This window comes from Phalacrocorax carbo, chromosome 30 (assembly GCF_963921805.1).
Source record: "Phalacrocorax carbo chromosome 30, bPhaCar2.1, whole genome shotgun sequence".
Lineage (NCBI taxonomy): Eukaryota > Metazoa > Chordata > Aves > Suliformes > Phalacrocoracidae > Phalacrocorax > Phalacrocorax carbo.
In genome coordinates this window covers 1,099,538-1,166,463 of record NC_087542.1, presented here as the reverse complement: position 1 = coordinate 1,166,463, position 66,926 = coordinate 1,099,538, and the positions used below count along the sequence as shown (strand labels likewise).

General features: G+C 64.5%; 4 protein-coding genes and 1 long non-coding RNA gene across 19 annotated transcripts in view; 3 read left to right on the top strand and 2 right to left on the bottom strand.

The window, feature by feature from the left end:
* The window catches only part of ILVBL (ilvB acetolactate synthase like), a 13,492-nt gene extending 8,406 nt beyond the window's left edge, over positions 1-5,086 (bottom strand). The window contains exons 1-4 of one of the 12 annotated variants that reach the window (XM_064437181.1): positions 5,016-5,086; positions 1,909-1,973; positions 729-851; positions 382-583 (exon numbers count right to left, since the gene is read on the bottom strand). In XM_064437181.1, coding sequence (XP_064293251.1) covers positions 382-583; positions 729-836 — 310 coding nt within the window. In that variant the 5' untranslated portion in view covers positions 837-851; positions 1,909-1,973; positions 5,016-5,086. Of the gene's footprint in view, positions 1-381; positions 584-728; positions 852-1,905; positions 1,974-2,051; positions 2,076-2,279; positions 2,308-3,279; positions 3,309-3,380; positions 3,501-5,015 lie in introns of those variants that run through there. The other 11 variants (XM_064437175.1, XM_064437170.1, XM_064437176.1 and 8 more) reach the window with 11 other exon arrangements.
* A 1,190-nt stretch (positions 5,087-6,276) lies between these two features.
* Positions 6,277-10,384, top strand: LOC135310105 (uncharacterized). The gene is made up of 3 exons (XM_064437126.1): positions 6,277-6,525; positions 7,726-7,759; positions 9,963-10,384. The coding sequence occupies exons 1-3, from the start codon at positions 6,328-6,330 to the stop codon at positions 10,382-10,384; spliced, it is 654 nt and encodes a 217-aa protein (XP_064293196.1). The 5' UTR covers positions 6,277-6,327.
* Positions 10,385-19,554: 9,170 nt separating this feature from the next.
* C3 (complement C3) lies at positions 19,555-38,825 on the bottom strand. 2 transcript variants are annotated; one of them, XM_064437311.1, is made up of 40 exons: positions 38,716-38,825; positions 37,806-37,998; positions 36,631-36,790; positions 36,271-36,341; positions 36,088-36,182; positions 35,923-36,005; positions 35,744-35,834; positions 35,360-35,462; positions 35,050-35,170; positions 34,549-34,664; positions 34,156-34,302; positions 33,183-33,395; positions 32,891-33,085; positions 32,331-32,492; positions 32,124-32,253; positions 31,825-31,896; positions 30,888-31,085; positions 30,476-30,635; positions 30,069-30,154; positions 29,037-29,176; positions 28,742-28,954; positions 28,370-28,436; positions 27,833-27,919; positions 27,541-27,744; positions 27,159-27,234; positions 26,922-27,081; positions 26,636-26,731; positions 26,349-26,499; positions 26,036-26,199; positions 25,328-25,486; positions 24,688-24,838; positions 24,509-24,560; positions 24,272-24,359; positions 23,776-23,865; positions 23,320-23,425; positions 22,924-23,013; positions 22,557-22,643; positions 21,706-21,789; positions 20,104-20,239; positions 19,555-19,813 (listed from the first exon to the last, which is right to left on the bottom strand). In XM_064437311.1, exons 1-40 carry the CDS (start codon positions 38,784-38,786, stop codon positions 19,672-19,674), a joined length of 5,010 nt encoding a protein of 1,669 aa, XP_064293381.1. In that variant the 5' UTR covers positions 38,787-38,825; the 3' UTR covers positions 19,555-19,671. The 2 variants fall into 2 exon arrangements, with proteins under 2 accessions (XP_064293381.1, XP_064293382.1); XM_064437312.1 differs by having other exon boundaries at positions 30,476-30,587.
* Positions 38,826-38,913: 88 nt separating this feature from the next.
* On the top strand, positions 38,914-59,954 carry LOC135310172 (proto-oncogene vav-like). Of its 3 annotated transcripts, XM_064437315.1 has the most exons (29): positions 38,914-39,005; positions 39,352-39,641; positions 39,943-42,055; positions 43,188-43,304; positions 43,392-43,450; positions 43,894-43,959; positions 44,876-44,984; positions 45,173-45,262; positions 45,974-46,042; positions 46,652-46,758; positions 47,503-47,599; positions 48,029-48,124; positions 48,647-48,715; positions 49,617-49,703; positions 50,757-50,842; positions 51,639-51,771; positions 52,596-52,705; positions 52,817-52,918; positions 53,768-53,865; positions 54,180-54,202; positions 54,317-54,362; positions 54,489-54,625; positions 55,581-55,646; positions 55,816-55,847; positions 57,167-57,283; positions 57,368-57,455; positions 57,594-57,708; positions 59,493-59,641; positions 59,733-59,954. In XM_064437315.1, the coding sequence occupies exons 2-29, from the start codon at positions 39,592-39,594 to the stop codon at positions 59,784-59,786; spliced, it is 4,485 nt and encodes a 1,494-aa protein (XP_064293385.1). In that variant the 5' UTR covers positions 38,914-39,005; positions 39,352-39,591; the 3' UTR covers positions 59,787-59,954. The 3 variants fall into 3 exon arrangements, with proteins under 3 accessions (XP_064293385.1, XP_064293384.1, XP_064293386.1); XM_064437314.1 differs by lacking the exon at positions 38,914-39,005 and having other exon boundaries at positions 39,232-39,641; XM_064437316.1 differs by lacking the exon at positions 38,914-39,005 and having other exon boundaries at positions 39,232-42,055.
* Positions 59,955-62,039: 2,085 nt separating this feature from the next.
* LOC135310178 (uncharacterized) lies at positions 62,040-64,524 on the top strand. Its single transcript, XR_010370381.1, has 3 exons — positions 62,040-62,160; positions 64,228-64,278; positions 64,386-64,524. It is a non-coding gene; the product is annotated as an uncharacterized LOC135310178 (long non-coding RNA).
* Positions 64,525-66,926: the final 2,402 nt, after the last annotated feature.

The window sequence follows — 66,926 nt, the reverse complement described above, 5'->3', positions numbered from 1 at the left end:
CAAATTAGCTCAGTGGGGGGGGATAAATGGGGGCAAAACCCACCACGGAGGGACCTTGGGCACCCACAAAGTCCTTGAACCCTTCTCAGGTCAACCAGGACCCCACCAAGCTGGGACACCCCAACGTTCTCCACCCATTGGGGCAGGAGAAGGGGCTGGCCATGGGGTCGCCTTCTCCTGCCCTCACCAGAGCTGCCAAATTAGCTCCAGGGGGGGATAAATGGGGGCAAAACCCACCACGGAGGGACCCTGGGCACCCACAAAGTCCCCGAACCCTTCTCAGGTCAACCAGGACCCCACCACGTTGGGACACCCCAACGTTCTCCACCCATTGGGGCAGGAGAAGGGGCTGGCCATGGGATCCCCCCTCCGCATCCGCACCCGAGAGCCTGGAGACGGCGTCGGCGGCGAAGACGGCTGTGGCCTCGTGCCGGGTGTCCACCACGCGGATGCCCACCTTCTCGCTGGCCACCAAGATGGGCGAGATGTGGCCACCGGCCAGGGCGAAGAGGAAACGGACGCCGTGCGCCTTCAGCACCTCCGCCACCAACTCACCGCCGTGCCGGGGGCTTCGGGGGTCCACCTACGCGGCGAGGAGTTCACCGGGAGGACGCGTGCGGCGGCACCGTCCCTTTTCCCAGCCGGCGGCCGGGATCGCTTCGAAAATCAGCGGGTTTTTTTTTTTTGGGGGTGCCAAAATCGCCGTGTTTTCACCCGTTTCAGCCTACCTTGTGCCAGAGTTGGTAGAGGAGCCCCAAGCGATAGGCCAGCCCCAGCAGCGCCGCCGCCAGCGCCGCCAGGAGCCCGGCACAGCCGATGCCGGTAAGGAGATCCATGGGGATGCCGGGAAGCTGGAAAAATGTTGGTGAAATGGGAAAAAAATAAGATGAAAATGACAAAATAAGGGCGGGGAGGGGGAAAAACCAACCCTGAGGTTGGTTTGCGCCGACCCACCACGGTGCCGCCGTCCCCAGACCCTGGGATGGCCCCGGTGAACTGAATCCGGATTAATTGAGCCTGGATTAAGCGGATCCAGTTTAACTGAACACAGTGAACTGGATCTGGTTTAACTGAACCCAGTTTAACTGAGCCTAGTGAACTGAACCCGCTTTAATTGAACCCAGGGATTTGAACCCAATTTAATCAAACCCAATGAACTGAACCCGGTTTAACTGAACCTGATGAACTGAGCATGGTTTAATTGAACCTGGTGGATTGAACCTGGTTTAACCAAACCCATTCCAATCAAACCGAGTTTAACCGACCCGGTTTAATCAAACCAAGTTTAACTGACCCGGTTTAATCAAACCAAGTTTAACTGACCTGGTTTAATCAAACCGAGTTTAACCGACCCGGTTTAATCGAACCTGGTGGATCAAACCCGTTTCAATCGAACCCATTTCAACTGAACCGAGTTTAACTGAACCTGGTTTAATCAAACTGAGTTTAACTGAACTTGGTTTAATTGAACCTGGTGGATCGAACCCTTTTCAGTTGAACCTGTTTCAGTTGAACCCAGTGAACCCAGTTTAACTGAACCCAGTGAATTGAACCTGTTTTAATCAAACCCAGTTCATTGAACCCAGTTTAAGTGAACCTGTTTTAATCAAACCCAATTTAATTGAACCTGGTGAACTGAACCCGCTTCAAGCAAACCCGGTGAACTCAGTTTAACTGAACCCAGTGAAGTGAACCTGGTTTAATCAAACCTCGTTTAATTGAAACCGATTCACTGAACCCAGTTTTACTGAACCGGGTTTAAATGAACCCATTTCAATCAAACCCCATTGAATCAAACGCGATTCATTGAACCGAGTTTAACTGAACCCAGTTGAATTAAACCCAGTACCATTTCTCCAGCTTAACCCCGGCGCCAGCCCAAACCCAGCTCATTTGCATAATTACCACCTAACGAAGGCGTCGGCAGCACCCCGGCGTCAGTCTGCCGCGATTCTTGGCGCGGGCGTAAAGACCTGAGGGGAAGAGGCGGATAATGCCAAACCCGGCCTAATTTCCCCCCAAATATGCATGGCTTTAGCCACTTCCCACACCTGGAGCGGATTCAGACACTGGATTTTCTCCTCAAACCCCAATTTCCCCTTTTTTGGGGCTTAAAAAAAAAACAACAGGTGGGCGTCGCAGCTCACCGACAGCAAACGCAAGAGTGAAACGGCACAAAAAAAACCCCAAAAGGCTCAAGTTGGGCAAAATAATCCCATTTTGGGGGCAGTTTTGGGGTTGGGTGCGTGTTGTCCCCCTCCCACAGCGGGTGGCGGTACCTGCTGGGTGACGACGTGTCCCTGTGACGAAGGGGATAAGCTCAGTCTTAGCTGGTTCCTTGTCCCCTCTGTCCCCAGGGTCACCCCTGTCCTGATGGTGACCCCGAACCTGCGGCCACCCCCCTCCTGACTGTCCCCAGGGTCACCCCTGTCCTTACGGGCACCCCAACGCTGCGGCCACCCCGTCCCGATTGTCCCCTCCACCCTCAGGGTCCTCCTTGTCCCTGTGGCCACACCTGGCCTGGCTTTGTCATGTGTGTCCCCCCCTCCATGGCCACCCTGTCCTTGGTGTCCCCCCCTCCATGGCCACCCTGTCCTTGGTGTCCCCCCTCTCCATGGCCACCCTGTCCTTGGTGTCCCCCCCTCCATGGCCACCCTGTCCTTGGTGTCCCCCCCCTCCATGGCCACCCTGTCCTTGGTGTCCCCCCCCCCTCCACGGACACCCTGTCCTTGGTGTCCCCCCCCCCTCCACGGACACCCTGTCCTTGGTGTCCCCCCCCCCCATGGCCACCCTGTCCTTGGTGTCCCCCCTCTCCATGGCCACCCTGTCCTTGGTGTCCCCCCCCTCCATGGCCACCCTGTCCTTGGTGTCCCCCCCCCCCTCCACGGACACCCTGTCCTTGGTGTCCCCCCCCCCTCCACGGACACCCTGTCCTTGGTGTGTCCCCCCCCCATGGCCACCCTGTCCTTGGTGTCCCCCCCCCTCTCCATGGCCACCCTGTCCCTAGTGTGCGTCCCCTACCGCTGGTGCCTGTGACACCCCAGGGACCCCCCCTCACAGACACCCCACTCCCCCCCCCCCAAGGCCCGCGGACACCCCCCTCACGGGGACCACCTGTTCCACACACCCCTCCCGGGTGTCCCTCCGGTCCCACGCACCCCCCGGAGACCCCCCTGTTCCCATGACGCTCCCCCGGGTGTCGTCCCCCCCCCGAGACCCCCCCCAGCCCCACGACCACCCCCCACCCCCCCCTCCGCGGGACCCCCCCCACGCCACCACCTGCCCTTCCCGGAAGCGCTGCGCCTCACGGCCCCGCCCACACCTGGCGGCCCCGCCCACACATCTAGGCCCCGCCCACCCATGACCACGCCTCCCCGTACCGTCTCGGGGGGAGTGGGGAGCTCGCGGCCCCCCAGCGGCCCCCCACGCCGCCGCCTGAGTCACGTGACGCGACCTTCCGGCACCGCCCTCTCCTCCCGCGGGCGCTCTGGCGTCACCCGCCCGCGCACCGCCCCCAAACGCAGCGGGGCGCGCTGATTGGCGGTTGGCGGGGAGGGGCGGGGCCTCTCTCGTCCTTGGGGGATTGGGCGGGGCTGGCGCGCGGACACGCCGGGGGCAAAGGCCCAGGGAGAGGGGCGGGGCTACAGCGCGGGGGCGGGGCCTGGCAAGGGAGTCCCCTATGGGGCTTCCCCCATGGGAGGGGGGGTTAAATGGGGGTGTCATTTGGGGGAAGGGTGGGGTGTCTCATTTGCGGGTCTCACTTGGGGGTGTCCCATGGGGGGGTGTCCCGAGGAGGGTCCCATTTCAGGTGGTCTCACATGGGGGGGGTCCATCTGGGGGTCTCCCATGGCGGGGGGTCTCCTGGGGGGGGTCTCCCCTAGGGTGTCCCATGGGTCTTCCGGGGGGGGTTGGTGTCTCCCATGGGGGGTGGGGTTCCATAGTGGTGGGGGTCTCCCGAAGGGCCTCCCATTTTGGGGGGTCTCCCATAGGGTGTCCCATGGGTCTTCCCGGGGGGGAGTGTCTCCCATGGGGGGGGGCGCGTTTTGGGGGATTGCATGGGGGGTCTTATTTGAGGGTCTCCCATGGGAGGGGGTCTCCCGAGGCGTCCCCTTTCGGGGGGGTTTCACATTGGGGGGTCCATTTGGGGGGTCTCACATAGGGTGTTCCATAGGTCTTCCTGGGGGGGGGGTGTCTCCCATCGGGGGGTTCTCCTAATTTGGAGGGTCTCACATGGGGGGGGGCCTCCCATGGGCATGTGTCACTTAGGGGGGTCTCCCACGGGGGGGCTGTGTCCCATTTCGGGGGGTTTGTCATGAGGGGTCTCACTTGGGGGGGGGGGTCTCACTTGGGGGGGGTTCCCATGGGTCTTCCTAGGGGGGGTTGTCTCCCATGGAGGGGTTTCCATAGGGGTGGCCTCCCGGGATTGTCACATGGAGGGGTCCACTTGGGGGTCTCCCATGCGGGGGGTCTCCTATGGGGGTGTCTCACTTGGGGGGGGTCTCCCATGGGGGATTGTCTCCCATTGGGTGTCCTCTGGGTCTTCCTGGGGGGGCGGAGTGTCTCCCATGGGGCGGATCTCCCATGAGGGGGGTCTCCCGGGTGGGGTCCCATTTCGGGGGGTCTCCCATGGGGGGGGGTCTCCCATGGTGGGGGGGAACTCTCATGGCGGAGGTGTCTTTCATCGGGGTCATCCCACTTCGGAGGCTTTCACATAGGTGGGGGTCCCATGGGGGGGTCTCCCGTGGGGGTCCCACTTGGGAGATTTCACACGGCGGGGGGTCTTCCATAGGATGTCCCATGGGTCTTCCTGGGGGGGGGTCTCCCATGGGGGGGGGTCCTCACCCAAGGCTTTGCCCCCAAGGGCTCGCTCGCTCACAGCCGCCTGCAGAAACACGCGTGGGCGCATCCACGGGGGGGGGGAACCCGGGCGTCCGGGAAGCTGCCACCCCCCCAGGCCGTGCTGGGGACCCAGGGATGGTGTCACCCCACCACCCCCCCAAAGAAATAGACCAAACCCTTCTCGGTGCCGTCGCCTCCCCCCGGGGGGGGGCAGAAATTCCGCCCCGGCTCCGTGACAGGAAACTCCGGGATTCCGTCACGGCCGGGGGAGGCGAAATCCCCAGGGGGGGTGGGGGGCGGGGGACACTTCCCATCCGTGGTGACGTCACCACCGGGAGGGACCCAGGCGTCCGGTCCACCACCCCCCCACCCCCACCCCACAACTCCTTCCAGGGTGCGAAGGGGTCCGGGCACCCAAGGGTGGGGGGGGCCGGGCAGCCCCCGGACGCCTGGGTCCCCTGCTCCAGCTCTCGGGGTCCCCCGGGGTCCCCCCGCCCCCGGTGCCGCCGGTTCCTCCCCGGTCTGTCCCCACCCCCGGTGTCGGTCTGTCCCCACCCCCGGTCCCTGCCTGGTCCCCCCGTGCTCCCCCCGCGGTCCCCGCTGCGATGTGTGTGTGTGTGTCCGGTGTCGGTCTGTCCCTCCCCGGTGCCACCGTGGGCCCACCCCGGGCCCACTGGGCTCCCCTCAGTCCCTCCCCACCCCCTCCCCGGTCCCTCCCGGTCCCCCCATCCCCATCCCCGGTCCCTCCCGGTCCCCCCATCCCCTCCCCTGTCCCTCCCGGTCCCTCCCCGTCCCCTCCCCGGTGTCCCCACCCCCTCCCCTGTCCCCGCCCGGTCCCTCCCCGTCCTCTCCCCGGTCCCTCCCCGTCCCCTCCCCATCCCCATCCCCCGCCCCCGTCTCCGTCCCCTCCCCGGTGTTCCCATCCCCTCCCCTGTCCCCGCCCGGTCCCTCCCCGGCCCCTCCCCGGTCCCCCCATCCTCATCCCCGCGCCCCCCCCATCCACCCCCATCCTCATCCCCGGTCCCCCCCAGTCCCCCCCCCATCCCCATCCCCGGTCCCCCCCCAGTCCCCCCCCATCCTCATCCCCGGTCCCCGCCATCCTCATCCCCGGTCCCATCCCCGTCCCCGGTCCCTCCCCGGTCCCCGCCCCATCCCCATCCCCGGTCCCTCCCCATCCCACCCCCTCCCCGGACCCCGCCCGGTCCCTCCCCGGTCCCCCCCATCCTCATCCCCGGTCCCTCCCTGGTCGCCCCCATCCTCATCCCCGGTGCCCCCCCCATCCCCATCCCCGGTCCCATCCCCATCCCCGGTCCCTCCCCGCCTCCCCGGTCCCCGCCCCATCCCCATCCCCATCCCCGGTCCCTCCCCATCCCATCCCCTCCCCGGACCCCGCCCGGTCCCTCCCCGGACCCCGCCCGGTCCCCGCCCAGCCCCCCCGCCCCGACCGGTCCCTCTATAAGGCGGCTCCGCCGCTTGGCCGCCGCCGCGATGTCGCCGCTCGCCGACCCCGAGAACCCCCCGCCGCCTCCCTGCCTCTGCCGGTGCCGCTGCCAGCACCGCTCCGGGGGCCGCCGCCGCCTCCTCCCGGTTCTCGCCGCCCTCGGGGCCGCCGCCGCCGCCGCTCTCGGGGCCGCCGCCGCCGCCGCCGCGCTCCTGGGGGTGCTCCGTGGGGGGACCCCGCCGCAGGTGGGCACCGGGGGAGGAGGAGGAGGAGGAGGAGGAGGAGGGGGGGCCGTCTGTCCGGTCGTCCAGGTGTCTGTCTGTCCTGGCGTCTGCCCAGCCGGTTGTCCTTCTGTCTGCTTCGGTATCCGGGTCTCCGCCTGACCAGTCGTCCTGGTGTCTGTCTTTCCCGGTGTCCGGTTGTCCAAGTGTCCATCTTGTCCGGGTGTCCCTCTCATCCAAGTGTCTGTCTGTCTGGTTGTCCAGGTGTCCCTCTTGTCCAGCTGTCTGTCTGTCCGGTTCTCCAGGTGTCTGGGTGTCTGTCCGTCCATCCATCCTGGTGTCCATCTGGGTGTCCATCCATCCAGGGGTCCATCCACCTGGATGTCTGCCTGTCTGGGTGTCCAGTTATCAGTCCCATTGTCCATCTGTCCAAGTGCCCATCTGGTTGTCTGTCTGTCCACCCATCCAGGTGTCTGTCTGTTGGGGTGACTGTCCAGGTGTCCGTCCAGGCATTCATCCATCTGGGTGTTCTTCCTGCCCAAGAGTCTGTCTGTCCAGGTGTCCATCAGCCTAGGCGTCTGTCCACATGTCTTTCCAGGTGTCCAGGTGTCTGTCCATCTGGCTGTCCATCCATCCAGGTGTACATGTCTATCTGTCCAGGTGTTCATCTGAGTGTCTGTCCGGATGTCCATCCACCTGGGTGTCCGTCTGTCCAGATGTCCCTCTGGGTGTCCTGCCATTCGAGTGTCCATCTGGCCATCCATCTGGGGGTCTGTCAAGGTGTCTGTCCATCCCTCTGGGTGTCTGTCCAGTTGTCCATCCATCCAGGCTTCCCCCCCTCCCCCATTCTTCTGGGTGTCCGCCCCTCTGTCTGTCCATACATCCATCCAGGTCGCACATCCTGGTGTTGTCCATCTGTCCATCCCTCCGCCTGTCCCTGGGGATCCACGGGGTGTCCATCCACCTGGGGTGGAAGGAAGGAGGATGAATCAGGCCCCCCCCCCCCTTGTGCCTCAGTTTCCCCATCCCCCGAGGCACCAAATCGCCTCCCCCCTCCCAATCCAGGGATCACCCCCTCCCCCCGGGACCCCCCAAAATACCCAATGGGATGCTGGAAAGTCCCCAAATCCTGACATGACACCCAACTTCCCCTTCACCAAGGGGGGAGACAAGGAAGCTTGGGTCCTTCCCGCCTGCTGACACTCTCTTTCCTCTCCCTCGCAGGCTGCCACGGCCGCCCACGCGCTGCTGAGCGCTGGTAAGTTCCCCAGGCCTGAGGCCACGGCGAGGGGCTCCGGGGAAGGGTGTGGGGTGGGGGGGTCCTTCCTTAGGCAGCTCGCCCAGTCATCTCGAAAGTGTCACGCAGGTTCCTCCTTCCGCCCTTGGAGAGGAAACGTCATCCCGGGCCTGGAGCATCCGGGGGTGTCACAGGGCGGCTGTAGTGCCCAGGGCGTCACGGAATGTCCCCGGGGTGTCACGGAGCATCCTCCGTCCCCGTGGTCCCCGGGGTGTCACGGAGCATCCTCCATCCCTGCGGTCCCCGGGGTGTCACGGAGCATCCTCCGTCCCCGCGGTCCCCGGGGTGTCACGGAGCATCCTCCGTCCCCGGGGTGTCATGGAGCATCCTCCATCCCTGTGGTCCCTGGGGTGTCATGGAGCATCCTCCGTCCCTGGGGTGTCACGGAGCATCCTCCATCCCTGCGATCCCCAGGGTGTCACGGAGCATCCTCCGTCCCCGGGGTGTCACGGAGCATCCTCCATCCCTGGGGTGTCACAGAGCATCCTCCATCCCTGTGGTCCCCGAGGTGTCACAGAGTGTCTCCAGGGTGTCACAGAGCATCCTCTGTCCCCAGGGTGTCATGGAGCATCCTCCATCCCTGTGGTCCCCGGGGTGTCACGGAGCATCCTCCGTCCCTGTGGTCCCTGGGGTGTCATGGAACATCCTCCATCCCTGTGGTCCCTGGGGTGTCACAGAGCATCCTCCATCCTTGTGGTTTCTGGGGTGTCCCCAGGGTGTCACAGAGCATCCTCTGTCACTGCGGTCCCCGGGGTGTCATGGAACATCCTCTGTCCCTGCGGTCTCCAGGGTGTCACGGAGCATCCTCCGTCCCTGTGGTCCCTGGGGTGTCATGGAACATCCTCCATCCCTGTGGTCCCTGGGGTGTCACAGAGCATCCTCCATCCTTGTGGTTTCTGGGGTGTCCCCAGGGTGTCACAGAGCATCCTCTGTCACTGCGGTCCCCGGGGTGTCACGGAACATCCTCTGTCCCTGCGGTCTCCAGGGCGTCACAGAGCATCCTCCGTCCCTGTGGTCCCTGGGGTGTCATGGAACATCCTCCATCCCTGTGGTCCCTGGGGTGTCACAGAGCATCCTCCATCCTTGTGGTTTCTGGGGTGTCCCCAGGGTGTCACAGAGCATCCTCTGTCACTGCGGTCCCCGGGGTGTCATGGAACATCCTCTGTCCCTGCGGTCTCCAGGGCGTCACAGAGCATCCTCCGTCCCTGTGGTCCCTGGGGTGTCACAGCGTGTCTCCAGGGTGTCACGGAGCATCCTCCGTCCCTGTGGTCCCTTGGTCCCACCACAGGTACCCCTGGGTGGGCTGCAATGGCCAGGAGCATGGGGGAGGGCTGCATCACCCATCTCCCATCAGGGCACCCACTACCAAGGAGGAGCACCTGTTTCCCATTGGAGACATCCCATTTCCCAATGGGGACCCTCCCATTCCCAATGAGGCCACCCCATCTCCCATAGGGCACCCCCACCTCCCATCAGGGGCACCCATTGCCGAGCAAAAGACCCCATCTCCCGTCAGGGTCACCCCATCTCCAATCAAGGACCTCCATCGCCCATTGGGGTCACCCCATCTTCCATCAAGGACCTCCATTACCCATCAATGACAACATCTCCTTTTGGGGGCACCCATCACCAAGGAGGAGCACCCATCTCCCATTGGGGTCACCCCATCTTCCATCAAGGACCTTCATTACCCACCACTGGCACCCATCTCCCATTGGGTCACTCCATCTCCCATTGAGTCACCCCATCTTCCATCAAGGACCTCTATTACCCATCAATGACACCCATCTCCTGTTGGGGGCACCCATCACCGAGCAGGAGCACCCATCTCCCATCGGGGTCACCCCATCTCCCATCAAGGACCTCCATTACCCATCAATGACACCCATCTCCCATCGGGGTCACCCCATCTCCCATCAGAGACCTCCATTACCCATCAATGACACCCATCTCCCATTGGGGTCATCCCATCTCCCATCAAGGACCTCCATTACCCATCAATGACACCCATCTCCCATCGGGGTCACCCCATCTCCCATCAGGGACCTCCATTACCCACCAATGACACCCCCATGTCCTCTCAGGGATACCCACCTCCCATCAGGAGCACCCATCACCACCCAGGAGCACCCACCACCCTTCTCCCCTCTTCTTCCCCCACCAGGCTCGTTGGCGGCGCCGTCGGGACCCAGTTGGCGCTACGAGGAAGGCATCAATGGCGTCTTCCTCAGCAGTGACGTGGAGCTGACGGACACGAAGCTGCGGGTGACGGCGGGTGGCCTCTACCTCCTCTACGGCCAGTTCGCCCTCACCTGCACGGCACTGAAGTGCACCGCCGGCACCGTCACCCTCAAGCTCCAACGCGCCGGCTCCGAGCGCCCGTTGCTCGCCGTGCCCTTGGCGCTACCCGAAATGGCAGAATCCAAACCGGCACGTTCTGCTTTGACCCAAGCCATTGGGCAGCTCCAACCCGGTGACGTCCTCAGCCTGGAGGTGTCCAGGAACGTGTCCGGGGACGGGTGGCAGCTGGCGCAAGACGAGCGGGAGGGGAATTTCGTGGGGTTGCTGCGTATCGCCGGGGAGTGACAGAAGGGGTGAGCAGGGGGTTGACCAGTGGGGTTTGGGAGGCTGGTCACCCCCTTGGATGGAGGTTGGGGATGTCTGGTGACGTTGCTCAACTCCATGCCTGGAGATACGGGAACGCCAAGGGACGTCGAAGACCTGGAGATGTCATACAGACATCCACGCCTGGAGATTTGGGGATGGCGACCCACCTGTGTGGAACCTGGGGACATCAAGAGACCTCGAAGACCTCCGTGTTTGAAGATTTGGGACATGAGAGGACATTGCAGACCCCTATGCTTGAATATTTGGGGCTGGAAACCCCATGCTTGGAGATGTGGGGACCTCAAGGGACCTTGCAGACCTCCGTGCCTGGACCTTGGGGACCTCAATGGCTAGACCTTGGGGACATCAAGGGACCTTGGGGACATCAAGGGTCCCTGCAGACCTCTATGCCTTGACACTGGGGACATCAAGGGACCTTGAGGACCTCCATGGCTGGACCTTGGGGACATCAAGGGACCTTGCAGACCTCCATGCCTGGACCTTGGGGACACCAAGGGACTTTGGGGACATCAAGGGACCTTGCAGACCTCCGTGCCTGGACCTTGGGGACATCAAGGGACCTTGCAGACCTCCGTGCCTGGACTTTGGGGACATCAAGGGACCTTGCAGACCTCCGTGCCTGGAGATGTGGGGTCCAGAGACACCCCTCCCCCCACTTGGAGGTTGGGGACATCAAGGGACCTCTCAGAGCCCCATGTTGAGGGTCTGGGGACGTCACGGGACCTTGGGCACCACTTGGGGACTCGGTGCTGGACACTCGGTGACACCAATGGACCTCACAGATCCCCATTTTGGGGACACTGGGGACCACGGAGACCCCCCATGCCCAGAGACTTGGGGGTCCCTGCTGGTCCCAGCCCCCCCCCAGCCGGCCTGGGGGGGCCCCTCCCCCCCCTAAATTATTATCTGGTGCTTGGAGCAACTTTATTTATTGATTAATAAATTTATTTATGGTTCCCAGTGCCCCAAAATGGCCTTAATTGCCCCCCAAAAAGAAGGGGGACCCCCAGAGCCCCCCCCCCCCCACACATGTGCATAAGCACACGCATGGACGCCGCCCCTTCCTCTGCCCTACTTTCTTAGGTGCCGCCGTCCTGTTGCTTAGAGTGAAAAAAGAACCCAGGCATCCGGGTTGTGCAAGGGGGGACCCCAACCCCCAGGGCCCCCCCAGTCCCAGCCCCTCCCCTCCCCCCCCCCCATGACCTCATCCAGCCTCCAGCAGCAGGAAATCCTCCTCCTCCTCATACAATGCTCGCATGAGGCCGTGCACCGCTTGCACGAGGAGGATGAAGGGACCGAGGTCCTGAGGTGGGGACACCCCCCCTTCCCCCCACCCCCCCCATCTGGGGCTTAGTTGACCCCCAAATCCTGGAGTCACCCCCCCTGGACCAGGGAGAAAGGGGGTGGGGGGGCACAACTTCATAGCAGCCAGTAGAGAATCTCCACTCCAAAGGGCGCTTGGGAATTAAGAGGGGCTGGTTTGCCCCCCCCCGCCCCCAAATAGCCCCTGATCCCCCCCAGCTTTGCCCTTGACCCCCCCCATATTGCTCCTGACCTCCATTTTTTTGCCCCTGCACCCCAAATCTGCCCCCTACGCCCCCCGATATGCCCCAGACCCCCCCCAGTCTGCCCCAGGCTCCCCAATACACCCCACCCCCCAATTTTCCCTAGTCCCCCAAATTAGCCTTTGCACCCCCAGATTTGCCCCGACCCCCATCACTTACCTCAGACCCCCAAAATACCCCAGATACCCCCAAATTTTCCCTGGCACCCCCAAATTTTCCACAGCACCCCCAATTTGCCCCAGCCCCGATTTACCCAGCCACCCCCATCTTTGCCCTAGACTGCCCCAATCTGCCCCTGACACCCCAATATTGGCCCCACACCCAGCCCCAGTTTGCCCCAGGCCCCCTGATATATCCCATACCCCCCATATTTGCCCCAACCCCACCCCCAATTTTGCCCTAGACCAGCCCAACGTGCCTTTGACCCAGCATTTACCGCAGACCCCCCCCAAATTTGTCCACAGGATTTCAGTGAGGGACCCAGGCAGCCAGGTGGGTCAGGGTCCAAGCCATCAGCATGCCATGCACAACCCTATACGAGCCATTGGAGAATCTACCCTGCTCTCCCTCCATTCCTGCACCTCAGGGATGCCGGGGGAGGAGCTGCGACAACCAAGGTCCCACCCCTCCGGATCCAGCCTCTGCAGCGCCTTCCCAGGGGTCTGGGGCGCCGACCCCCACCCCAAACCCTCCCAGCACCCCCCACTATCTATAGGGGCACCCGGGCGTGTGGGGCACCGACCCCTCCCCAACCCTCCCAGCACCCCCCACTATCTATAGGGGCACCCGGGCGTGTGGGGCGCCGACCCCTCCCCATCCCTCCCAGCACCCCCCACTATCTATAGGGGCACGGGGGCGTCTGGGGCGTCGACCCCTCCCCACCCCTCCCAGCACCCCCCACTATCTATAGGGGCACCCGAGCATCCCCCCCTCAAACCCCCCCCCCCCCCCAGTAAAAGCTTTCCCCCCCACGGAGGGACCCAGGGGTCTGGATGAGGACCCATGTCCCCAGGGCGGTGGCACCCGTGTCCCCAGGGTGGTGGCACCCATGTCCCCAGGGTGGTGGCACCCACGTCCCCATGGAGGTGGCACCCGTGTCCCCAGGGTGGTGGCACCCATGTCCCCATGGCGGTGGCACCCGTGTCCCCAGGGTGGTGGCACCCACGTCCCCATGGAGGTGGCACCTGTGTCCCCAGGGTGGTGGCACCTGTGTCCCCAGGGTGGTGGCACCCACGTCCCCACGGCGGTGGCACCTGTGTCCCCAGGGTGGTGGCACCCACGTCCCCATGGAGGTGGCACCTGTGTCCCCAGGGCGGTGGCACCCGTGTCCCCATGGAGGTGGCACCCACGTCCCCACGGCGGTGGCACCTGTGTCCCCAGGGCAGTGGCACCCATGTCCCCTTGGTGGTGGCACCCATGTCCCATTGGTGGTGGCACCCGTGTCCCCAGGGTGGTGGCACCCACGTCCCCATGGAGGTGGCACCTGTGTCCCCAGGGTGGTGGCACCCGTGTCCCCAGGGTGGTGGCACCCACGTCCCCACGGCGGTGGCACCTGTGTCCCCAGGGTGGTGGCACCCACGTCCCCATGGAGGTGGCACCCGTGTCCCCAGGGTGGTGGCACCCGTGTCCCCAGGGTGGTGGCACCCATGTCCCCTTGGTGGTGGCACCCGTGTCCCCATGGAGGTGGCACCCGTGTCCCCAGGGCGGTGGCACCCGTGTCCCCATGGCAGTGGCACCCGTGTCCCCATGGCGGTGGCACCCATGTCCCCATGGCGGTGGCACCTATGTCCCCATGGAGGTGGCACCCGTGTCCCCAGGGTGGTGGCACCCACGTCCCCATGGAGGTGGCACCTATGTCCCCAGGGCGGTGGCACCCATGTCCCCATGGCGGTGGCACCTATGTCCCCATGGAGGTGGCACCCGTGTCCCCAGGGCGGTGGCACCCGTGTCCCCAGGGTGGTGGCACCCACGTCCCCACGGCGGTGGCACCTGTGTCCCCAGGGTGGTGGCACCCGTGTCCCCATGGAGGTGGCACCCGTGTCCCCAGGGCGGTGGCACCCGTGTCCCCAGGGCTGGCCCCACTGGCCCGGGGACACCCACATGGGGCAGGGGACACACGGGGGGACACGAGGGGACACGAGGGGACACACAAGGGGACACCAGGGGGGACATCGCACGCTCGCACCACGCACGCACACGCTCGTGCACACACAGACCCCCGTGCCATCGCACGCTTGCACACGCTCGTGCACACACACAGACCCCCGTGCCATCACACGCTCGCACCACGCACGCACACGCTCGTGCACACACACAGACCCATGCCATTGCACACTTGCACATGCATGCACACGCTTGTGCACACACCCCCTGCCGGCACCACGCCCGCAGCACACGCTTGTGTCGGCACTCCCGCTGCTCGTGCACGCACCCACGGGCGCTTGCAGCCCCACGCGTGCACGCACCCATGCGTTTGCCCCCTCGCGTGCGTCCACGTACACGCCCCACGCGTGTGCACGGCCGTGCCCGGGGCTGCGGGCGCCAGATAAGCCACCGGAAAGCCTTTGCACGAGGCCTTTGCACGGGAAGCAGGAAACCACGGGCTGCGGCATCCGGCGTGCAACAACGGGCGCTGGACTGGGTGCTGAGCGCCGGGGGGTGGGCGACAGCGGCGTGCAAGGCCCCGCAGTGACCGCCGTGCGCCCGATGGTGTGCAGCGTGCAACGGCCCGTGTGGAACGTCACGCTGCGCCGGGCACCACTGACCGTGCAGGGCCATGCACCGAGGGACGTGCAGCACCGTGCACCGACTGACGTGCAGCACCGTGCACCGAGGGACGTGCAGCACCGTGCACCGAGGGACGTGCAGCACCGTGCACTGACTGACGTGCAGCACCGTGCACCGAGGGACGTGCAGCACCGTGCACCGAGGGACGTGCAGCACCGTGCACTGACTGACGTGCAGCACCGTGCACCGAGGGACGTGCAGGGCCGTGCACTGACTGACGTGCAGCACCGTGCACTGACTGATGTGCAGCACCGTGCACCGAGGGACGTGCAGCGCCGTGCACTGACTGACGTGCAGCACCGTGCACCGAGGGACGTGCAGCGCCGTGCACCGACTGACGTGCAGCACCGTGCACCGAGGGACGTGCAGCGCCGTGCACTGACTGACGTGCAGCACCGTGCACCGAGGGACGTGCAGCGCCGTGCACTGACTGACGTGCAGCACCGTGCACCGAGGGACGTGCAGCGCCGTGCACCGACTGACGTGCAGCACCGTGCACCGAGGGACGTGCAGCGCCGTGCACTGACTGACGTGCAGCACCGTGCACAGAGGGATGTGCAGCACCGTGCACTGACTGACGTGCAGCACCGTGCACTGACTGACGTGCAGCACCGTGCACCGAGGGACGTGCAGCGCCGTGCACTGACTGACGTGCAGCACCGTGCACCGAGGGACGTGCAGCACTGTGCACCGAGGGACGTGCAGCGCCGTGCACCGAGGGACGTGCAGCACCGTGCACTGACTGACGTGCAGCACCGTGCACCGAGGGACGTGCAGCACTGTGCACCGAGGGACGTGCAGCGCCGTGCACTGACTGACGTGCAGCACCGTGCACCGAGGGACGTGCTGCACCGTGCACCGAGGGACGTGCAGCACCGTGCACCGAGGGACGTGCAGCACCGTGCACTGACTGACGTGCAGCACCGTGCACTGACTGATGTGCAGCACCGTGCACCGAGGGACGTGCAGCGCCGTGCACTGAGGGACGTGCAGCACCGTGCACCGAGGGACGTGCAGCACCGTGCACTGACTGACGTGCAGCACCGTGCACCAAGGGACGTGCAGCACCGTGCACCGAGGGACGTGCAGCACCGTGCACTGACTGACGTGCAGCACCGTGCACCGAGGGACGTGCAGCACCGTGCACCGAGGGACGTGCAGCACTGTGCACCGAGGGACGTGCAGCGCCGTGCACTGACTGACGTGCAGCACCGTGCACCGAGGGATGTGCAGCACCGTGCGCCGAGGGACGTGCAGCACCGTGCACTGACTGACGTGCAGCACCGTGCACCGAGGGCCGTGCAGCACCGTGCACCGAGGGACGTGCAGCACCGTGCACTGACTGACGTGCAGCACCGTGCACCGAGGGACGTGCAGCGCCGTGCACTGACTGACGTGCAGCGCCGTGCACCGAGGGACGTGCAGCACCGTGCACAGAGGGATGTGCAGCACCGTGCACTGACTGACGTGCAGCACCGTGCACTGACTGACGTGCAGCACCGTGCACCGAGGGACGTGCAGCGCCGTGCACTGACTGATGTGCAGCACCGTGCACCGAGGGACGTGCAGCGCCGTGCACTGACTGACGTGCAGCGCCGTGCACCGACTGACGTGCAGCACCGTGCACCAAGGGACGTGCAGCGCCGTGCACTGACTGACGTGCAGCGCCGTGCACCGAGGGACGTGCAGCGCCGTGCACTGACTGATGTGCAGCACCGTGCACCAAGGGACGTGCAGCGCCGTGCACTGACTGACGTGCAGCGCCGTGCACCAAGGGACGTGCAGCGCCGTGCACCGACTGACGTGCAGCACCGTGCACCGAGGGACGTGCAGCGCCGTGCACCGAGGGACGTGCAGCACCGTGCACTGACTGACGTGCAGCACCGTGCACTGACTGATGTGCAGCACCGTGCACCGAGGGACGTGCAGCACCGTGCACTGACTGACGTGCAGCACCGTGCACTGACTGATGTGCAGCACCGTGCACCGAGGGACGTGCAGCACCGTGCACCAAGGGACGTGCAGCACCGTGCACCGAGGGACGTGCAGCACCGTGCACTGACTGACGTGCAGCACCGTGCACCGAGGGACGTGCAGCACCGTGCACCGAGGGACGTGCAGCACTGTGCACCGAGGGACGTGCAGCGCCGTGCACTGACTGACGTGCAGCACCGTGCACCGAGGGATGTGCAGCACCGTGCGCCGAGGGACGTGCAGCACCGTGCACTGACTGACGTGCAGCACCGTGCACTGACTGACGTGCAGCACCGTGCACCGAGGGCCGTGCAGCACCGTGCACCGAGGGACGTGCAGCGCCGTGCACTGACTGACGTGCAGGGCCGTGCACTGACTGACGTGCAGCACCGTGCACCGAGGGACGTGCAGCGCCGTGCACTGACTGACGTGCAGCGCCGTGCACCGAGGGACGTGCAGCACCGTGCACAGAGGGATGTGCAGCACCGTGCACTGACTGACGTGCAGCACCGTGCACCGAGGGCCGTGCAGCACCGTGCACCGAGGGACGTGCAGCACCGTGCACTGACTGACGTGCAGCACCGTGCACTGACTGACGTGCAGCACCGTGCACCGAGGGACGTGCAGCGCCGTGCACTGACTGATGTGCAGCACCGTGCACCGACTGACGTGCAGCACCGTGCACCGAGGGACGTGCAGCGCCGTGCACTGACTGACGTGCAGCGCCGTGCACCGACTGACGTGCAGCACCGTGCACCAAGGGACGTGCAGCGCCGTGCACTGACTGACGTGCAGCGCCGTGCACCGAGGGACGTGCAGCGCCGTGCACCGACTGACGTGCAGCGCCGTGCACTGACTGACGTGCAGCACCGTGCACTGACTGACGTGCAGGGCCGTGCACTGACTGACGTGCAGCGCCGTGCACCGAGGGACGTGCAGCACCGTGCACTGACTGACGTGCAGCGCCGTGCACAGAGGGATGTGCAGCACCGTGCACCGAGGGACGTGCAGCACCGTGCACCGAGGGACGTGCAGCACCGTGCACTGACTGACGTGCAGCGCCGTGCACAGAGGGATGTGCAGCACCGTGCACTGACTGACGTGCAGCACCGTGCACTGACTGACGTGCAGCACCGTGCACAGAGGGATGTGCAGCACCGTGCACTGACTGACGTGCAGCGCCGTGCACAGAGGGATGTGCAGCACCGTGCACTGACTGACGTGCAGCGCCGTGCACCAAGGGACGTGCAGCGCCGTGCACCGAGGGACGTGCAGCGCCGTGCACCAAGGGACGTGCAGCACCGTGCACCAAGGGACGTGCAGCGCCGTGCACCGACTGACGTGCAGCGCCGTGCACTGACTGACGTGCAGCACCGTGCACTGACTGACGTGCAGGGCCGTGCACTGACTGACGTGCAGCACCGTGCACCGAGGGACGTGCAGCACCGTGCACTGACTGACGTGCAGCGCCGTGCACCGAGGGCCGTGCAGGGCCGTGCACCGAGGGACGTGCAGCGCCGTGCACTGACTGACGTGCAGGGCCGTGCACTGACTGACGTGCAGCGCCGTGCACCGAGGGACGTGCAGCACCGTGCACCGAGGGACGTGCAGCACCGTGCACTGACTGACGTGCAGCGCCGTGCACCGAGGGACGTGCAGCACCGTGCACTGACTGACGTGCAGCGCCGTGCACCGAGGGCCGTGCAGGGCCGTGCACCGAGGGCCGTGCAGGGCCGTGCACCAAGCGCTGTGCACCAGGGGCCGTGTACTGAGCCCTCAGGGCCTCATCCAGCCCCCAGTACGGCCCCATAGACTCCCATAGGTGCCCGTGTGGTCCCAAGAGGCCTATACGGTGCCTATGGCCCTGTACATCCCCACATGGCCTCTTGACCCCCGTAGTCCCCTATAGAGTTCACAAGAATACGTGGTCACCTATGGAATCCCCACAACCCCATCATTCCCTATAAGGACCCTAAGATCCTGTGGTCCCTACAGAGTCCCCACCATCCCGTACAGGGCTGCCACAGCCTGGGCAGCACCTATGGAGCCCCAACATCCCCGGTGACACCCCCAAGACCCTCTTGTCCCCTATGGAATCGCCATGACCCCATCATCCCCTATGGAGCCCCCACAACCCTGTCATCCCCTACGGAGCCCCCACAGCCCTTGCAGTGTCCCCATGACCCCATCATCCCCTATGGAGCCCCCACAGCCCCTATGGAGCCCCCACAGCCCCTATGGTGTCCCCATGACCCCATCAGCCCCTATGGAGCCCCCACAGCCCCTATGGTGTCCCCATAACCTGTTGTCCCCTACAGAGCCCCCACAGCCCCTATGGTGTCCCCATGACCCCATCATCCCCTATGGAGCCCCCACAGCCCCTATGGTGTCCCCATAACCTGTTGTCCCCTACAGAGCCCCCACAGCCCCTATGGTGTCCCCATGACCCCATCATCCCCTATGGAGCCCCCACAGCCCCTATGGTGTCCCCATGACCCCATCAGCCCCTACGGAGCCCCCACAGCCCCAACGGTGTCCCCACGACCTGTCGTCCCCTACGGAGCCCCCACAGCCCCTATGGTGTCCCCATGACCCCATCATTCCCTATGGAGCCCCCACAGCCCCTACAGTGTCCCCATGACCCCATCATCCCCTATGGAGCCCCCACAGCCCCTACGGTGTCCCCATGACCCCATCAGCCCCTATGGAGCCCCCACAGCCCCTATGGACTCCCCACGACCTGTTGTCCCCTACGATGTCCCCACACCCCCCCGACACCCCCCCTGCACCTCCAGAGCCAGGTTGTCAGAAAGGAATTATATTTTTAACACACACACACACACCCCCCAAAAAAAAAGAAAGTGGGGGCGACAAGGGGTAGCAGGGCGGGGGGGGCACCCATGGGTGGGGGCACTCGCTTCAGGATGGACACCCGAACATGGTCATGGTCTCGGCGAACTCCAGGAAGTCTTCGCAGAGGCGTTGCTGGTCGGCCTCCTGGCACGCCTCCTCCGCGGGCCATGCCTCCAGCCACGTGTCCTTGCCGATGAGGTAGGAGAAGCTGGAGACAGCGAGGGGACAGAGGGGACACGGGTCAGAAGAGGGGTGGGACCCCCGGGGCGGTGGGGGGTGGGCTGTGTGGAGGGACGCAGGGCTGGCCAACGGGGCGCACAACCCTATACGAGACACTGAAGAATCTGAGGTCGGGGGGAGATGCGCCTGTGTAGTTGGGTGGCAGCATCTACAGCTTCCATCTACCTACGCCCCACAATGTTCCGCGTCTCGTGGCCCCCTATTCCCACGCCCACGTCGCCCCATCCGCGTCCCCACGCTTGTCACCCGTGTCCCCACCTGCCGCTGGTGGCCCACAGGTCACTGGCCAACCCCCAGAGCAGGTAGTCACGGCCTGGCTGGAGCTTCAGGGCGTCCCGGCACTGCCGGTGGCTCACGAAGGTCCGGTTGCTTCCTGCTGGGGCCTCGTCGGTGCCTGTCCCAGGAGAGGAGACGCGTCACCTCCGTGTCACCCCAGCGCCAGGGGGACACCCGCTTTGGCATGTCCTGCCACGGGGACGCTCAGTCCCCACGGAAACGCTGGTGGCACCACCCTGCTGGTGTCACCAGCCATGGGTGACACCAGTTCCCGCCAGCTTTCCCCAGCACCCTTGGGGGTCTCCACCCTGGCTGGGTGATCCCAGCCCTCACGGGTGTCCCCAGCACCGTCGGGGACTCCACCCTGGCTGGGTGACCCTGGCCCTCATGGGTGTCCCCAGCACCGTTGGGTGACCCCCAACCCACCTGGGGGTCCCTGCCCCTGGCTGTCCCTGCCCCTGGCTGTCCCCAGCACTGTTGGGTGACCCCCAACCCACCTGGGTGTCCCTGCCCCTGGCTGTCCCTGCCCCTGGCTGTCCCCAGCACTGTTGGGTGACCCCCAACCCACCTGGCTGTCTCTGTCCCTGGGTGTCCCCAGCACCATTGGGTGACCCCAACCCACCTGGGTGTCCCTGCCCCTGGCTGTCCCCAGCACCGTTGGGTGACCCCAACCCACCTGGGTGTCCCTGCCCCTGGGTGTCCCCAGCACCATTGGGTGACCCCAACCCACCTGGGTGTCCCTGCCCCTGGGTGTCCCTGCCCCTGGCTGTCCCCAGCACTGTTGGGTGACCCCCAACCCACCTGGCTGTCTCTGTCCCTGGGTGTCCCCAGCACCATTGGGTGACCCCAACCCACCTGGGTGTCCCTGCCCCTGGCTGTCCCCAGCACTGTTGGGTGACCCCCAACCCACCTGGCTGTCTCTGTCCCTGGGTGTCCCCAGCACCATTGGGTGACCCCAACCCACCTGGGTGTCCCTGCCCCTGGCTGTCCCCAGCACCGTTGGGTGACCCCAACCCACCTGGGTGTCCCTGCCCCTGGCTGTCCCCAGCACCGTTGGGTGACCCCCAACCCACCTGGGTGTCAACGCCCCTGGCTGTCCCCAGCACCATTGGGTGACCCCAACCCACCTGGGTGTCCCTGCCCCTGGCTGTCCCCAGCACTGTTGGGTGACCCCCAACCCACCTGGGTGTCCCTGCCCCTGGCTGTCCCCAGCACTGTTGGGTGACCCCCAACCCACCTGGGTGTCCCTGCCCCTGGCTGTCCCCAGCACCGTTGGGTGACCCCAACCCACCTGGGTGTCCCTGCCCCTGGCTGTCCCCAGCACCGTTGGGTGACCCCAACCCACCTGGGTGTCCCTGCCCCTGGGTGTCCCTGCCCCTGGCTGTCCCCAGCACTGTTGGGTGACCCCCAACCCACCTGGGTGTCCCTGCCCCTGGCTGTCCCCAGCACCGTTGGGTGACCCCCAACCCACCTGGGTGTCCCTGTCCCTGGCTGTCCCCAGCACCATTGGGTGACCCCAGGCCCAGGTGACCCCCACCGTGTCCCTCAGGGTGGCCTTGTCCCCCACCCCTGGGGTGCTCGTACCGATCTTGATGACGGAGAGGATGTTCATGATGTAGTTGTCATGGGACGGCGACTGCTCTATTGCCATCAGCTTCACCTTGTACACTAGGGAGGGGGGCGTCACCGTGTCACCCCCACCCCTACTGGCACGTGGGGGGCCCTCTGTCCCCCTCTTCCCTCCCCATGTCTGTCTCCAGCCCCACCTGTCCTTCTTGTCCCTCTGTGTCCCCATGTCTCTCCGTGCCCCTCTTGTTCTTCTATGCCCTGATCCATAGCCTTTATGGCCCCTCTATGTGCCCCAACCCCCCCATGACCCCCATGTCCCCCATAATCCTTCCATGACCCCATGTCCCCCATGTCCCTCCATGACCCCCATGTCCCCCATAAACCTTCCATGACCCCCATGACCTCCATGTCACCCATGACCCCCATGACCCTCATATGCCCCACAATCCTTCCATCACCCCATGACCCCCATGTCCCCCATAATCCTTCCATGACCCCATGTCCCCCATGTCCCCCATGTCCCCCATGTCCCCCATAATCCTTCCATGACCCCCATGACCCTTATATCCCCCATCATCCTTCCATGACCCATGTCCCCCATGTCCCCCATAATCCTTCCATGACCCCATGTCCCCCATGTCCCCCATGACCCCCATGTCCCCCATAATCCTTCCATGACCCCCATGACCCTTATATCCTCCATAATCCTTCCATGACCCATGTCCCCCATGTCCCCCATGACCCCCATGTCCCCCATGTTCTCCATAATCCTTCCATGACCCCCATGACCCCCATGACCCTTATATCCCCCATAATCCTTCCATCACCCCATGTCCCCCATGTCCCCCATGACCCCCATGTCCCACCATAGTCAACTCCCGGCTCGCAGGCGCGATCAATGCGTTGGTTGACGGTGATGGGAATGTCCTTCTTGTGCTGCACGAAGCAGTTTTCTGTGGGGACACGGGGACAGGGCCGTGACAAGGCCTATCATGGCAAGGACATGTCCCATCATGGCAAGGACATGTCCCATCATGGCAAGGGCATGACTCCATCACCGTCATGACAACCCGTCTTGTCAATGACAAGTCCCATGACAGCCATGACGTGTCCCATCATGGCCCTGACATGTCCCATCATGGCCATGATGTTTCCCATCATGGCCATGACGTGTCCCATCATGGTAGGGGTGTTGACCCAGTCTGTCCCCACGTCCCCGAGTCCCCACGTCACCTTCGGCGCAGCGGCACACGTCCCCATAGCAGATCTTGCTCAGTTGCCCACCGTCCTTGTCCGGGTGGTAGAAATGGGTGCAGCGATCATCTGCGGAGACATGAGGGGACATGAGGTGGGGGAGGGGGACACAAGGGGAAAGGAGCAGTGGGAGACATGGGGACAGAGCGGTGACGTGTGGAGGGAGAGGCAGAGGGATGCAAGGGGACATGGGGACATGGGGGGGACATGGGGACACAGGCACGGGGAGAAGATCAGCAGGGAGATGGTGGGACAAAGGGACAGGAGGACACAGAGGGGACGGACACAGAGGGGACTTTGTGGAAGCGGGGGGCCCAGAGGAGAGTGTGGGGACAGAGGAGGCCTGAGGGTGACGCAAGGGGACATGGGGCGCACCGATCTTGTAGTAGCTGTAGACGGTGACAGCCGCAGGCTGGATCAAGCCCACCCGGAACTGCTGGTGGGCCTTGAAGGAGAAACACTCCTCGGCCTTGTGCGAGACCTGGGGGTGGGGACACGGGGACACGGGGACACGGGGAAGGCAGTCAGTCAGCGCCCCAACCCCCAGCCTGGCCCTGTCCCCAGCCATGTCCCCATGGTGTCCCTATCCATGACCTGGACCCATCCCTGTCCTTCTCCCCACCCACAAGACCCTTCTCCTGTCCCCACCCATGCCCCCAGCTTCATCTTCATCCCTGTCCCCATTTGTCCCTCCCCATGTTCCCGATTCCTTCCTTGTCCCTGTCCCCGCCCCCGTCCCATCTTGCCCTGTCCTATCGCGTCCCCATCCCGCCCCACCGTGTCCCCATCCCCGTGTCCCTCGCGCCCCCCCCATGTTCCCCGTGTCCCCACCTTGTCGAGGTAGATGATGACGTTGCTGCGGTCCGACTGGGCTTGGTCGATCTCAAACTTGGAGATGTACCTGTCCACCCCGTCCGTGAGCTGGGGACAGGGACACGGTGACAGCGGGCATGCAGGACACGCGGGGACACACGGGGACACGCAACCGCATCGGGATGCAGGGATGTATGGGCACAGTGACGCTGGCCACATGGGACACACGTGGCCATGGCAGGATCCAGGGGACTTGCAGAGGTGTGGGGGACACGGGGGGACATGGGGACATGGAGATGGGGACACAGGGACACATGGCCATGGAGGAAAAGGCAGGGGGGCAGGTAATATGGGGACACAGTGACACATAGGGAATGTGGGGACACAAGGGCATGGGGGACACACATGGGGGTCGGGGAGATGTGGGGATGAGGTGGGACACGATGGCACGAAGGCGCAAGGTCCTGTTCTTCCCCCAGGTCCCCCCATGTTGTCCCCATGTCCCCACACTTACCCTCTTCAGGTCCTGAAGGTCAGGCAAGAAGCCCGTGAGCATGGAGATGTCGAGGATGGACATGGTGGCGTCCACATTGTCCAGGTACCTGCGGGGACAGGGCTGAGGCCACCTGCCTGTCCCCAACTGCCCTGTTGTCCCCAGCATCCCATCCCTGATGTCCCTGTCCCCAGTATCCCCATCCTCCTCCCTATCTCCAATGTCCCTGATGTCCCCAACGTCCCCAGCCTGTCCCACCTGGTGCAGACGGTGAGCTTGATGGAACGGATGACGCCTTCTTGTTCCCTGCCTGGGTGGGGGGGGGACACGGGGACAATGAGGGGACGTCAAAGGGGACGTGGGGTGCCGTGGAGGGTACACGCAGAAGACGTGGGGAGGGATACAGGGGGAGGATGACGTGGCAGGGGGACACCCACCTGTCTTCACGTCCTCCACCTGCACCCGCAGGTCGAAGCTGTCACACTTCTTGTCCTTCTCGGGGACCTTGGCATTGTAGACGGTCACCACCGTCATCGTCCCCTTGCCCGTGCCCTCAGCTTTCACCGTGAAGTCCTCGTTCAGCTTGGTCTGTGGGGAGAGGGGACGTTGGGGAGGGACAGGGACATCCCTTGGGAGGGACGCGGAAGGGATGGGGCCTCCTGGGCCATGGAGGCACGTGGGAACGCGGAGGGGGCGCAGAAGGGACAGGGACATCCCAGGACATGGAGGGGACAACAGCATCGCAAGACACAAAGGGGACAGGGACATTGAAGGACCTGGAGGGGACAAGGAAACCAGAGGACATGGAGGGACATGAAGGGGACAGGGACATTCCAGGTCACGGCAAGGGGTGGGACAAGATCAGCCTGGGACGCGGAGGGACATCCCAAGCCTTGGAAGGACACAGAGGGGACAGGACATGGAGGGACATGGGACAGGGACACCTGAGGCCATAACGAGGGGACAAGATTGTCCTGGGACGTGAAGAGGGGACAGGGACGTGGCGTGGACAAGAGCCGGGCGAGCACTGCTGCGTCCCCGCGGTGCCGGTGACAAGGGTGACGAGGGCGCCGGTACCTCGGCGGAGCGTGACACCAGGGCGTTGCTGTTCTCGATGCGGTAGGTGATGGCGCTGGCACGGCGCGGCAGCAGCACCGACACGTCGAGGTTGATCTTAAGCTGCCGCGGAGATGCTACCTGGTACTGGGCCAACGCTTGGAACACCAGCATGGTGGCCTGCAGGGATGCCTGTGTCACCAGGGCCTGGGGACAACGCCTGGAGGGCTCCCAAAGCCCCCTGGGTGGCCCCGAGCCCAGGGTGACCCCAAGTCCTTGGGCCACCTGAAGTCCCCTGGAACATACCCTCGGGGGTCTTACAGAGCAAAGGTGTCTCCCAGGGACAGGACGTGGCCCTGAGGGTCCCCAGGGTCTGGAGGTGTCCCCCAGGGACTAGGGTGTCCCCCAGGGACAGGCCTCTTGGGTTTTCCGAAGCCCTTGAGATCCTGTGGGACCTGGGGTGTTCCCCAAGGCCATGCCACATCCCTGGGGGTCCCAAGGGCCCTGAGGTGACCCCCAAACCCTGAGGGGTCTCCCAAAGCCTTTGGGGTCCCATGGGACCAGAGGTGTCCCCCAAGAGACATGCTGTGTCCCTGGAGTCCCCAGGGCCACAAGGTGACCCCTCAACTCCCAACAAAGCCCTCAACCTCTATCCTCCTGTCCCACTTCCCCACGGCAGCGGGTGCCAGGACAGCACCCATGGGTGCTGAGAGGGGGTCCATAGCCCACCTGAGTGGATCCATAGCCACCACCAAAGTAGTTCTGCTGGGCAAGCCAGCGGGCCACCGGCCCCGTCAGCTCCGACTTCTCCATTTGCAGCAAGGCCAGCAACGCGTACGACGTCCCCTCGATGTTGTAGGTATGGGCGTTGCGCTCCTCCCAACTTCTGTTCTCTGGGGTGACGTGTGACATGGCACAGCCGGTCCCTCAGCACCTTCTAGGGATGATTTCTCCCCCCACCAGGTAACCCAAAATTACCTCTTCCCCTGCTCCACCCACCCCCACCCCCGCCCCAGTTTTGTCCCCCCTGGTGAAACGTCACCTTTGGAAAACTTCATGAGAACTTTCTCGCTCTTGAGTTTCCCTGCGAGGGCCAAGGCATAGGAGGTCAAGGCCACCGTGTAGGGTCGGGCCAGCGACTGGTACCTCCGGGCAAGGTATTCGGCGGCTTTGGCGATGCTATTATCCAAGTTCTGGGCAGAAAAGGTGGTAAGTTTGGCTTCTCAGGTAGCTGCTTTAAGGGTTGGGCGCCTCGTCTTGAAGCGCTGTCCTTCTGTGTGAGGTGCCAGTTGTCCCCCCGCTCCCCATGTGGGGTTGAGGACCACTCACATTGACATGGTCCTTGCAGACCTTCTGGGCCTCTTGCAGCGTGATGAGGACAAAGGCTGTCAGTGACACCTCGGGCTCAGCACCGTGGTAGCCTCCCTGCGTGACAAAATGGGGGGTGGGGGGGAAACCACCTCAGGACCGTGTTTTTTCACAACAAGCTTTGTCCACACAACTCTTGTCCCTGTCACCCAACAGAGTCCTTTCCCCACAGCTCATTCCAAAAGCCCATCCTCGAGCCAACAGGGCTTTGGCCACCAGCAAGGGCAGGATTTGGATCACCCCGTACCACCATCTCCTTATGGATGACAGGAGCATCTTCTTGGAAAATCCCATCTGGCTTCTGCTTCTCCAGGATGAGCCATTTCACAGCACCACAAACCACCTCGGGCTCAATGTCTACCAGCTTGATGGCCATGGCAAAGACTTTGGCCACGTAGGCTGTCAACCTGGGGACAAGAGGACCTTAGCATCATGTCCAACCCTATCACCCAGACCTGTGTGGTGGTGGCAACACGGCCCTCACCAGGTGCTTGATGCTCGGTCCTTGAAGGCGGCATAGGAGCTGTCACTTTTCCGGAAAGCAAGTTGTTGGACGTAACCTGGTGAGCAGACGATGGTTGGCCAACAGAAGGAACGCCCGGGTGTGGCTTCAGGCCACCAATGCTCTCCAACCATTGGCCAACGCAAGGAGCACCCAGCCAAGCCGAGGGAGATTTGGGCCACCAACCCTCTCCAGAGCACATTCCAGTGCAAACCAGTAGCTCTGGAAAAACCCAGACTGGTAACACCCAACCTATGTCTTCTTGAAAGGTGTAGGTGTCTTCAGCATCTTGGATGATGGCGATATTTTGCACCCCAAGAGAGGAAAGCGGGGGACCCTCCCACCCTTTGAGGGATGCTCCTACCCTTTCTAATCAAGTTGATGGCCTCAGCACGGCGGTCAACACCAAAGCTTTCCCACTGCAACGTGCTGTCCAGGTAGTGGGTGGCAATGACAGTGGGCGTCATCCCGACCATGTTCTGCTCCCCGCAGCCCGATGGCGTCACGATGAGGTGCTTTAGCTTGTTCCCATCGATGGCTTTCTCCACCATGATGGACACAGGGTTGCCTGGACCAGAAGAAGGGGAAGTGTCAAGCCAGGAGCGTCCCACCCTCTCCCAGCTCGTCCCCACGTGTGTCCCTTCCCTTCCTCTCACCTTGGATGCTGACTTTGGTCTCCGACTCAGTGTTGGGGACAATGTCAGAGAGGTTTGTTGCCCTCACCCTCTCTTCCTGTACACCATCTGCAGGGCAGGGAGGCAGGATGGAGATTGGTGACCCCAAATCCTCACGTCCATCCCACCCTGAGGTGACCCAGCACTGCCGCACATCTGCAGCAGGATGTCCCTTGTCCCTCAAGGGGTTCCATGGCCATACCAGGATGTCCCTTCTCCCTTGAGATGCACCAGCTCCATAGGAGGATATCCCTTGTCCCCCAGGATGCTCCACCTCCATGTAGGATGACCCTTGTCCCCAGGGATGGCCCAGACCCACAGCAGGACATCCCTCATTCCCTGACATGACCCAGCTCCGTAGTAGAATGGCCCCTGCCCCGAAGAAGCCCCAGTCCTACCCTTGGTGGTACACCCTTCATCCCTCAAGATGTCCCAGACCCACAGTAGGACTTCCCTCGTCCCCCAGTGGGACATCCCTGTGGGGCTGAGACATCCCCAAGACCAGCTGGGGCCACTCACTGATTCCCTTCGTTGTTGGGTCCAGCTCAACTATCTTCACGGTCTTCTCCAACCTCATCCCTTCAGGCTGCAGAGGTGAGAGTCCAATGCTAAACGTCGGGCTGGTTTTGGGTCCCCCCTTCCCAACCTCTCTGGGTCATCCAGGAAAGGTTTCCCAGTGTAAACCAGCACTGCCCCAGCTCATGGGACAAACTGGGAGAGGCCCAGGAGACCACACCTGAGCATCCAGGGAGGTAGATCCTTCATCCCTGGGTACCAACCCCAGGATGAAAGCGGAGACAGGGATGTCACAGAGATACCTTGCTGGGGACATCTCAGGGATGGAGGTGGCACCATGTGGTGACGATGCCGTGAACAACAATGACCACTCACCACAACTTTCAGCTTCTTCTTGACACCATCAGCCACAAAGCTGCCCCAGACGGCTGCCTTCACCTCGATGTCATGCAGCCCCAGCTGCAAGGGCACGATGACGAAGGGCACGGCCCACGATGACTGGGGTTTCACCTTGAGGATCTGCTGGTAGCGCATCTTGGAGGTGGAGGCACTGCACAGGGCTGGGTTGTACATCAGCTCCACGCGCACCTGCAGGGCACGGAGATGTTGGCTGTGGTGTTCAAAGGCCACAGACCCCCCCCAGAAGCCCAGGCGTGGGACCCCTGCAAACCTTGATTTCATGCGTCCAGTAGTTGTAGAGGATGGCACGGATCTCCACCTGCTCGTTCCTCACCACAGAGTAGGGCAGGCGCAGGTCGATGAAGAACTCCTTCATCACCGTAATCTCATAGGGGTCAGCCACGCACAGCCCTGCGGGGTGGCCCCCAGGGACGTGGGGTTCAGGCTTATGGTCTTGATGGGCCCCTCATGTCCCAGGGAGTCCTCCCAAGGCTTTTGGAGATCCCTCAAGTCCCATGGAGTCCTCCCAAGGTTTAGGTGATCCCTCAAGTCCCATGGAGTCCTCCCAAGGCTTAGGGGATCCCTCAAGCCCCATGGAGTCCTCCCAAGGCTTAGGGGACCCCTCAAAGCTCATGAGTCCTCCCAAGGTTTAGGTGATCCCTCAGGTCCCATGGAGTCCTCCCAAGGCTTAGGGGGTCCCTCAGGTCCCATGGAGTCCTCCCAAGGTTTAGGTGATCCCTCAGGTCCCATGGAGTCCTCCCAAGGCTTAGGGGATCCCTCAAGCCCCATGGAGTCCTCCCAAGGCTTAGGGGATCCCTCAGGTCCCATGGAGTCCTCCCAAGGCTTAGGGGATCCCTCAGGTCCCATGGAGTCCTCCCAAGGCTTAGGGGGTCCCTCAGGTCCCATGGAGTCCTCCCAAGGCTTAGGGGATCCCTCAAGCCCCATGGAGTCCTCCAAAGGTTTAGGTGATCCCTCAAGCCCCATGGAGTCCTCCCAAGGCTTAGGTGATCCCTCAAGCCCCATGGAGTCCTCCAAAGGTTTAGGTGATCCCTCAAGCCCCATGGAGTCCTCCCAAGGCTTAGGGGATCCCTCAAGTCCCAAGGACTGCCACCAAGCTTTGGGGGGCCTCCCCAGATTTTGGGGAACCTCTCCAGTGGTATGTACTCCTCTAAGATCTCGGAGATCCCTCAAACCCCAAGGAATCCCACCAGGCTTTGGGGGACCCTTCAAGTCCCAGGGACCACCCCCAAGGTTTGAGGAATTCCGTTGATCCCCAGGGACACCATCCTACCCCATCACATACCCTTGGTCTGTGAGATGCTGACGGCCAGGACCTCCCACGTGGTGATGGAGTCCTTCAGGTACACAGGCAGAGTCTTTGTGGAGATTCTGGAGAGGATGGGAATGACCAAGGTGGTCATAACCAGCCCCAAGCCAGGCTTGGGAGGTGTAACCAGCCACCAAGCTGGAGCAGGGGGGGGTCATAGCTGGTCCCCAAGCTAGACCAGGGGGTTGTAGATGGCCCCTGAGCTGGACCAAGGTGTCATAGCTGAGGCAGCACCAAGGGGTCAAAGGTGGCTCTTGTCTGGACTGGGAGGGGATCATAGTTGGTCTCCAGACTGGGTGAGGCAGTGTCCAGAGCTGGGCAGGGAGGAGGTAATGATCCCCGGGTTGAGCCATGGGGTGGAGGGACAGTGGGACAAGTCTCACCCCAGCTCATTGGGCTGTTCCGTCAGTGTCTCCACCCGCCACAGCCAGCTCTCCGGGAAGAGGCTGCGTGAGGTGATGTCCTCGTCAGCCAGGAAGCCATCGTCCGCCGCGCCTGGGGGTGGCAGTGTCCCTCTTGACCATGGCTTCAGGGCCCCAACCCCTCGATGGAGCCAGTATCACCCCAGCATCCTCCAACCACGACCCTTGTTTTGAGCGAGGATCGTCTAGGCATCACCCAACTTTCACCCAAGCATTGCCCAAAATTCATCCAACTATTGCCCAAGGATAGCACCAGCATTGCCCAAGGTCCACCTGATCTTCACCCAAGCTTCATCTAAGCTTCACTTAAGCTTCACCCAAGCTTCGCCCAACCTCCAACCCCGCCACCCCCCCACCATTGCCCAGCACTAACTTCGACCCAGGATGAGGAAGTCGTGCTCCTTCTGGTCGCGGATGACCTTGATGTGGTTGCAGCAGTCAAGGAAGGCCCGGATGCAGGCTTCTCCGTCCTGGATGTAGTTGGTCCGATGCTCGCAGCTGTGGCCCATCGGGTTTTCCTTCATGCCGTCCTCGCAACACTTGCGCAGCGCCTTGTCCGTGTACTCAGCCGCTGCCAGCACCGAGGCACCCAGTTGGCACCAGGTCCCAAAGCCCCCGGCCTGAGGCCCATCAGGGCCATGGGATGCTCTGGTGTCCCTCAGGGCCATGGGATGCTCTGGTGTTGACTGGGACATGGGGACATGGGATGCTCTGGTGTCCCTCGGGGATCTGGGACACTGGTGTTGACTGGGACATGGGGACATGGGATGCTCTGGTGTCCCTCAGGGACATGGGGACATGGGATGCTCTGGTGTCCCTCAGGGACATGGGACACTGGTGTTGACTGGGACATGGGGACATGGGATGCTCTGGTGTCTCTCAGGGACATGGGACACTGGTGTTGACTGGGACTTGGGATGCTCTGGTGTCCCTCAGGGACATGGGACGCTGGTGTTGACTGGGACATGGGGACATGGGATACTCTGGTGTCCCTCAGGGACATGGGACACTGGTGTTGACTGGGACATGGGATGCTCTGGTGTCCCTCAGGGACATGGGACACTGGTGTTGACTGGGACATGGGGACATGGGATGCTCTGGTGTCCCTCAGGGACATGGGATGCTCTGGTGTCCCTCGGGGACATGGGACACTGGTGTTGACTGGGACATGGGGACATGGGATGCTCTGGTGTCCCTCAGGGACATGGGACACTATGGTATCTTCAGGGACATGGGACAATCCCGTGTCCCCCAGGGCACAGGACATTCCAGTGCTCTTGAGGACATGGGACACTCCCAGTGCCACCTACCCTTGGTGCCTTTGTAGTTGATGAGCTGCAGGGAGCGGCGCTTACGTTTCGCAGGCTGGGGACACTGGATCTCTGGGGGGGGAGAGGACACAGGTCGGGACCCCACAATGTCACAGCCCCAAACCCAGCTGTCACTTCCCCTTGACATCAGCTGTCACATCCCAAAGCTCAGGGGACACATCTCCCATCCCTGAAGAGTCACCCTCCCCCATCCTTGAGGTGCCACTTCCCCAAGGTGTCACCTACTCCATCCCCAAGGTGCCACCCCAGGTTGTTCCAGTCCCCAGCGTGTCCCCTACCAGTTCGCTGCGGCGTGGAGATCTTCACGTTGGTGGCCAGGCTGAGGCCAGCATCAGCAAAGACACCCACGTTGTCCCTCCCGCTGCCCGGCGTGCAGCCGATGTCGCTCTTCTCCACCGTGTCCCAAACCTGCGGCCAACGGGGCACAGCCATGACAGCCACGGCCATCGCCAGGGGACAGTGAGGACGGGGACCCGGACACCCACCTTGGGCTGCGTGATCTTGTTCTTCTTGCTGAGGACGAAGACGCCCTTATCCACGGCCACCAACCCCACGTGGGCGTTGTGGTCACCCTCAATGCGTAGCCGCATGGGCGTCCCCGGTTCGTGCACCCTGTTGTCAGCCTCTGTCGCTCCCTTCACCACCAGCTGCCAGGGGACACGGGTGGTGGTGGGGGTCATGTCCACGGGATGCTCAAAAAAACCCCCAGGAGCTGCCCCATGGGGGTACCCCATCCTCACAGGGTGTTGAAGTCCTCCAGGGGGTAGCTGATGGTTGTGTCCCCTACCATGGAGGGTCTGGACCATCAATGGGCCACCCAAGGCCCACCATGAGATGCCCAAGCCCCCCATGGACTATCCAAACCACGTAAGTGACACCTAATCCCCATCATGGGCCACCCAAGGCCCTCAAGGACCACCCAAGCCCTTCTAAGTGCTCCCAAGCCCTTCAAGGGCCACCTCAAGGGTCACTCAAGCCACCTCCAAGGCCCAGCCAATGCCCCCAGGGGCCTCCCTGACCCCCGGGGCAGTGGGGACACACTCACAGTGCCCATGCAAGTGTCCTTGACGTCAATCCAGACGGAGTCAGCCACAATCTCGCTGGGCTTCACGTAGTAGTAGGCCACAATGCGGAAGGAGGGGATGAGCTCAGCTGTCACCGGCAGCGACATGGTGACCAGGCTCTGGCCAGCCTCGTGCCGCTGTTGGCCCACGCGGATGATGCGTCCCTTGCTCACGATCTGCAACGGGCCAAAGAAAGGCAGGGTTGGAGGGTTCCTGGACATTTAGGTCCCCAAGATGGGGGGCAGCTGGTTGGCAGAGGCCAAGTGCCCTCACCAGGTAGGTGAAGTGTGGGACGGAGTCACGGACGGCATTGTTGTTGCTCTTGAGGTGGAAGTTCACGGCAAGGTTGTCGCCAGGCTGCACCTCGGTGGCCACCACGGCCAGGTGTAGGAGGTTGCCAGAACCACCCTGGCTGCGGTAAGCTTCAGCAGTCATATTTCGCCAGGCCTGGCGGTCAGCAGGCAGCCCCGCCTGCTCCGTCCGCACCTGCAACACGGTGGCTCTTGGTCAACCAGGAGAAGCGTGGACCTGGTCAACAGGGAGGTCTTGGCCACCGTAGAGGTCTTGGCTGTCCTGGTCTCCCTGACACCTGCTGCCCTGGTCCTTGGTCAATGGTGATCACCTCCTTGGTCAACGTGATCACCTCTGCCACCCTGGATGTCTTGGCCACTCTAGTCAACTCAACCACCTTTGTACCCCTGGCAATGGCTCTCCTGGCCCCTGGCCATCCCATGGCTCTTGGTCACTGGTGAACTGGCTGCAGGCCACCACGGACAACTTGGCCACTATGGGCATCTCCACTAGCGTCTCTGGCACTGGCTATCCTGGTCTTCGATCGCCTTAAATGTCTTGGTCAACCCAGTTGCGTTGGCCATCATGGTCGCCCTGACACCAACCATCCTGCTTCTTGGTCAACGGTGACCAGGATGGCCCTGGTCCTTGGTCACTCTGGACACCTTGATCGCCACAGTCGCCGCAGCCATGCTGGTCCCCCTGACCTTGGCCATCCTGGTCCTTGGTCAATGGTGACTGGGGTGACGCTGACCCTTGGCCACCATCGATGCCTAGGCCATCCTGATCCCCCAGTCCTTCTGTCTTGGCCCTTGGTCAATGGTGACCATGATCCCTGGTCACCCTGGATATCTCAGCCGCCTTGGTTGTCTCAGCCACCCCAGGTCACATCCCTGTCCCCAGCCGCCTTGGCCACCCCAGTTCCAAAGCCACCCCAGTTCCTGTCCCCACTCACAGTGATGGGGACAGTGTCCTTGTTGGCCGGCATGTTGAGGACCAGCTTGGCTGTGCCGTCACGCTGGGTGGCGACGAGACCCTGGAAGCCATCAGCTTTGACGGTGACACGCGGAGCCGGGGAGTCATCTGGGTTAGTGACGTAGACCTGCAGGGGATGCGGTGTGTCATGAGGGACGTGTCACCTGGTGCCATCCAGGTGACACAGGGACAGACCACGATCCCCAGGTTCTCTCCAGGTGACACAGTGATATGACACGGGGACAGACCCTGGTCCTCAAGTCTCCTCCACCCACAAACCCCCAGGCTTGGTCCGTCCCCATCCCAGTGCCGGGGACCCTGGTAACGTGCCAATGCCACCACCGTCCCCGTCACGGTCCCCAGATGCCATTACCATCAGATCAAAGGGCATCCCGGGCTTGAAGTACTTGGGGGTGTGGGTGAAGTGGATGGTGTACGGGGACGTCACGATGTGGATGCCGGTGCGCTGCGCCTCCACCATGTCACTGCCTGTGGTGGCCACAGGAACAGCCATGTCACCCAGCTCCAGGACAGGGCTCCCAGTCCCCCCAGGGACAGCCCTGTCTGACCTTGGGTGGCCCCAGATGTCCCCATCATTCATGTCCCCATCATTCACGTCCCCAACCTCACCTGTCCTCATCCTTGCCGTCCCCAACTCATGTCTCCATCCCTGCAGTCCCCAACCCCACGTGTCCCAGCCCACGTGTCACTGCTGTCCCCATCCCCCCCGTGTCCCCACACGTCCCCAAGGGTCCCCCCACCTACCCAACTTGTTGAAGACTGTGACAGAGTCATAGAGCCCGTGGCCTCCCGTGTCCCTGCTGTCCCTGTCCCCCCCCGAGTCCCCTGTGTCCCCCACGATCCCCCTGCACACCTGAGGCGGTGAGAACGGTGACGGAGACGTAGAGCGAGTGTCCCACCAGCTCCTGGGGGTTGGCAAAGCGCTGCCGCAGCATGGCCATGGGCAGCGCCGCTTCCCCGTCCCCGTCGACCACCTGCGGCAGGGAGTTAGCGGAAGGGAGGACGGCCGTGGGATGGGGGTGGGGGCAGGGGGTGGCAGAGCTCAGTGCGAGGCAGGGGTGGGGACAGGGATGAAGATGGGAGTGACGGGGCTCAGCAAGGGACAGAGCTCCAGAGGACTGGGATAGGGACAAGGGATGGGACAGACGCAAGGATGGGGTCACCTGGATGCGCTGCAGGGATTGGGGGATGCTCTTCTTCTCGTCATCTACCATAACACCAAAGAGGACAAAGGCTGTCCCCTGCAGACGCTTCCCATACAGGTACCTGGGTTCAAGCCACCACTGTCACCGTCAGCCCAACCCCACGTCCCCGTCACATCCACATCGCTGTCACCCCGCGTCCCTGCATCCCCTCGTCATCCCATCGGCCCCCGACTCCATCACCGGGTCCCTGTCGCTCCACATCCCCGTGTCCCCCCGTCACCATCCCCATCCCCCTGCATCCACGCCACCCCCTCGCCCCAGAGGCCTTCGCGCAGGAGCATCACCCCACACCACGTGGGTTTCGCCCCCCCAGAACGAGCAGTTTTGGAGTCCCCATCCCACCTGGCCGTGATGGACACCCGGAAATTCTCCTGCCGATCGATGTAGAGGAACTTCTCCTCTGGCTCCAGGACCACCTCAAAGCTTGGCAGCACTGTGGGGGGACACACACCCAACGGATCAGGGCATCCAGGACAGACCCAAGGCAAGCGGGTGTCTGGGGACCCCCACCCCCACCTTACCATACTCCTTGACTTCGAATTGGGTGCTGAAGACACGTTCCGGTGAGTCTTCGAATTTGGCCGTTATCGTCCACGTCCCCAGGCTAGAAAAGGTGGGGGACAGGGTGAGGGGACAAGCTCGGGCCCAGAGATGTCCCCAGGCCACCCTGGGGGGGTGGCACCCACCTGACGACCTCAGGCAAGTTGTGGTTGAGGGAGAAGATGCCGGTCTTCATTGGCGAGGACACGGGCACTTGCTTGACGATGACGTTATCAGGCGTCTGAAGGGACATCGAGTGGTTGGGGACGGTGGCATGGGTGGTTGTGTCCCTGTGTCCCCAAATCCCTGTGTCCCCAGCGGCCACCCACCTTGACCTCCACGATCACCGTCTTGGACACTGGCTCCATGAGATGGCTCAGAGCAAAGAGGCGGCAGAGCACTGGGAGGGGACACGGGGGACAAGGTGAGCAGGGATGGTGTGGGGACATCCGAAAACTGGGTGCTGGACCCCAAAATGGGTGCCGGGTCCCAATGGAGGTGCCAAGGGGATGTTCCCAAATGGACCCTGGCACCCCAAGGTGACACCGGCACCCCAAGATGTTGCAGAGGGGACCCAACAACCCAAGATGCCACCAAGACCCCAAGGTGCCATGGAGGGGACCCAACACCCCGAGGTGCCCCCAGCACCCCAACATGCCCTGGGGAGACCCAGCACCCCAAGGACACACCAGTGGAGCTAGGGGTGTAGATGGGCTTGTCAGTCTGCAGGAAGATGTGGCCACTCTGGAGTGACACCAGCAGCACCTTCTCCACGGTCACCTCGGCCACCCGCGCCGTCACCGAGACAAACAGCTTCCCCAGTGTCTGTGGCAGAGCCTTGGCCGCCACCTGCGGTGACAGAGGACACCTGGTGGCACCTGCACCACAGGGACAGGGCAGGGGACACCAGGTGGCACCCATGTCCAGGGAATGGGGCTAGAGTCCCCACGGACCTCAGGGTGACCATCATCAAAGATCCAGGGGTGACCATGGCCACAGACCCCGGGGTGACCGTCCCCAAATGTCCAGGGGTGACCATGGCCATGGACCCCAGGGTGACCGTCCCCAAATGTCCAGGGGTGGCCATGGCCACGGACCCCGGGGTGACCGTCCCCAAATGTCCAGGGGTGGCCATGGCCACGGACCCCGGGGTGACCGTCCCCAAATGTCCAGGGGTGACCATGGCCACGGACCCCGGGGTGACCGTCCCCAAATGTCCAGGGGTGACCATGGCCACGGACCCCGGGGTGACCGTCCCCAAATGTCCAGGGGTGACCATGGCCACGGACCCCGGGGTGACCGTCCCCAAATGTCCAGGGGTGGCCATGGCCACGGACCCCGGGGTGACCGTCCCCAAATGTCCAGGGGTGGCCATGGCCACGGACCCCGGGGTGACCGTCCCCAAATGTCCAGGGGTGACCATGGCCACGGACCCCGGGGTGACCGTCCCCAAATGTCCAGGGGTGACCATGGCCACGGACCCCGGGGTGACCGTCCCCAAATGTCCAGGGGTGGCCATGGCCATGGACCCCGGGGTGACCGTCCCCAAATGTCCAGGGGTGACCATGGCCACGGACCCCGGGGTGACTGTCCCCACGGACCCCAGGGTGACCGACCTCTAATCACAGGGTCACCACCTCCAAGGACGCCGGAGTCACTGTCCCCAAGGACCTGGGGTGACTTTCCCCAAGGACCTCAGAGCGACCATCCCCAAAGACTCCATGGTGACCATCCTCCCCCAGCTCCTACCAGCCCCGTGGAGATTCTTCACCATCTCATACAGGGTTGAGCTCCACAGGCCACCCTCCCTGGGGCGGGAGGGGGCAGTGACCAGCAGGGAGGTGACACAGGGGTGGTGACATACCTTGATGGTGACGGTGGCCAACATGCCCTTGGCGGGGCTCAGCTGCACGCGGACCTGGTAGAGGACTTGGCGCTTGAGGGGAAAGTCCTGCACCAGGATGGTGGCCTCGGCGGCAGCGGACAACCCCGGTGCCTCCAGCACCACCTGCTCCTCCGTCTCCAGCCGCAGCACCGCTGGTGTCACCATCGTCACCCTGGGGACACCGGCCGTCATGGGGGGCTGTCACAGGGTCCCCCAGAGCACCCTGGGGACCTCACAGCACCCAGATCGCCCCCAATCCGTCCCCCACAGCACCCTGGGGACCCTCTGATCTGTCCCCCACAGCACCCTGGGGACCTTATGGCACCCCAGGGACCCCCCAATCTGCCCCATGGGCCTGAAGTAACCCCAAATCCCCCACTGCACCCCAATATCCCCCCCACTGCACCCCGATATCCCCCCTTTGCCCTCCAGCACCCAATCCCAGGGGTCCAGGAAAGGGGGCTCCCATATGGAGTGGGGGGTCCCATACAGGGGGGTCCTGATTTAGGGGGTCCCAGATACCGGGTTCTCCTAAAAGGTGGGGGGGAGTCCTGGCCATGGGGGGGGGTCTACCATGGGGGTTCCACCTAGGTCAGGTGGTCTTGGTTGGGGAGGGGGTCCCAGCCATTGGGGTCCCAGCCGGGGTGGGGGGTCCTATGGGTGGGGATCCCATGGGTGAGGGGATCTCAGGGTGCAGGGATCCCATGGGTGGGGGGTGTCCCGGAAGAGGGGGTCCAATGGATTGGTGGGGGGAGGGGGGGTGTCCCATGGGCAATCCCAAGGTGGATCCCAAGGTGTGGGGGGTCCCAGAAAAGGGGTTCCCATGGGAGCATGAGGGATCCGGGGGCGGGGGGTCCCATGGGTGGGGGCGGCGGTCCCCGTGACTCACATTTGGGCATAGTTGGGAGCCACGTGCAGCAGGAAGAGGCCGAGGAAGAGGGGCAGCGCCGGAGCCCCCATGGCTGTAGCGGGGGAACGGGGACGGGGGAATCTGGGGGGGTCCCTTTATGGTGGCGCCACTGGTTAATGGGTAACCAGTGCCCGGACGCCTGGGTCCACCCAGAGACAAGGGGGGGGGGGAGGGGAGGGGGCCGGACACCTGCGCCCACTTGGGTGGGGGGGCTGGAGAGGATCTCCCCTGGGTCCACCCGTGCCAAGGGAGTCTGGGACCCACTGTGGGTAGGTGGGGGGGGTGGGGTGGTCTCCGATGCTTGGGCCCACCTGGGTGGGGGCTGGGAACCACAGGATGCCTGGGTCCACCCCCGTGGGGGTGGGGGAGGGGCTGCCCGGACGCCTGGGTCCTTCCTCATTTCGGGGAAGGCGGCTGGCAGGGGGCCACGAGGAGTTGCAACACCCCATTGGAAGGGGGGGTGGGGGCGGGAGGGACACCGGAGGGGGGCACGCGACGGGGAATGGGGGACACCCACGACCCTCCTGGGTCATGGGGTGAGGGTGGGTAGGAGGCAGACGCCTGGGTGCCCTCCTGGACCCCTGACACCTGTGTCCCCTCCTGGACCCCTGGTAGGACCGGGACAACTGGGTGCCTTCCTGGACCCCCAGCAGGACCTGGACACCTGGGTGCCCCCCAGACCCCTGACACCTGGATCCCCTCCTGGACTCTTGGTAGGACCCAGACACCTGGGTCCCCTCTTGGACCACCCCCCGTAAGACCAGGACACCTGGGTGCCCCCTGGACACAGACACCTGGGTCCCCCCCAACACCTGGACACCGGGGTCCCCTCTTGGACCCCTCTGTAGGACCTGGATGCCTGGGTGTCCCCCGGACCAAGACACCTGGGTCCCCCCGACACCTGGGTCCCCTCTTGGACTGCGACTCCTGGGTCCCCTCCTGGACCCCTTGGTAGGACCCAGACACCTGGGTCCCCCTGACACCTGGACGCCTGGGTCCCCTCCTGGACCCCCAGTAGGACCTGGACACCGGGGTGCCCCCTGGACCCAGACACCTGGATCCCCTCCTGGACTCTTGGTAGGACCCAAACACCTGGGTCCTCTCCTGGACCCCTGGTAGGACCCGGACTCTTGGGTGTCCTGTGGACCCAGACACCTGGGTTCCCCTGACACCTGGGTCCCCTCCTGGACCCCTGGTAGGACCCAGAGGCCTGGGTCCCCCCGACACTCGGACGCCTGGGTCCCCTCTTGGACTTGGACTCCTGGTCCCCTCCTGGACCCTTGGTAGGACCCAGACACCTGGGTCTCCCCCGAGACCCTCCGACAGGTCCCTCATGGGATCCCTTGGGTCACCACACCCGGACACCTGGGCCCCTCGTGGGACCCTTGGTGCGGGTGCAGGACCCAGACACCTGCGTCCCCCCCGTGGGGCCCCCCCCCCACCGGAGGCTGTGACCACAGGGGGGCCCCCCCCGGGGGTGGCAGCTCCTCCCCGGCTGCCGGCGCCTGGGCGGGAAGGACCCCGGCATCCGGCACCGTGTCGACGTTCCCATTGGCCTCCGCGGCACCCTGGGGCGCAGGCGCGGCACCGCTGGCTTCCGGCACCCCCGCAAACCCCCAGGCCCGGCTGGGCCCCACCGCCACTGCTGCCCACAGCGGGTGGTCCCCGAGGCCGCCGGACCCTCCCCAGTGGGTGCACCAGGGGGAAGGAGCCCATCGGCACCTGGTCTTCTCCAGGCGTGGCGGCGGCGGCGGGAAGGAGACCTACGCCGTCCGCTTCTCACCCGCCGTGGGGCCCCATCACCGCCGGCTCCTCCCCAGACGTGGTGGCTCTTGGGGGGGGGAAGGACCCCCCGTTGCTGTGGAAGCCTCGCCAGAAGCAGTCAAAAACTCGTCTCCATCGGCTCCTCACCAGAAGTGATCCCACCAGGGCCTCGTCTCTATCGGCTGCTCCCCAGAAGCAGTTCCACAGCAGGACCTCATCTTCTGCTGCTCCTCCCCAGAACTGGTGCCACCAAGAGCCATCTCCACTGGCTGCTCCTCAGACAGCACCCCACCAGGGCCTCACCTCCATCAGCTCCTCACCAGAAGTGGTTGCACGGCAGGAACTCATCTTCTGCAGCTCCTCACCAGAAGTGGTCCCATCAGAAGCCATCTCCACTGGCTGCTCCCCAGACACCATCCCACCAGGACCCATCTCCATTGGTTCCTCCCGAGGCACCATCTCACCAGGACCCATCTCCATTGGCTGCTCCTCAGACACCATCCCACCAGGACCCATCTCCATTGGCTGCTCCCCAGACGCCATCCCACCAGGACCCATCTCCATTGGTTCCTCCCGAGGCACCATCCCACCAGGACCCATCTCCATTGGCTGCTCCCGAGGCACCATCCCACCAGGACCCATCTCCATCGGCTGCTCCTCAGACACCATCCCATCAGAACCCATCTCCACTGGCTGCTCCCCAGACACCATCCCACCAGGACCCATCTCCATTGGTTCCTCCCTAGACACCATCCCACCAGGACCCATCTCCATTGGTTCCTCCCCAGACACCATCCCACCAGGACCCATCTCCATTGGCTGCTCCTCAGACACCATCCCACCAGGACCCATCTCCATCGGTTCCTCCCTAGACACCATCCCACCAGGACCCATCTCCATTGGCTCCTCCCCAGACACCATCCCACCAGGACCCATCTCCATTGGCTGCTCCTCAGACACCATCCCACCAGGACCCATCTCCATTGGCTCCTCCCCAGACACCATCCCACCAGGACCCATCTCCATTGGCTGCTCCTCAGACACCATCTCACCAGGACCCATCTCCACTGGCTGCTCCCCAGACACCATCCCACCAGGACCCATCTCCATTGGCTCCTCCCCAGACACCATCCCACCAGGACCCATCTCCATTGGCTCCTCCCCAGACACCATCCCACCAGGACCCATCTCCATTGGCTGCTCCTCAGACACCATCCCACCAGGACCCATCTCCATCGGCTGTTCCCCAGACACCATCCCACCAGGACCCACCTCCATTGGCTCCTCCCCAGACACCACCCCAGCAGGACCCGTCTCCACTGGCGGCCGCCTCCGCCAATCAGCAGGCGCCATGGAGGCGTGGCGGCAGTGCGCCCGCTGGCTGGTGGCGGCGCGGGTGCTGCCCGCGGGGCACCGGGCGAGCAGCCCCGGGGGTCAGGTGTGGGACCTGGCGCAGGCGCTGCGGGACGGGGTGCTGCTCTGCCACCTCCTCAACGCCCTCCTGCCCCGCGCCGTGCCCCCCCGCGACATCTGTCCCCGTCCCCAGATGTCACAGGTGCGACCGGGGACAGCGACGGGGTGGGGGGTGACGGGGTGGGGGGGTGACAGCCCCAAAAAGGGGTGCGGGGTTGGTGGTTCTGGTGGGGACGGTGGGGAGAGTGACGGTGACGGGTGGTGTGAACGAGGGTGATGGCGATGATGACGATGGCGGGGATGGTGACGGCGGGGGTGGTGATGATGGTGGTGATGGTGGTGCCGATGGGGAGGATGAGGACGGTGACGACAGGGTTGATGGTGACAATGGCGGGTGGTGACGGTACCAAGTGACAATGGGGTTGGCAATGGAGATAATGATGGTGGCGACAGTGACAATGATGGGTGTGACGGTGATGTGGCGGTGGTGACGATGATGATGGTGATGATGGGAGTGACTGTTGCGGTGTCAATTGGCGCAATGTTAATGGTGACAGTGACCAAGGGGGTGACAATGACCATGACCACAACAGTGACAGTGATGATGGTGGTGCTGGTGAGGGTGACAGTGATGGTGACGGTGATGGTGATGATCATGGTGATGATGGTGGTGACAGTGATGGTGATGATCATGGTGATGATGGTGGTGCTGGTGCCAGTGAGGGTGACAGTGACGGTGACGGTGATGGTGACGGTGATGATCATGGTGGTGATGGTGGTGGTGGTGCTGGTGCCAGTGAGGGTGACGGTGATGGTGATGGTGATGATCATGGTGATGATGGTGGTGCTGGTGCCAGTGAGGGTGATGGTGATGATCATGGTGATGATGGTGGTGCTGGTGCCGGTGAGGGTGACAGTGACGGTGACGGTGATGGTGACGGTGATGATCATGGTGACGCTGGTGGTGCCGGTGCCGGTGAGGGTGACAGTGACGATCATGGTGATGATGGTGGTGCTGGTGCCAGTGAGGGTGACAGTGACGGTGACAATCGTGACGACGACGGCGATGGCTCCTACAGGGGTGACAGCGACAGTGCTGGTGACGATGATGGGGGTGACAGTGTCGATGACGGAGGCGCCGGAGGCGCCGGTGTCAATGGCGGCGACGATGGTGGTCGCAAATGGGGGAGGACGATGGAGGGGGTGGTGCCGATGGGGGCGACAGTGGGGGTGCCGATGGCGGGGGTGGTGACGGTGACACGGTGCCACCGCAGTTCCTGTGCCTGAGGAACATCCGCACCTTCCTGACCGCCTGCGCTGACAAATTCGGGCTCCCGAAGCACCGGCTCTTCGGCGCCTTCGACCTCTTCGACGTCCAGGACTTCGGCAAGGTGGGACCCGGGCGTCCGGGTCAAACCCGGGGGTCCCAGGTGTTGGCTCCCACCTCCCCCCCCCCAATGTCCCCTGTCTGTCCCCAGGTGATTGACACCCTCTCGACGCTCTCCTGGACCCCCATTGCCCAGAGCAAAGGCTTCACGTGAGTGCAGGGGACCCAGGGGTCCGGGACCCCTCCCCAAGGGACCCAGGTGTCCTGTCCCCAAGGGACCCAGGGGTCCAAGACCCAAGGGACCCAGGGGTCCAGGACCCCTCCCCAAAGGACCCAGGCATCCGGGACCCCTCCCCAAGGGACCCAGGGGTCCTGTCCCCAAGGGACCCACGGGTCCGAGACCCAAGGGACCTAGGGGTACGTGACCCCTCCCCAAGGGACCCCTCCCCAAGGGACCCAGGGGTCCGGGACCTCTCCCCAAGGGACCCAGGGGTCCTGTCCCCACGGGACCCACGGGTCTGAGACCCCTCCCCAAAGGACCCAGGCATCCGGGACCCCTCCCCAAGGGACCCAGGGGTCCTGTCCCCAAGGGACCCAGGCATCTGGGCCCCCTCCCCAAGGGTCCCAGGGGTCCGGGCTGTGTCCCCCCCCAGGCCCTTCCCTACTGAGGACTGCATTGGGGACGATGACATCTACAGTGGCCTCTCCGACCTCATCGAGTGAGTGGGGCAGGTTGGGGGGTGTGAGGGAGGTACTGGGGGGGTTGGGGTAGGGGGTGCCGGGGGCATTAAGGGGGGGACACTAGGGGGTTATTGGGGAGTATTGGGGGATATTAGAGGGGTATTAACGGCCATTAGAGGGGGTATTGGGAAGTACTGGGGGGTGAGGGGGGGAATTGGGGGGGAGTATCGGGGGGTAATGGGGGCATAGGGGGGTATTGGGGGATACTAGAGGGGTATTAAGAGTCATTACGGGGTATTAAGAGGTATCGGGGGGTACCAGGTTTATTCGGGGAGATTAAACAAGTTCCTGGGTGTGTAAGGGGTTAATAAGGGGTATGAAGGGGCATTTGGGGGGTATTAGAGGGGTACCGGGGGTATTGGGGGTCAATAGAGGGGTATTAGGGGGCATTATAGGTGAATTGGGGATATTATAGGGTTTGATGGGGGGATAGAGGGGTACCAGGGGGTATTGGGGGGCAATAGAGGGGTATTAGGGGGCGTTATAGGTGAATTGGGGATATTATAGGGTTTGAGGGGGGATAGAGGGGTACCAGGGGGTATTGGGGGGCAATAGAGGGGTATTAGGGGGCATTATAGGTGAATTGGGGATATTATAGGGTTTGAGGGGGGGTAGAGGGGTACCAGGGGGTATTGGGGGGCAATAGAGGGGTGTCAAGGGTATTAGATGGGTACGGGGGCTGGTGCAGGTATTTAAGGGGTACCAGGGGGTATTGGGATATCAGGGGAGTACCGGGGGGTTGGGGTGTATTACAGGGGTATCGGGGGGCATTAGGAGGTATTAGGTGATATTAAAGGAGTTCCGGGGGAATTAGCGGAACACCCGGGGGGTATTTGGGAGGATCTGGGGGGATTTGGGGTGCGGGGGTCGGGCTACAAGGCTGTCCCCACGCAGCGACACAGCGGAGGAGGACGATGAGCTCTACGACTGCGTCGAGGCCGAAGGGGACGACGGAGACGACATCTACGAGGACCTGATGAGGGTGGAGGCCCCCCCGGCTATGGTGGGTCCCCTCCCGGAGACCTGGGGGTCCCCCCCCACCCAGGTCCCCGCACCCCCTCCCAGATGCTTGGCTTTCCTCTGGATTCCTGGGTCCCTCCCAGATATCGGGGACCCCCCCCCCGGGTGCCTGGGTCCCCCCGGGATGCTGGGGTCCCCCCCCCGGACACCCGGGTCCCGCTGTCCCCGCAGAAGGTGGAGGTGGATCGGAGGTTCTGCTGCCTCCAGGAGCTGAGGCAGACGGAGGAGAAGTACACCGAGACCCTCGAGTCCATCTGCCAGGTGGGATGGGGGCGTGGGGGCACCCCATGGGGGGCGTGGGGGGACATGGGGGTCATGGGGGACATGGGGGACATGGGGGTCATGGGGGACATGGGGGGACATGGGGGGACATGGGGTTCATGGAAGGATTATGGAGGACATGGGGGACATGGGGGGGTCATGGGGGACATGGGGGAACATGGGGGGACATGGGGGTCATGGAAGGATTATGGAGGACATGGGGGTCATGGGGGACATGGGGGGGTCATGAGGGACATGGGGGAACATGGGGGGACATGGGGGGACATGGGGGTCATGGGGTCATGGAAGGATTATGGGGGACATGGGGGGACATGGGGGGACATGGGGGGACATGGGGTTCATGGAAGGATTATGGGGGACATGGGGGTCATGGGGGACATGGGGGGTCATGGAGGACATGGGGGGTCATGGGGGACATGGGGGTCATAGGGGACATGGGGGTCATGGGGGACATGGGGGGTCATGGAGGACATGGGGGTCATGGGGGACATGGGGGTCATGGGGGACATGGGGGGGCCATGGGGGGTCATGGGGGGACATCGGGGGTCATGGGGGGACATGGGGGACACTGGGGAAATGGGGGACACGGAGGGACATGGGGGGACATGGCGGGACACGGGGACAGGGACAGGGTCCCCCAGTATCCCCAGTACCCCTTCCCAGTGCTCCCAGTAACCCCAGTACCCACAGCACTTCCTGCGGCCGCTGCGGCACTTCCTGCAGCCCCAAGACCTTGAGAGCATCTTCATCAACATTGAGGTGACCCCAGTAACCCCCAGTGCCCCCAGTAACCCATCCCACTGCTCCCAGTAATGCCCCCAGGGCTCCCAGTGCTCCCAATAACCCCCAGTAACCCCTCCCACTCCTCCCAGTAATGCCCCCAGGGCTCCCAGTGCTCCCAATAACCCCCAGTAACCCCTCCCACTCCTCCCAGTAATGCCCAGTAACCCTTCCCACTCCTCCCAGTAATGCCCCCAGGGCTCCCAGTGCTCCCAATAACCCCCAGTAACCCCTCCCACTCCTCCCAGTAATGCCCCCAGGGCTCCCAGTGCTCCCAATAACCCCCAGTAACCCCTCCCACTCCTCCCAGTAATGCCCCCAGGGCTCCCAGTGCTCCCAATAACCCCCAGTAACCCCTCCCACTCCTCCCAGTAATGCCCAGTAACCCCTCCCACTCCTCCCAGTAATGCCCCCAGGGCTCCCAGTGCTCCCAATAACCCATCCCACTGCTCCCAGTAACACCCCAAAGCTCCCACTCCTCCCAGTAACCCCAGTACGGGGTGCTGGGAGGGTCTGGGGGTCTTGGGGAGGGTCCTGGGGGGTGGGGGTCCCCCTCTTTCTGTGGGTCACCCCCCCGCCCCCCCACAGGAGCTGCTGCAGCTGCACCGGCTCTTCCTGGGGGAGCTGCGGGGGGCACTGGGAGGGTCGGGGGGGGCCCGCGGGCTGCCCCCCCTCTTCCTCGCCTACAAGGAGAGGTGAGGGGTACTGGGGGGTCCTGGGGGCAATGGTGGGGGGGTCCAGGAGAGCACTGGGGGGGCCTGGGGGCCTGGAGGTGGGCACTGGGAGGGTCTGGGGGGGCAATGGGGGGTCCGGGGGGGGGGTTCGGGGGGGCACTGAGGGGCCTGGAGGGGGGGACTGGGAGGGTCTGAGGGGGCAATGGGGGGTCCTGGGAGGGTTCAGGGGGGGCACTGGGGGGGCCGGGGGCCCTGGAGGGGGGGACTGGGAGGGTCTGGGGGGGGCAATGGGGGGTTCTGGAGGGGTCCGGGGGGGGGCGTTGGGGGTCCTTGGAGGGTCCTGAGGGGCCCAATGGGTGTGCAGGGGATGAGGCACATTTTTGGGTCCGTTTTGGTCCAATGATCCATTTTGGGGCCAATTTTTGATCCATTTTTGGCCGAATAAGGGTTTATTTTGGGCCCTGTTTCAGGTCTGATTTTGAGCCTAATTCCATTCATTTGTGGTCTAACTTCAGGTCAACTTTGGGGGCAATTCTGTCCATTTTGGGTCTGATCTCAGCTCCAATCCTGTCCATTTTTGGTCCAACTTCAGGTCCATTTTGGGGCCATTTCTGCCTATTTTGGGTGCAATTTCAGGTCCATTGTGGGTCTATCCTGGTCTGAGTCGGGGTCTGGGGTCGGATCCGATTTTGGCTCGGTTTAGGGTAGGTTCCGGCTGCATTTTGGGTGGGTTCAGGTGGATTTGGGTGGTTTCCATCCCCGCAGGTTCCTGCTCTACGGCCGCTACTGCAGCCAGGTGGAAGCGGCCGCCCGGCGCCTCGACCAGCTCGCGACCAGCACCGACCTCCGCATGAAGCTGCAGGTGGGCCCGGATACCTGGGACCCCTCCCCAACCCCACCCCCCGAGCACTCCCATCTCCCCAACCCCCCCAACCCCCCCCCCCCCCCCACCCTCTGCATGAAGCTGCAGGTGGGCTTGGCTGGCCTGGGTCCCCTCCATGGGACACCCTGACCCCTCCCAGGACCCCTGGGACTCCCCCAGTCCTCCTGGAATCCCCCCCAGACCCTCCCAGTCCACCCCGGGACCCCCCTGGTCCCCCCCATCCCTTATAACCCTCTGTCCCCCCCCACCCGTGACCCCTTTGACTCCCCCAGTCCCCCCGTGACCCCCATGTCCCCCAGACCTTCCCAGTCCCCATGAGCCCAATGACCCCTTCTGACCCCATGACCCCCATGACCCCCATGACCCCCATGACCCCCCGTGACCCCCATGACCCCCGTGACCCCCCAGGAGTGCTCCCAACGAGCCAACAACGGGCGCTTCTCCCTGAGGGACCTCCTGATGGTGCCGATGCAGCGGGTGCTCAAGTACCACCTCTTGCTCCAGGTCCGCTCACCGGGGCACGCTGGGTCCCCTGGGGGGGGTGTCCCCTGGGGGGGGGGTCACCTGGGGGGGTGGGGGTCGCCTGGGTCCCCTGGGGTACGCCTGGGTCCCCTGGGGGGGGTGTGTCACCAGGGGGGCATCACCTGGGGAGGGAGGGGGTCACCTGGGTCCCCTGGGGTACGCCTGGGTCCCCTGGGGGGGGTGTGTCACCAGGGGGACGTCACCTGGGGAGGGAGGGGGTCACCTGGGTCCCCTGGGGGGGTCACCTGGGGGGGGGGGTCACCTGGGTCCCCTGGGGGGGGTCACCTGCGGGGGTCCCCTGGGGAGGGAGGGGGTCCCCTGGGGAGGGAGGAGACACCTGGAGAGGAGGGGTCCCCTGGGGAGGGAGGGGGTCACCTGGGTCCTATGGGGAGGGGGGCCCTGGATCCCATCAACGGGGTGTTGCTGGGGTCCCTTGGGGGCGCCGGGTGCCTGGGTCCCTGCCGGGTGGGGGGGGATGGGACACCCCTGACCCCCGACTCCCAGGAGCTGGTGAAGCTGACCCCGGAGCCGGCCGAGAGGGATCGGCTGCGGGTGGCCCTGGATGCCATGAGGGTGGGTCCTGGGGGGTCTTGGTGGCTCCTGGAAGGGGTCCAGGAGGCTTGGGGAGGATCGTAGGGGGTCTCGGAGTGGTCGGGGGGGGCCTGGGAATGTTTGGAGGGGTCTTGGGGGATCCTGGAGGGTCTTGGAGGGGTCCTGAGGGGTCTCTGGAGGATCCTGGGGGGACTTGGGGGGTTCTGAGGAGGTCCTGGGGCTCTTGGAAGGGTCCTGGCTGGTCTTGGGGGGGTTCTGAGGGGTCCTGGGGAGATTCTGGGGGGGTCTTGGAGGGTTCTGAGAGGCTTGTGGGGGTCTTGGAGGGGTTCTGGGAGGTCTTGGGGTGATCCTGAGGGGAGCCTGGCATTCTTGGAGGGGTCTTGAGGGGTCTCTGGAGGGTCCTGGGGGACTTGGGGGGTTCTGAGGAAGTCCTGGGGCTCTTGGAGGGGTCCTGGGGGGTCTAGGGGGGGTCTTGGGGGGGTTCTGGGGGTCTTGAAGGGGTTCTGGGGAGATTCTGGGGCGTCTTGGAGGGTTCTGAGGGGCTTATGGGGGTCTTGGAGGCATTCTGGGCTGTTTGGGGGGACCTGGGGGGTCTTAGGAGGGTCCTGAGGGGCTTGTCTTGGGTTCTGGGTGGTCCTGGGGGTCTTTGAGGGGCCCTGGGCTGTTTGGGGGGACCTGGGGGGTCTCGGGAGGGTCCTGAGGGGCTTCTTTTGGGTTGTGGGTGGTCCTGACAGGGTCTTGGGGTATTCGGGGAGGTCTGGGGGTGCTGGGGGAAATGTGGGTGCCCTCGGGCGGTATTTGGGGTTTCCTGAGGGGGTCTTTGGGTTCAGGGGGGTATTTGAGCACCAAGGGAGGCTGGAGGGTATTGGGGGGTCCCCAGGTGGGCTGGGGGTTCGGGGGTGCCTAACTGGTGCCCCCCCAGGACCTGGCGCAGTGCGTGAACGAGGTCAAACGGGACAACGAGACCCTGAAGCAGCTCACGAGTGTCCAGCTCTGCCTCCACAACATGGTGGGGACCCCCCGATCCCCCCCCCCCTCCGACCCCCCCCAACCCTCCCCTGGGACCCTCGAACCACCCTGTGCCACCCCCAAACTGCCCCAGCTCCCCCTGCACCCCCAGACCCTCCCTAATCTTCCTGAGTGTCCATCTCCACAACGTGGCGGGGATCCCGCCAGCCCCCCCAAACCCCTCCAGCATCCCTGGGACCCCCCCCCATGTCCCCCCATATCCCCCATATCCCCCATGTCCCCCCAAAACCCCCATGTCCCGCCCAAACCCCCATATCCCCCATGTCTCCCCGAACCCCCATGTCCCCCCAAACCCCCATGTCCCCCCAAACCCTCATGTCCCCCCAAACCCCCCTGTCCCCCCAAACCCTCATGTCCCCCCAAAACCCCCTTGTTCCCCATGTCCCCCCAAACCCCCCTGTCCCCCCATGTCCCCGATGTCTTCCCCCAAACCCCCATGTCCCCCCAAACCCCCATGTCCCCCCAAAACCCCCTTGTTCCCATGTCCCCCCAAACACCCCTGTCCCCCCCAAACCCCCATGTCCCCCTGAACACCCATGTCCTCCCCAAAACCCCCATGTCCCCCCCGAGCACCCATGTCCCCCCAGACTCCCGTGTTCCCCCCCGAACTCCCATGTCCCCCCAAACCCCCATGTCCCCCCAAACCCCCCTGTCCCCCCATATCCCCCATGTCCCCCCCAAACCCCCATGTCCCCCATGTCCTCCCCCAGCCCCCATATCCCCCATGTCCCCCCCAAACCCCCATGTCCCCCCAAACACCCCTGTCCCCCCATGTCCCCCATGTCCTCCCCCAACCGCCATATCCCCCATGTCCCCCCCAAACGCCCATGTCCCCCCTGAACCCCCATGTCCCCCATGTCCTCCCCCAGCCCCCATATCCCCCATGTCCCCCCCAAACCCCCATGTCCCCCCAAACCCCCATGTCCCCCCATATGGCGCAAGTCCCCCCATGTCCCCCCATCCCCCCTCTGTCCCTGCCCCCCGCCGTGTCCCCCCACCCCCCTCCCCACATCCCTGCTGATCTCCGGCACAGCCGCAGTCCCTGGCGCAGTTCGGGCGCCCCAAAATCGACGGAGAGCTGAAGGTCTCCAGCACCGAGCGGCGCTCCAAGGTGGACAGGTGGGACAGGGCGAGGGGCACCACGGGGACACATGGGGACACCACGGGGACACCACGAGGACACCCACGGGGACACCACAGGAACATGGGGACACCCGTGGGAAACCATGGGGACACTCACAGGGACATGGGGACACCACAGGAACATAGAGACACCCATGGGGACACCACAAGGACACCATAGGGACATGGGAACACCACAAGAACATGGGGACACCCATGGGGACACCACAAGGACACCATGGGGACACCACAAGAACCTGGGGACACCCATGGGGACACCACGGGGAGACCCATGGAGACACGGGAGCACCACAGGAACATGGAGACACCCATGGGGACACCATAAGGACACCATGGGGACACCCCAAGAACGTGGGGACACCCATGGGGACACCACAAGGACACCATGGGGACATGGGAACACCACAAGAACCTGGGGACACCCATGGGGACACCACAAGGACACCGTGGGGACATGGGAACACCCCAAGAACGTGGGGACACCCATGGGGACACCACAGAAACATCATGGGAACATCACTTGGACATGAGGAAAACAGGGGGGTGGGGACAGACACCTTGGGGACACGGAGACACCACAGGGACACCATGGGGACGTGGGAAAGCAGGGACCCCCCATCAGGAGACCCACAGGGACATAATGGTGGGAACACAGGAACACTTTGGGGGCACCCTTGTCGCAGAACAGGGGTCACTCCAGGGCAGCGGTGGGGACACCCTGAGGCACGCGGTGGCCTTGGGAACCCAGCGCCACCCCCATCCCTGTCCCCAGGTACGGCTTCCTCCTGGACAAGGCCCTGATCATCTGCAAGCGCCGTGGGGACTCCTACGAGGCCAAAGACGTTGTGGACCTGCAGAGCCACCAGCTGCGGGACAGTGGCCTCGGCCCCCGTGATGGCAAGAAGGTACCCTGGGACCCACGTGTCCTGGTGGGCCCAAGTGTCCAGGTCCTTGGTGGACCTATTGAAGCCTGGTGGACCCATGTGTCTGGTTCCCAGTGGCCCCAGGTGTCCTCTTCCCAGTGAACCCCGGCATCCAGATCTGGTAGATCCCATCATCCCAGTCCCTGGTGGACACAAGGGTCCGGGTCTGGTGGATCCCATCATCCCAGTCCCTGGTGGACACAAGTAGCCGGGTCTGGTGGATCCCATCATCCCAGTCCCTGGTGGACGCAAGTGTCTGGGTCTGGTGGATCCCATCATCCCAGTCCCTGGTGGACACAAGTAGCCGGGTCTGGTGGATCCCATCATCCCAGTCCCTGGTGGACGCAAGTGTCTGGGTCTGGTGGATCCCATCATCCCAGTCCCTGGTGGACGCAAGTGTCTGGGTCTGGTGGATCCCATCATCCCAGTCCCTGGTGGACACAAGGGTCCGGGTCTGGTGGATCCCATCATCCCAGTCCCTGGTGGACACAAGGGTCCAGGTCTGGTGGATCCCATCATCCCAGTCCCTGGTGGACACAAGGGTCCAGGTCTGGTGGATCCCATCATCCCAGTCCCTGGTGGACACAAGGGTCCAGGTCTGGTGGATCCCATCATCCCAGTCCCCAGTGGACACAAGTGGCCGGGTCTGGTAGATCCCATCATCCCCTGATGGACACAAGTGCCCGGGTCCTTAGAAGACTTGCTGAAGCGTGGTTGCCCAGGACTGCGGTGCCGGTGGCCCCAGGCGTCCGGGTGACCATGAACCCAGGCGTTGGGGTGCCACTGAGCCCCACCCATGCCCGCAGTGGACCCACACCTTCCTGCTCATCGACACGGCCGGGCTACAGGGCTACGAGCTCTTCTTCAAGACCCGTGAGCTGAAGAAGAAGTGGCTGGAGCAGTTCGAGATGGCCCTGTAGGTGCCCCTGCACCCAGGGGTGGGGGGGACTTGCCCCACCGAGGGTTGGGGGGCCCCAGGAGGGCCAATTTACCCCCACCAGACCCAGGTCCCCCCATCTCTTGCCAGCTCCAACATCTTCCCCGAGCACGCCCTGGCCGACGGGCACGACTTCCAGATGTTCTCCTTTGAGGACACCACGTCCTGCAAGGCCTGCCAAATGTTGCTGAGGTAGGACCCCAAAATTACGTCTCCCACTCTCCTGGGGAGACAACGGGCGACCACGTGACCTGGGAGATGGGGTTGGGGTCCTCTGGGAAAAGGGGATGCCCCAGGCATTGATTGGAGGTGGGGTGAGGTCTTCATGGGTCAAGCCCTTGGGTGAGTCGAGGCCAAGGTGGGTCAAGCTCTGAGTTGGGATAGGATTGGGTAGGTTGAGTCTTGGGTAAGCCAAGGTCAAGGTGGGTCAAGTCTTGAGTGGGTTGAGGCCTGGGTGCATCAGGGAGCTGATGGGTCAAGCCCTGAGCAGCCCCAAGGCCAAGGTGGGTCAAGGGTTGGGTGGAGGTCAAGGTGGGTCAAGGGTTGGGTGGAGGATGACAAGGTGGGTCAAGGGTTGGGTGGAGGTCAAGGTGGGTCAAGGGTTGGGTGGAGGATGACAAGGTGGGTCAAGGGTTGGGTGGAGGTCAAGGTGGGTCAGGGGTTGGGTGGAGGATGACAAGGTGGGTCAAGGGTTGGGTGGAGGCCAAGGTGGGTCAAGGGTTGGGTTGAGAACAACAAGGTGGGTCAAGACCAGTGTGGGTCAAGGCCTGGGTAGGTTGAGTCCTGGGTGGGCCATGGCCAAGCTGGGTCAATCCCTGGGTGGATTAAAACCACGGTGGGTTGATGCTGGTGGAGCCAAAGCCAACATGGGCCAAGAACCTGGTGGGTCAGGAACTGGCTTGTCCCTCAGCCAGGTGGGTCTAGGACTGGGTCAGTCCTGGGTGGGCCAAGGTGTGTGGGTGCTGGTGGGCCAATGGGTGCCCCCTCACGCTGACCGTGACCCTGTGTGTGTCCCCCCCCCATGTCCGGGTGTCCCCACAGGGGCACCTTCTACCAAGGGTACCGCTGCAGCCGGTGCAGGGCCCCCGCGCACAAGGAGTGTCTGGGGCGGCTGGGGACCTGCAGCAGGGGCGGCGCCGGTGAGAGGCATTATGGGGTGGCGGGGGGGGGGACGGGGGGCGTCGTGGGAGGGCGAGAGGATCGTGGCGGTATGGGGGAGCGGGGCGCTGTGGGGCTGGGGAAGCGGGTCGTTGGGGGATACAAAATGGCTGACACGGAGCAGGGCACTGCAGCAAGGTTTTCAGGGATTGGCTGGGCCCAGGTGGAGCTGGGCATTATGGGATACCCTAACGAGGGCAACCCGCCCCCACAGGAGCCTAATTAGCACCAAGCATTAATCAGGGAAGGGGTTAAATACCCCCAACTAACGAGTATTTCCTCTTCCACCCCACAGATTCAGGCTCTGGCACAAGGAAGGTAACAGCAATGGGTTAAAATGGACTAAAAAACCCCAAATTTGGGAGCGTGGGGAGGTCTCGGGGGGCTTCGTGACCCTCCCTGGGGTTAACCGGGGGTCTCGTTGCTCCCCAGAACAAGTCGCAGCGGCCGGCCCCCGAGAAGAAGAGGGGAGACCTGGGTGAGGACGACATGCGGGGCCCCCATGCCTGGGTCGTCGTTTTTAGAGGGGGGCAGAGGGGGTGTCTGTGCCCCAGATGCTGGGGTTCGCCCCCCCCGCCCCCCCATCACGTGTCCCCCCTTCCAGGGTTGCCCAAGATGGAGGCGAGCCAGCCCTACAGCGGCGTCCCGCCACCGCCGGGGGCCCTGGGTCCCGCCCTGCGCCTCAGCCCTGGGGACGTCGTGGAGGTCACCGTGGCCGAGGCCGAGCAGCTCTGGTGGCAGGTGGGGCCGGGACCACCATGGCCATACTGGGATGGGCCTCTGCGATGGGGCCAGGCCACCATGGCCGTACTGGGATGGGCCTCCGCGATGGGGCCGGGACCACCATGGCCGTACTGGGATGGGCCTCCGCGATGGGGCCAGGCCACCATGGCCGTACTGGGATGGGCCTCCGCGATGGGGCCCCCCATCATGGCCGTACTGGGATGGGCCTCCGCGATGGGGCCAGGCCACCATGGCCGTACTGGGATGGGCCTCCACGATGGGGCCCCCCATCATGGCCGTACTGGGATGGGCCTCCGCGATGGGGCCAGGCCATCATGGCCATACTGGGATGGGCCTCCGCGATGGGGCCCCCCATCATGGCCGTACTGGGATGGGCCTCCGTGATGGGGCCAGGCCACCGTGGCCGTACTGGGATGGGCCTCCACGATGGGGCCAGGCCATCATGGCCATACTGGGATGGGCCTCCGCGATGGGGCCAGGCGATCATGGCCGTACTGGGGTGGGCCTCCGCGATGGGGCCGGGACCACCATGGCCGTACTGGGATGGGCCTCCGTGATGGGGCCAGGCCACCACGGCCGTACTGGGATGGGCCTCCACGATGGGGCCCCCCATCATGGCCGTACTGGGATGGGCCTCCGCGATGGGGCCAGGCCACCGTGGCCGTACTGGGATGGGCCTCTGCGATGGGGCCAGGCCATCATGGCCGTACTGGGTTGGGCCTCCGCGATGGGGCCAGGCCATCATGGCTGTACTGGGATGGGCCTCCGCGATGGGGCCGGGACCACCATGGCCGTACTGGGATGGGTCTCTGCTATGGGGCCCCCCCAATGGTGGCCGCTGGACCCCCATGATGGGGCTGGACCCCCCCTGGCCAGGCTGGACCCCCGTGGTCCTTCCAGCCCCCCTGGGGCGTGGGGGGACCCCCATGGCCCCACGGTCTTTCATCCCCAGGGCAGGAACGTGGCCAACGGTGACCTGGGCTGGTTCCCTTGCGCCGTCGTCAGACCCTTCGTCTGCGTGAGTGTGGGGACCCCAAAACATCCCTGGGAGCCCCCCCACCCCGCCCTGATGTCCCCAAGATGTTTGGGGTGTCCTGGGATTTGTTGGGGGGGGGTGTCTGTGGGATACGGGGAGGGGTCTGTCTGTCCCCCCCCCCTTCATCCCCAACTCTGCTTCTCTCCCCCAGGTGCCCCTGCCGGATCTCTCTGTCTACCCCTGGTTGGTGTTGAGGCCCCCTCCCCATTGCCCCTGGGGCACCCCAAATCTTCCTCTGGGCTCCCACAGCTCCTGGGGACCCCCCCCAGTCCTCCCCCAGGGTCACCCTGAATCCCCCAGCACCCTATGAATCATCCTCTGGCGCCCCTCTCCTTCCTGGGGTCACCCCAAATCTCCCCCCAGGGTCACCTCACCCTTCCTGGGGTCACCCTATATCCTCCAGGACCCCCCCCCATCCCTTTCTCGGGTCCTTTATCCTTCCTGTAGTTACCCCATGGTTCCAAGGGCCCCCCCAGATCCCTCCTGTTGTCCCCCATCCCTCCTGGTTCACCCCAAATCCTCCTCCAGAGTCACCCCGTAGCCTCCATGTCCCCCCCAAATCCTCCCCACGTCCTTCACCCTTCCGGGGGCTCCTCAGGTCCTTCCCGAGGGCCCCACCAATCCTTTCTCAGGGACCCCCCTCCCTCTGGGATCACCCCCAATCCTCTCCTGAGCTCTCCATCCTTCCTGGACCCCCCCCCAAATCCTCAGGGTCACCCCCTTGGCATCAGGGCCCCTTCTGAACCCCTCGTCCTTCTTGTGATCACCCCATAACTCTCCCCCCCCCGCCCAAATTCTCCCTGAGGGGTTCCTCACCCTCCTGGTGCCCCCCCCCAAATCCTTCATCCGGGTTGCCCCATAGCCCCCAGCCCCCCACCCCAAATTCTCCCCCAGGGGTTCCTAAGCCTCCTGGTGCCCCCCCCCCAAATCCTTCATCCGGGTTGCCCCATAGCCCCCAGCCCCCCACCCCAAATTCTCCCCCAGGGGTTCCTCACCCTCCTGGTGCCCCCCCCCAAATCCTTCATCTAGGTTGCCCCATAGCCCCCAGCCCCCCACCCAAATTCTCCCCGAGGGGTTCCTAACCCTCCTGGTGCCCCCCCCCAATCCTTCATCCAGGTTGCCCCCTAGCCCCCAGCCCCCCACCCCAAATTCTCCCCGAGGGGTTCCTCACCCTCCTGGTGCCCCCCCCCAAATCCTTCATCCGGGTTGCCCCATAGCCCCCAGCCCCCCGCCCCAAATTCTCCCCGAGGGGTTCCTCACCCTCCTGGTGCCCCCCCCCCCCAAATCCTTCATCCGGGTTGCCCCATAGCCCCCAGCCCCCCACCCCATATTCTCCCCGAGGGGTTCCTCACCCTCCTGGTGCCCCCCCCCAATCCTTCATCCAGGTTGCCCCCTAGCCCCCAGCTCCCCCTCCCTCCCCCAAATCCCTTCGCACCGCCCCCAGGGAGGGTGAGGGGGGGTGTCAGTTTGGGGGCTCAGGACCCCCACCCCGTAATGCCCAGGTACGCCGGTCCCATGGAGCGGGGGGAGGCCGAGCAGCTCCTGATGCCCCGCTCCGACGGCGCCTTCCTGGTGCGGCAGCGGGTGAAGGACGCCGGCGAATTCGCCATCAGCATCAAGTAGGGACCAAGGACACCTTTGGGGTGGGGGGGGACAAGGTGGGGGGGCCTCGGCTCAGCCCACCGCATCCCTCCCCCCCCCAGGTACCGCGGGGAGGTGAAGCACATCAAGGTGATGACGGCGGAGGGGCTCTATCGCATCACCGAGAAGAAGGCGTTCAAGGGGCTGGTGGTGAGCACTGGAGACCCCCTTCTCTGCCCCCCTCCCAAAGCCCCCCGGCCCCCAACCCAGATCTCGGGGTCGTTCCCCCCCCCCGCCACGGGGGCTGAGGGCTGGTGGTGACCCGGGGCTCGACCGCGCCGCCCGCAGGAGCTGGTGGAGTTTTACCAGCGCAGCTCGCTCAGGGATTGCTTCAAAGCCCTCGACACGGCGCTTGTGGTGCCTTTCAAGGAGCCCGAGAGCCGGGCTGGGCCCCGGCCACCTGGTAGGGGTGGGGCGAGGTGGGGGGGGGTGGAGGCTGTGGGGTGGAGGCCGTGGGGTGGAGGTGGCGGGTGGGTGGGATGGAGGCCGTGGGGTGGAGGCGGTGGGTGGGTGGGATGGAGGCCGTGGGGTGGAGGCAGTGGGTGGGTGGGATGGAGGCAGTGGGGTGGAGGCGGTGGGTGGGTGGGATGGAGGCGGTGGGGTGGAGGCGGTGGGTGGGTGGGATGGAGGCCGTGGGGTGGAGGCAGTAGTGGGATGGAGGCAGTGGGTGGGATGGAGGCGGTGGGTGGGTGGGATGGAGGCCGTGGGGTGGAGGCGGTGGGTGGGTGGGATGGAGGCAGTGGGGTGAAGGCGGTGGGTGGGTGGGATGGAGGCCGTGGGGTGGAGGCGGTGGGTGGGTGGGATGGAGGCCGTGGGGTAGAGGCGGTGGGTGGGTGGGATGGAGGCAGTGGGTGGGATGGAGGCGGTGGGTGGGTGGGATGGAGGCAGTGGGGTGGAGGCGGTGGGTGGGTAGGATGGAGGCCATGGGGTGGAGGCAGTAGTGGGATGGAGGCAGTGGGTGGGATGGAGGCAGTGGGTGGGATGGAGGCGTTGGGTGGGTGGGATGGAGGCAGCAGGTGGGATGGAGGCCATGGGTGGGATGGAGGCAGCGGTGGGATGGAGGCCATGGGTGGGATGGAGGCAGCGGTGGGATGGAGGCAGCAGGTGGGATGGAGGCCATGGGTGGGATGGAGGCCATGGATGGGATGGAGGCCATGGGTGGGATGGAGGCAGCGGTGGGATGGAGGCAGCGGGTGGGATGGAGGCAGCAGGTGGGATGGAGGCCATGGGTGGGATGGAGGCCATGGGTGGGATGGAGGCAGCGGATGGGATGGAGGCCATGGGTGGGATGGAGGCAGCGGTGGGATGGAGGCAGCAGGTGGGATGGAGGCCATGGGTGGGATGGAGGCAGCGGGTGGGATGGAGGCCATGGGTGGGATGGAGGCCATAGGATGGAGGGAGCGGGTGGGATGGAGGGAGCGGGTGGGATGGAGGCCATGGGTGGGATGGAGGCAGCAGGTGGGATGGAGGCAGCGGGTGGGATGGAGGCAGCAGGTGGGATGGAGGCAGCGGGTGGGATGGAGGCCATGGGTGGGATGGAGGCAGCGGTGGGATGGAGGCAGCAGGTGGGATGGAGGCCATGGGTGGGATGGAGGCAGCGGGTGGGATGGAGGCCATGGGTGGGATGGAGGCCATAGGATGGAGGCTGCGGGTGGGATGGAGGGAGCGGGTGGGATGGAGGCCATGGGTGGGATGGAGGCAGCGGGTGGGATGGAGGCCATGGGTGGGATGGAGGCAGCGGGTGGGATGGAGGCCATGGGTGGGATGGAGGCAGCGGGTGGGATGGAGGCAGCAGGTGGGATGGAGGCAGTGGTGGGATGGACACGGCGGGGTCGTCCTCCTTGGGCCGTGGTTGAGAGGACCGGCTGGGGGGGGGGGGCAGTTGAGTCACAGGGGTGGGACAAGGCCAACGGGTGAGTCAAGGGACCGGTTGAGGCCGAGGAACAGCCTTGGGGGGGGGTCGAGGGGGACAAACGGCGAAGGGAATAAGCTGAAGGGACGGGGACGAGGCGGGGACTCGAGTCGTGGGGTCAAGTCATTGGCGATGGCCAAGGGATGGGTCGAGGGAAGGGCCGTAGGGCAGACGAGGGGGCATAAAAGGCCATGAGGACCCCGTGGAGGGGACCTGGATGACCATGGGGGATGACCTGGGGGACTTGTCCGTCCGTCCATCCGTCCCCTCCCCAGGAGCCGTGCGCAGCTTTGGTTCGGCCAAAGCCCGCTACGACTTCTGCGCCCGGGACCGGACGGAGCTGACGCTGCGGGAAGGCGACATCGTCCGTGTCCTCAGCAAGAAGGGCCACCCGGGCTGGTGGAAAGGAGAGATCTACGGGCGGGTACGAGCCCTTCCCCACCACAGGGTCCCCGGCCGCCCCCCACCCCTCCCCAAAGCTCCTCACACCTTCTCCCAATGTGTCCTTCTCCCAGGTTGGGTGGTTCCCCGCAAACTACGTGGAGGAAGATTACTCGGAGTATTGCTGACCATGGGCCCGCGCCCCATCCCACCCACCACCTCCAGTCCCACCACCGGTGTCCCCCCAGCAGCCACCACGACCCTCCCCACCATCCCCCCCCCCTCCACCCCATTAATTTATGCCTCTTCCAGCCCAGCAGGGGCAATAAACGAGGAAGAGGATGAGCTGCGGGGTTGGATTTGGTGGGAAGGGACGCAACCGTCCAGGTGGGGGCCAAGGCCATGGGGTGGGTTTTTCTAGGAAGGGAAAGAGGCCGTGGGCGGACGATGAGGTCACGGTTGTGCAATCGGTTTCCCTGGGAACGAACTCGGGTGTCCGGGCAGGGACGAGGCCGTGGGGTCGGTGTCTGTGGGGAGGGACCCAAACATCTGGGCAGGGACGAGGCCGTGGGGTCGGTGTCTGTGGGGAGGGACCCAAACACCTGGGCAGGGACGAGGCCGTGGGGTCGGTGTCTGTGGGGAGGGACCCAAACATCTGGGCAGGGACGAGGCCGTGGGGTCGGTGTCTGTGGGGAGGGACCCAAACACCTGGGCAGGGACGAGGCCGTGGGGGTCGGTGTCTGTGGGGAGGGACCCAAACATCTGGGCAGGGACGAGGCCGTGGGGGTCGGTGTCTGTGGGGAGGGACCCAAACATCTGGGCAGGGACGAGGCCGTGGGGTCGGTGTCTGTGGGGAGGGACCCAAACATCTGGGCAGGGACGAGGCCGTGGGGTGGGTCGGTGTCTGTGGGGAGGGACCCAAACATCTGGGCAGGGACGAGGCCGTGGGGTCGGTGTCTGTGGGGAGGGACCCAAACATCTGGGCAGGGACGAGGCCGTGGGGTGGGTCGGTGTCTGTGGGGAGGGACCCAAACATCTGGGCAGGGACGAGGCCGTGGGGTCGGTGTCTGTGGGGAGGGACCCAAACATCTGGGCAGGGACGAGGCCGTGGGGTGGGTCGGTGTCTGTGGGGAGGGACCCAAACACCTGGGCAGGGACGAGGCCGTGGGGTCGGTGTCTGTGGGGAGGGACCCAAACACCTGGGCAGGGACGAGGCCGTGGGGTCGGTGTCTGTGGGGAGGGACCCAAACATCTGGGCAGGGACGAGGCCGTGGGGTCGGTGTCTGTGGGGAGGGACCCAAACACCTGGGCAGGGACGAGGCCGTGGGTTTGGTGTCTGTGGGAGGGACCCAAACATCTGGGCAGGGACGAGGCGTGGGGTCGGTGTCTGTGGGGAGGGACCCAAACATCTGGGCAGGGACGAGGCGTGGGGTCGGTGTCTGTGGGGAGGGACCCAAACACCTGGGCAGGGACGAGGCCGTGGGGTGGGTCGGTGTCTGTGGGGAGGGACCCCAAACACCTGGGCAGGGACGAGGGCCGTGGGGTGGGTCGGTGTCTGTGGGAGGGACCCAAACACCTGGGCAGGGACGAGGCCGTGGGGTGGGTCGGTGTCTGTGGGGAGGGACCCAAACACCTGGGCAGGGACGAGGCCGTGGGGTGGGTTGGTGTCTGTGGGGAGGGACCCAAACATCTGGGCAGGGACGAGGCCGTGGGGTGGGTCGGTGTCTGTGGGGAGGGACCCAAACATCTGGGCAGGGACGAGGCCGTGGGGTCGGTGTCTGTGGGGAGGGACCCAAACACCTGGGCAGGGACGAGGCCGTGGGGTCGGTGTCTGTGGGGAGGGACCCAAACATCTGGGCAGGGACGAGGCCGTGGGGTCGGTGTCTGTGGGGAGGGACCCAAACATCTGGGCAGGGACGAGGCCGTGGGGTGGGTCGGTGTCTGTGGGGAGGGACCCAAACACCTGGGCAGGGACGAGGCCGTGGGGGTCGGTGTCTGTGGGGAGGGACCCAAACATCTGGGCAGGGACGAGGCCGTGGGGTCGGTGTCTGTGGGGAGGGACCCAAACATCTGGGCAGGGACGAGGCCGTGGGGTCGGTGTCTGTGGGGAGGGACCCAAACATCTGGGCAGGGACGAGGCCGTGGGGTCGGTGTCTGTGGGGAGGGACCCAAACATCTGGGCAGGGACGAGACCCAGATGAAGGACTGGGGGGGGGCACCAGGAGGGTGAGGGACCCCTGGGGAGAATTTGGTTGGGGGGCTGGGAGGTGTGGGGCCGGTGCGTCCTAGCGCCCGGCTGGGGCAGCCCCGTCGCTGCTCTGAGGTGCTACGAGCAGCCTCCGGCCTCAGCCCACACCACGGGCGGGGGGTGGGGGGTGGGGGGGGGAGGGGGTGGGGGAGGGTCTGGGGTGGGGGGCGGGGGGGGAAGTGTCTGTGGGGCTCTTTGGGTGGTTTTGGGGCCATCCGGTGGCACTTCCCCTCCGCCACTGGCGCCGTGGGGCCGCTGCGTCCCCTGTCCTGTCGCCCGTCATGGGTCTCCCCTCCTTGGCGCCCGTCTCTGGGGTGAGTTGTACCCCCCACCCACCCCCCCTCCCCCGGTGGGGGGCGGATTTTGGGGTGAAACAGAGGGCAATGGAAAAAGGGAAACTGAGGCAGGGATGGAAGTAGGTCGGGGCTGTAAGATCTGCAGTGCTACGCAGGCCAAAATGGCCTGAAATTGGCCAAAAATGGGGCTGGTGGGATGGGGGGGGGGGCGCAGCGGGGGGCGTCAAGCCCTGAAATGGGGGGGGGGGGGGAGTGTTTGAGCTGATGGGGGTGGGAGGCTGAGCCCCCAAAATGGAGTTTTGAGCCCCAAAAAGAAGGGTTTGAACCTTGATGGGAGGGTTGAACATCCCCCAACCCCCCCCCCCCAAAAAAAAAAGGCGGGTTTGAGCTTTGAGGGACGTTGAACCCCAAAAGTGGGATCTGGGCTCTCGTACGGGTAGGGAGGAACCCCAAAAGGGAGGGGTTTGACCCAAAAAGGGGGAATTTAAACCCTCCAGAGAAGAATTTTGTGTCCTGATGGGGATGTGGAGTCCAAAAGGGGGTGTTTAGCCCCAAAAATGGGGGGTTAAGCCGAGAAAGGGGGTGTTTAGCCCCCAAAAATGGGGGGGTTAAGCCCAGAAAGGGGGGTGTTTAGCCCCCAAAATGGGGGTTTAAGCCCAGAAAGGGGGTGTTTAGCCCCCAAAATGGGGGTTAAGCCAGAAAGGGGGTGTTTAGCCCCCAAAATGGGGGGTTAAGCCCAGAAAGGGGGTGTTTAGCCCCAAAAATGGGGGGGTCAAGCCCAGAAGGGGGTGTTTAGCCCACAAAATGGGGGGTTAAGCCCAGAAAGGGGGTGTTTAGCCCCAAAAATGGGGGGTTAAGCCCAGAAAGGGGGTGTTTAGCCCCAAAATGGGGGGTCAAGCCCAGAAAGGGGGTGTTTAGCCCCCAAAAATGGGGGGTTAAGCCCAGAAAGGGGGTGTTTAGCCCCAAAAAATGGGGGGTTAAGCCCAGAAAGGGGGTGTTTAGCCCCCAAAATGGGGGGTTAAGCCCAGAAAGGGGGTGTTTAGCCCCAAAAATGGGGGGTTAAGCCCAGAAAGGGGGTGTTTAGCCCCAAAAATGGGGGGTTAAGCCCAGAAAGGGGGTGTTTAGCCCCCAAAAATGGGGGGTTAAGCCGAGAAAGGGGGTGTTTAGCCCCAAAAATGGGGGGTTAAGCCGAGAAAGGGGGTGTTTAGCCCCACAAAAATGGGGGGTCAAGCCCAGAAAGGGGGTGTTTAGCCCCCAAAATGGGGGGTTAAGCCCAGAAAGGGGTGTTTAGCCCCCAAAATGGGGGGTCAAGCCCAGAAAGGGGGTGTTTAGCCCCCAAAATGGGGGGTTAAGCCCAGAAAGGGGGTGTTTAGCCCCAAAAATGGGGGGTTAAGCCCAGAAAGGGGGTGTTTAGCCCCCAAAAATGGGGGGTTAAGCCCAGAAAGGGGGTGTTTGCCCCAAAAATGGGGGGTTAAGCCCAGAAAGGGGGTGTTTAGCCCCCAAAATGGGGGGTCAAGCCCAGAAAGGGGGTGTTTAGCCCCCAAAAATGGGGGGTTAAGCCCAGAAAGGGGGTGTTTAGCCCCCAAAATGGGGGGTTAAGCCCAGAAAGGGGGTGTTTAGCCCCCAAAATGGGGGGTCAAGCCCAGAAAGGGGGTGTTTAGCCCCCAAAAATGGGGGGTTAAGCCCAGAAAGGGGGTGTTTAGCCCCAAAAATGGGGGGTTAAGCCCAGAAAGGGGGTGTTTAGCCCCCAAAATGGGGGGTCAAGCCCAGAAAGGGGGTGTTTAGCCCCCAAAAATGGGGGGTTAAGCCCAGAAAGGGGGTGTTTAGCCCCCAAAATGGGGGGTTAAGCCCAGAAAGGGGGAAGAATGAGCCCAAAAAGGGTAGTTTGAGCTCCCCCAAATTAAGGTTCGCTCCCCTCCTCCCCCCCCCCAAAAATGGGGGTTTTGAGCACTGATAATGGGGTTTGACCCCAAAAGGGGGGGGGGTTGAGCCCTCGGAGTGGGGAGGGGTGATCCTGGGTGGGTGGGGGTCACTCAAGGGGGGGGTTCTGGGGTGCTGATGGCCCCCCCGTGTCCCCCCCCCCAGTGCTGTGCCACCTCCTGAGCCACCTCCCCCCTGCTGAAGGTGCCAAGACAAGTGAGTGGGGGGGTTCGGGGGAGGGTTGGGGGGGGCTGGGGGGGGGGGGGAGGGGTCAGGCTCAGACCTGGGTCCTGTCCCCCCCCCCACCTCCCCCCCACCCGCAGTGAGCTGTGGTCCCCACTCCTGCTCCACCCAGAGCTGCTGCCTGGCTCAGGCGAGGGACCCCAACGCCACCCGCGGGGTCTGTGGGTGCCCCCCCGGCATGACCCCCACCCTCCAGAACACCACCATCATCTGCCAGGGTAAGGGGGCGAACACCCCGCTTTTACCATTCCCCTCCCCTTTTTAGCCCCCTTTTTAACCCTTGACCCCCCCCAACACCCGTTTAACCCTTCCCTTCCCCCACCCCACCCATTCTGGGGGTGCTGGGCCCCCCCCCCAGCCACCCAGGGGGGGCAGGGTGGGGCACCCTCGTCCCTGCGAGGCCCCACCCTGACCCAAATCTGCTGTGTTTGGCCCCAAACCAGCGCCCCCCTGTAAAGTCCCCACCCTGGAGGAGGCCAGGAGCAAGTGCGGGGACCCCCAGGTGGGGGGGCGGGGGGGGAGCAAAGGGGGAGGACGGACAGACGGACAAATGGAGGGAGGGAGAGAGGGGATGGATGGAGGGAGGGAGGGACAGACGGATGGAGGGACAGAGGGAAGCGTGGAGGGTGGTGGGTGGGTGGATGGACAGACGGACGGACAGATGGAGAGAGGGATGGAGGGGTGGATGGAGGGAAGGACAGATGGACGGTCAGAGGGAGGGAGGGAGGGAGGGACAGATGGACGGATGGAGGGAGGGATGGCTGAAGGGGTGGTCAAAGGGATGGACAGACAGACGGGGGAGGGATGGAGGGTGGTGGGATGGACAGACAGACAGACAAACGGCGGGAGGGATGGCAGGATGGATGCTGGGATGGACGGAGGGATGGATGGAGGCACGGACGGACGGATGAGGGACGGAGGGATGGTAGGAAGGATGGAAGGACAAATGGAGGGAGGGGTAGAGGGAGGGAGGGATGGACAGACGGACGGACGGACGCCCGTTGCGCCCCAGAGCGCGCTGGGGAACCGCTCCTGCATCCAGAAGCACTTGACGGAAACCTGCAAAAGTCCCACAACAGATGAACTGAAGGTGGGGGGACACACGTGCCCTTCCCGTGTGCGGCCCCACGCGTGCCCTTCCCGTGTCCCCGTGCCCATGTGACCCCGATGCGTGCCCTTCCCGTGTCCCCGCGTGACCCCGACGCGTGCCCTTCCCGTGTCCCCGTGTGACCCCGACACGTGCCCTTCCCGTGTCCCCGTACCCGCGTGACCCCGACGCGTGCCCTTCCCGTGTCCCCGTACCCGCATGACCCCGACGCGTGCCCTTCCCATGTCCCCGTGCCCGCGTGACCCCGACGCGTGCCCTTCCCGTGTCCCCGCGTGACCCCGACGCGTGCCCTTCCCGTGCGCCCCGTGCCCGCGTGACCCCGACGCGTGCCTTTCCCGTGTCCCTGTACCCACGTGACCCCGACGCGTGCCCTTCCCGTGTCCCTGTGCCCGCGTGACCCCGACGCGTGCCCTTCCCGTGTCCCCGTGCCCGCGTGACCCCGATGCGTGCCCTTCCCGTGTCCCCGTACCCGTGTGACCCCGACACGTGCCCTTCCCGTGTCCCCGTACCCGTGTGACCCCGACGCGTGCCCTTCCCGTGTCCCCGTACCCGTGTGACCCCGACGCGTGCCCTTCCCGTGTCCCCGTACCCATGTGACCCCAACGCGTGCCCTTCCCGTGTCCCCGTACCCGCGTGACCCCGACGCGTGCCCTTCCCGTGTCCCCGTACCGCGTGACCCCGACGCGTGCCCTTCCCGTGTCCCCGTACCCGTGTGACCCCGACGCGTGCCCTTCCCGTGTCCCCGTACCCGCGTGACCCCGACGCGTGCCCTTCCCGTGTCCCTGTACCCGTGCGACCCCGACGCGTGCCCTTCCCGTGTCCCCGTACCCGTGTGACCCCGACGCGTGCCCTTCCCGTGTCCCCGTGCCCGTGCGACCCCGACGCGTGCCCTTCCCGTGTCCCCGTGCCCGTGCGACCCCGACGCGTGCCCTTCCCGTGTCCCCGTACCCGCGTGACCCCGACGCGTGCCCTTCCCGTGTCCCCGTACCCGCGTGACCCCGACGCGTGCCCTTCCCGTGTCCCCGTACCCGTGTGACCCCGACGCGTGCCCTTCCCGTGTCCCCGTACCCGCGTGACCCCGACACGTGCCCTTCCCGTGTCCCCGTACCCGCGCGACCCCGACGCGTGCCCTTCCCGTGTCCCCGTACCCGCGTGACCCCGACGCGTGCCCTTCCCGTGTCCCCGTACCCGCGCGACCCCGACGCGTGCCCTTCCCGTGTCCCCGTACCCGCGTGACCCCGACGCGTGCCCTTCCCGTGTCCCCGTACCCGCGTGACCCCGACGCGTGCCCTTCCCGTGTCCCCGTACCCGTGTGACCCCGACGCGTGCCCTTCCCGTGTCCCCGTGCCCGCGTGACCCTGACGCGTGCCCTTCCCGTGTCCCCGTACCCGCGTGACCCCGACGCGTGCCCTTCCCGTGTCCCCGTACCCGCGTGACCCTGACGCGTGCCCTTCCCGTGTCCCCGTACCCGCGTGACCCTGACGCGTGCCCTTCCCGTGTCCCTGTACCCGCG

What these genes read in the sequence shown, in the direction of transcription:
- LOC135310105 (XM_064437126.1), top strand. Translation starts at nt 6,328, where the DNA reads ATGTCGCCGCTCGCCGACCCCGAGAACCCCCCGCCGCCTCCCTGCCTC. An exon ending in GTGGGGGGACCCCGCCGCAG is followed by an intron (nt 6,526 to 7,725) that starts GTGGGCACCGGG and finishes TCTCCCTCGCAG; the next exon opens with GCTGCCACGGCCGCCCACGC. An exon ending in CCACGCGCTGCTGAGCGCTG is followed by an intron (nt 7,760 to 9,962) that starts GTAAGTTCCCCA and finishes TTCCCCCACCAG; the next exon opens with GCTCGTTGGCGGCGCCGTCG.
- C3 (XM_064437311.1), bottom strand. Translation starts at nt 38,786, where the DNA reads ATGGGGGCTCCGGCGCTGCCCCTCTTCCTCGGCCTCTTCCTGCTGCAC. An exon ending in ACTGGACGCATGAAATCAAG is followed by an intron (nt 28,955 to 29,036) that starts GTTTGCAGGGGT and finishes CGTGCCCTGCAG; the next exon opens with GTGCGCGTGGAGCTGATGTA. An exon ending in GACCAAAGTCAGCATCCAAG is followed by an intron (nt 27,745 to 27,832) that starts GTGAGAGGAAGG and finishes CTTCTGGTCCAG; the next exon opens with GCAACCCTGTGTCCATCATG.
- LOC135310172 (XM_064437315.1), top strand. Translation starts at nt 39,592, where the DNA reads ATGCCTGGGTGTCCCCCGGACCAAGACACCTGGGTCCCCCCGACACCT. An exon ending in CTGCAGCAGGGGCGGCGCCG is followed by an intron (nt 53,866 to 54,179) that starts GTGAGAGGCATT and finishes TCCACCCCACAG; the next exon opens with ATTCAGGCTCTGGCACAAGG. An exon ending in AGGCGTTCAAGGGGCTGGTG is followed by an intron (nt 57,456 to 57,593) that starts GTGAGCACTGGA and finishes CGCCGCCCGCAG; the next exon opens with GAGCTGGTGGAGTTTTACCA.